Source organism: Miscanthus floridulus, chromosome 5 (assembly GCF_019320115.1).
Source record: "Miscanthus floridulus cultivar M001 chromosome 5, ASM1932011v1, whole genome shotgun sequence".
NCBI classification, from domain to species: Eukaryota; Viridiplantae; Streptophyta; class Magnoliopsida; order Poales; family Poaceae; genus Miscanthus; species Miscanthus floridulus.
The window spans coordinates 106,623,683-106,695,084 of record NC_089584.1 but is presented as its reverse complement, the minus strand read 5'-3'; the positions used below and the strand labels follow the sequence as shown (position 1 = coordinate 106,695,084).

At 45.0% G+C, this 71,402-nt stretch overlaps 4 protein-coding genes and 1 long non-coding RNA gene across 6 annotated transcripts; 3 read left to right on the top strand and 2 right to left on the bottom strand.

Moving 5' to 3' along the window:
• Positions 1-32,001: 32,001 nt before the first annotated feature.
• Positions 32,002-33,622, top strand: LOC136452917 (pathogen-related protein-like). Its single transcript, XM_066453494.1, has 3 exons — positions 32,002-32,209; positions 32,286-32,717; positions 33,085-33,622. Exons 1-3 carry the CDS (start codon positions 32,063-32,065, stop codon positions 33,307-33,309), a joined length of 804 nt encoding a protein of 267 aa, XP_066309591.1. The 5' UTR covers positions 32,002-32,062; the 3' UTR covers positions 33,310-33,622.
• A 3,670-nt stretch (positions 33,623-37,292) lies between these two features.
• LOC136452916 (uncharacterized) lies at positions 37,293-39,817 on the bottom strand. The gene is made up of 3 exons (XR_010758920.1): positions 39,350-39,817; positions 38,528-38,645; positions 37,293-37,373 (listed from the first exon to the last, which is right to left on the bottom strand). It is a non-coding gene; the product is annotated as an uncharacterized lncRNA (long non-coding RNA).
• Positions 39,818-40,085: 268 nt separating this feature from the next.
• Positions 40,086-43,158, top strand: LOC136452915 (uncharacterized). Its single transcript, XM_066453493.1, has 4 exons — positions 40,086-40,316; positions 41,963-42,085; positions 42,785-42,904; positions 42,984-43,158. Exons 1-4 carry the CDS (start codon positions 40,280-40,282, stop codon positions 43,046-43,048), a joined length of 345 nt encoding a protein of 114 aa, XP_066309590.1. The 5' UTR covers positions 40,086-40,279; the 3' UTR covers positions 43,049-43,158.
• A 9,744-nt stretch (positions 43,159-52,902) lies between these two features.
• Positions 52,903-58,559, top strand: LOC136450415 (protein STICHEL-like 4). 2 transcript variants are annotated; one of them, XM_066450838.1, is made up of 7 exons: positions 52,903-54,813; positions 55,243-55,462; positions 55,588-56,049; positions 56,661-56,906; positions 57,006-57,315; positions 57,595-57,652; positions 58,383-58,559. In XM_066450838.1, the coding sequence occupies exons 1-7, from the start codon at positions 53,074-53,076 to the stop codon at positions 58,473-58,475; spliced, it is 3,129 nt and encodes a 1,042-aa protein (XP_066306935.1). In that variant the 5' UTR covers positions 52,903-53,073; the 3' UTR covers positions 58,476-58,559. The 2 variants fall into 2 exon arrangements, with proteins under 2 accessions (XP_066306935.1, XP_066306934.1); XM_066450837.1 differs by having other exon boundaries at positions 56,661-57,315.
• Positions 58,560-58,746: 187 nt separating this feature from the next.
• On the bottom strand, positions 58,747-60,885 carry LOC136450416 (uncharacterized). The gene is made up of 6 exons (XM_066450839.1): positions 60,470-60,885; positions 59,808-59,963; positions 59,597-59,729; positions 59,465-59,504; positions 59,208-59,311; positions 58,747-59,087 (listed from the first exon to the last, which is right to left on the bottom strand). The coding sequence occupies exons 1-5, from the start codon at positions 60,773-60,775 to the stop codon at positions 59,224-59,226; spliced, it is 723 nt and encodes a 240-aa protein (XP_066306936.1). The 5' UTR covers positions 60,776-60,885; the 3' UTR covers positions 58,747-59,087; positions 59,208-59,223.
• Between the last annotated feature and the right edge of the window lie 10,517 nt (positions 60,886-71,402).

The window sequence follows — 71,402 nt, the reverse complement described above, 5'->3', positions numbered from 1 at the left end:
AACTATGAAGACAAGGGATTCCAAAAATCCATGGGGATAGTAGCAGTGATCTTCGCTGGAGCCCCAGATTCTAGAAGCAAACATCAAGAAAAGCTAGCTCTACGAACCATCATGGCAGCAGAACTGGCTACTCCAAGATATCTCAATTGGTCACAGTATCCAATTCAGTTTTCAAGAGAAGACCAATGCACTAGTGTAGGAAACGCATGCCATTACCCACTGGTTCTAGATCCAACTATTGCTGGTATGACTGTTACAAAAGTACTAATCGATGGGGGAGCTGGACTCAACATCATTTTTTCAGAAATGCTAAGGAAGATGGGACTACAACTCGCTAGGATGATTACACCAACGAGCACCCCTTTTTGTGGGATAGTACCCGGCAAGGCAGCTATGCCACTTGAACAAATCACTCTACTGGTTACTTTTGGAACTACCTCAAACTACCGAATAGAGTTTATCAAGTTTGAGGTTGCAGACTTTGATTTATCGTATCACGCAATCCTCGGGCGTCCAACACTAGCAAAGTTCATGGCGATACCACATTATCCATACCTATTGCTTAAGATGCCAGGGCCTAACGGTGTCCTTTCCCTTCGAAGCGATTTAAAGCGTGCTTTTGACTATGATGTTCAGGCAATTCAAATTGCAGCCAAAGCACAAACCATAAATGGCAGAAAAGAAATAGCCACTATTGCCGCAGATATGAGCCCAGAAGAGCTAGAGATACTGGCTAAAAAGCCTAGCATCCTTGCACCACCAAAAGAAGTCGACGTGAAACAAATCGACCTGGGCACCGATGATCCCTTCAAGACGGCAACCATCAGTGCCCACCTCTTGGCAAAATAGGAACTCGTGCTCACCAATTTTCTTTGAGACAACAAAGATATCTTCGCTTGGAAGCTGGTCGACATGCCAGGTGTCCCAAGAGAGTTGGCTAAGCACAGAATTGATATCAGTGAAGACACCAAGCCTATGAAGCAACGGCTACGACGATTCTCACCTGACAAGAAGGTAGCAATTAAAAAAGAAATCACAAAGCTAATGGCAGCCAGATTCATCAGAGAAATCCTTCATCCAGATTGGCTAGCAAACCCAGTTCTAGTACAAAAAAATACGGACAAGTGGCGCATGTGCATCGACTACACAGATCTCAACAAACACTGCCCGAAAGATCCATTCGGGCTACCACGCATTGATTAGATAGTTGATTCAATAGCAGGATTGGCCCTATTATCCTTTCTTGATTGCTATTCAGGATATCACCAGATCATATTAAAGGAATAAGACCAGAGCAAAACATCTTTCATCACTCCGTTCGGTGCCTACTGCTACAAGACCATGTCGTTTGGACTTAAGAATGCTGGTGCCACATACCAAAGAGCTATCCAAATGTGCCTTGGTGATTAGATTGGTGAAAACGTAGAGGCATACGTGGATGACGTAGTAATAAAAACAAAGAACCCGGACACACTAATTGAAGACTTAAAGCAAACCTTCGAAAACCTGAAAAGGTAGAGGTGGAAACTAAACCCAAACAAGTGTGTATTCGGAGTTCCTTCAGGACAACTACTCAGATTCTTGGTCAGTCATCGTGGAATCGAAGCCAGCACCAAGCAAATTCGAGCCATAACAGAGATGGGCCCTCCTTGAAGTGTCAAAGATGTGCAGAAACTAACAGGCTGCATGGCAGCCCTCAATTGTTTCATATCAAGACTCAGTGAAAAAGGGTTACCTTTCTTTAAACTACTAAAGAAGACAAATAAGTTCAAGTGGACAGAAGAAGCCAATGAAGCTTTCAAAAGACTTAAGGCATACCTCACCTCCTCGCCCATTCTCACACCTCCAAAGAAAAACGAAGACATGATGCTGTACATTGCGGCAACTTCTACTATGATCAGCACAATGATAGTCATAGAAAGAGAGGAAGAAGGGTGCGTATATAAAGTACAATGCTAGAAGGTCCTAATGGCTAAGGGGGGGGTGAATAGCCTAATAAAAATTTCTACAACAACACTTAATAAAATGGTTAGACAATTATGAGGTGAAGCAAGTGTTGCGCTAGCCTACTCAAAATGTAAGCCACCTACCATAGTTCTAGTTTAGATAGTATCTATTCACTCAATAGCTATGACACTACCCTATGTTAGTGTGCTCTCAAAGGCTAACTAAAGAGCCACACCAACCAATCAAGCAAGCTCTCACAACTAGCTATACTAAAGAGCTTGACAACTAGTTTGCGGTAAAGTAAAGAGAGTGACCAAGAAGGTTATACCGCCGTGTAGATGAAGGAACCAATCAATAACAAGGATGAATAACAATGAAGACCAAACACCTTGGAATCAATGATGAACACAATGATTTTTTTTCCGAGGTTCACTTGCTTGCCGGCAAGCTAGTCCTCGTTGTGGCGATTCACTCACTTGGAGGTTCACGCGCTAATTGGCTTCACACGCCAAACCCTCAATAGGGTGTCGCACAACCAACACAAGATGAGGATCACACAAGCCACGAGCAATCCACTAGAGTAACTTTTGGCACTCCACTGGGGAAAGGTCAAGAACCCCTCACAATCACCACGATCAGAGCCGAAGACAACCACCACCCTCCGCTCAACGATCCTCGCTGCTCCAAGCCATCTAGGTGGCGGCAACCACCAAGAGTAACAAGCGAAACCCGCATCAAAACACGAACACCAAGTGCCTCTAGATGCAAACACTCAAGCAATGCACTTGAATTCACTCCCAATCTCACTATGATGATGAATCAATGATGGAAATGAGTGGGAGGGCTTTGGCTAAGCTCACAAGGTTGCTATGTCAATGAAAATGGCCAAAGGTTGTGAGCTACAGCCGGCCATGGGGCTTAAATAGAAGCCCCCACGAAATAGAGCCGTTATACCCCTTCACTGGGCATAACACGGGCTGACCAGACGCTCCAGTCCAACTGACTGGACGCAGCACTGAATGCTCCGGTCATGAATACCGGACACGTTCGGTTGGCATACCGGACATGTTCGGTAGCCCCTAGACTGCCACGTGTCTAGTTCAAACCAACATAGCCATTGCTACTTAATCTGTCGACGACCGGACGCTCACACTGGACGCAGAACTACAAATGACTAGACGCTGAGCCACCGAGTCCGGTCGAGTCCAATAAGCCACCAGGCCGACCGGATGCGTCTACTAGAAAACGACCAGACGCTGAGCCTCAGCGTCCGGTGGATTACAGTAAGCATCCTTGACCGATCGGACATGTCCGGTGATATCAGACTGGACGCTGCCAGTGTTCGATCGACTGCTCTGTCGTATACTATCTTTTCAGATTCACACTGGACACATCCGGTGTGGCAACCGGACACGTCCGGTCGCTGAGTTTGTCGCCAAAATACCGGACGTGTCCGGTCACCATACCGGACACATCTGGTCACTCTGTAACCAACGCGACTAACTCCTCTTCGACTCTATCTTCTTCACCCTTGCTCAAATATGGCAACCACTAAGTGTATCACCTTGTGCACATGTGTTAGCATATTTTCACAAACATTTTCAAGGGTGTTAGCACTCCACTAAATCCTAAATGCATATGCAATGAGTTAGAGCATCTAGTGGCACTTTGATAACCGCATTCCGATACGAGTTTCACCCCTCTTAATAGTACGACTATCAAACCTAAATGTGATCACACTCTCTAAGTGTCTTGATCACCAAAACAAAATAGCTCCTATGATTTATACCTTTGCCTTAAGCTTTTTATTTTTCTCTTTCTTCTTGCCAAGTCCAAGCACTTGATCATCATCATGGTATCATCATCATCATGTTATGATCTTCATTTGCTTCACCACTTGAAATGTGCTACCTATCTTATGATCACTTGATAAACTAGGTTAGCACTTAGGGTTTCATCAATTCACCAAAACCAAACTAGAGCTTTCAATCTCCCCCTTTTTGGTAATTGATGACAACCCTTATACAAAGATATGAATTGAAATTCAATTTAATCCATGTTGCTTGTCCAAGTATATTTATCATGTGTAAAAGGATATGGACAAGTTTCTTGAACCCTAAATGGTAGCAATTGCTCCCCCTATATATGTGCTAAGAGTTTGGATTGTAGCTTGCATATATGCTTAGATAGGAAATATAGGAGACAATATCTACCAAATGATGCTAAGGTGTAAAAGATGGACCTTTGAAGCGTGATACCAATCGGAGTGCACCAATATACCATCCTTAGCACCATGGTTAGCTCAATACCACTTGGAAATATTTGGAAATGAAAGTTATCTAGTGATTTCATTTCATCATTCAATTCTAACAACTAGCATACATCACACAAGCATGGATATTTTAAATTTAGAACTTATGCCATGCAAGCAAACATATGAAATGCATATTCAAATGCACCATACAAGTTTATGAGCTTGCTCCCCCTACTTGTGTGCTCAAAATTTTAGTTAATCCCTTTCCTTTGTCATATCTCTCCCCCTATGTCATATATCAAGATATCTTTATGTTTTTCTCCCTTTATGATATTTCTCCCCTTTTTCACTATTTTTACTACTGTCTTTGTTTCTCTCCCCCTTTGTCATCAATGACCACAAAGGTTCAAAATATAGATAGTATTACTTGTAGGGTTGAGATTATCAATGTCAATCAATGGGGGTGAGGATCATTTTCTCAAATTTGGTCCAATCTAGATCATTTGTCAAAGATATTTAACTCGGTTTGATCCAAGGATAAGCTTCTTCATACCTCCAAATAAGGGTTATCTTGTACCATGTTGAGTTAAACACTTAGAGCTCATTTTCTAGATCAAACACTAGGTTTACAAGCCCATAAACATGTCATATGCTATCACTAGATCAAATCAAGCATAGAAGCAATAGTGATATCATATAAACATCAAAATCATTTGATTTTCATGAATGAGCCTAATAAAATAGAACCACTTGAAAGGTCCTAATAAAATTAAAAATGTGACTAGATGCACTAATTATGTCCTTAGCAAAGATGTATGTCATACCAATTAACTTTTACCTTAGATTGCTCGAAGGAGAGGCATGTCATATGAGTGGGAGTGCATCAACACATATTTGAGAAATCCAACATGTTCAACTCATTCCTTAGCTTGCAAAACCTTTTCTCATCCAATGGCTTGGTGAATATATCGGCAAGTTGATCTTCGGTGCCTATACTCTCAATGCAAATATCCCCTTTTTGTTGGTGATCTCTTATGAAATGGTGGTGGACATCAATGTGCTTTGTTCTTGCATGTTGAACCGGATTGTTGGTTAACTTGATTGCACTCTCATTGTCACATAGCAATGGCACTTTCTTGAACTTGATTCCAAAGTCACATAAAGTGGCCTTCATCCAAAGTATTTGTGCACAACAACTACTGGCGGATATGTATTCGGCTTCGGCGGTTGATAATGCAACACTATTTTGCTTCTTTGATGACCATGAAATAAGTGATCTTTCCAACAATTGACATGTGCCCGAGGTGCTCTTCCTTTCAACCTTGCATCTCGCATAATCCGAGTCGAAGTAACCAACTAGCTCAAACTTTGCTCCTTTGGGATACCACAAACCAACATTTGGTGTATGCTTCAAGTACCTCAATATTCTCTTTGTAGCCTTCAAATGACTTTCTCTTGGTGAGGCTTGAAATCTTGCATACATGCATACACTAAACATGATATCCGGCCTTGATGCGGTCACATAGAGTAGGCTTCCAATCATAGACCGATACAACTTTTGATCCACCATATTTCCACTTGCATCACTATCCAAGTTGCCATTGGTTCCCATTGGTGTGCTAATGACTTTACTATCACACATGCCAAATTTCTTGATCATGTCCTTGATATACTTGCCTTGACTTACAAAAGTACCATTCTTCAATTTCTTGATTTGAAGACCAAGAAAGTAACTCAACTCTCCAATCATGGACGTCTCAAACTCATTATCCATCATCTTTCCAAACTCATCACAAAAATCTTGATTTGTTGATCCAAATATGATGTCATCTACATAGATTTGCAATATAAATAGATCTTTTCCAATCTTCTTGATGAAAAGAGTGGTGTCAACCTTGCCCATTGTGAACCCTTTAGAGAGTAGGAAATCCCTCAGTCTCTCATACCATGCTCTAGGTGCTTGCTTCAAGCCATACAATGCCTTCTTCAACTTGTACACATGGTTGGGCTTGTCATCTTCAAAACCGAGAGGTTGCTCAACATATACTTCTTTATTGATGTAGCCATTGAGAAATGCACTCTTAATATCCATTTGATAGAGCTTGATGTTGTGGGCACAAGCATAGGCTAGCAAGATTCTTATTGCTTCTAATCTAGCAACCAGGGCATATGTTTCACCAAAGTCAAGACCTTCAACTTGTGTATAGCCTTGTGCTACTAATCTTGCTTTGTTCCTTACTACTATCCCATCTTGATCTTGCTTGTTTCTAAAGACCCATTTGGTTCCAATCACATTGTGTCCCTTTGGTCTTTCTACCAACTCCCATACTTGATTTCTTGTGAAGTTATTCAATTCTTCATGCATAGCATTCACCCAATCATCATCCTTCAAAGCTTCATCTATCTTCTTTGGTTTAATAGATGACACAAATAAGAAGTGTTCACAAAATGATGTTAATCTTGATCTTGTTTGTACACCTCTTGAAAATATCACCAATGATAGTGTCCAATGGATAATCTCTTGCAATATTGGTTGGTTGGAGGATTGTAACTTGATTGCTTACACTTGCTTGATCATTGGGTTGAGATGATGTACTAGCCACTTGATCTTGTTCATTATCATGAGATCCACTTGTACTAACTTGATTTGTATCATCTTGCACATTTGAGTTAGAGAGCACTTGCACTTGGTCATCTTCATCATCATTCACTTGCCTAGGCCTCAATTCACCAATATCCATGTTCTTCATCGCATTTGAAAGTTGAATGCCTCTAACATCTTCCAAGTTCTCATTCTCTACTTGTGAACCCTTGGTTTCATCAAATTAAACATCATGAACTTCCTCAAGAGTACCACTATCCAAATTCCATACTCTATATGCTTTGCTTTTGTAGTGGAATAGCCAAGTAGGAATCCTTCATCACACTTCTTGTCAAACTTGCCCAATCTTGTACCTTTCTTCAAGATATAGCATTTGCAACCAAAGACCCAAAAATATGCAATGTTTGGCTTTCTACCATTCAAGAGCTCATATGGTGTCTTCTCTTTCAATGGGTGACAATAGAGGCGGTTGCTACAATAGCAAGCCATGTTGATAGCTTTGGCCCAAAAAGATTGACTCGCATTGTACTCACTAAGCATAGACCTTGCCATATCAATAAGTGTTCTATTCTTTCTCTCAACAAGGCTATTTGATTAGGGTGTGTACTTAGCCAAGAATTGATGTCTAATTCCAAATTCATCACACAACTCATCAATTCTAGTGTTCTTGAACGCACTACCATTGTCACTTCTAACTTTCTTGATGGTTGTTTCAAACTCATTGTGAATGCCCTTGACAAATGATTTGAATGTTGCAAACACATCACTTTTGTCCACTAGAAAGAATACCCATGTGTATCTAGTGTAGTCATCCACTATCACAAAGCCATACTTGTTACCACCAATGCTAGTATATTGTATTGGCCCAAACAAATCCATGTGCAATAACTCAAATGCTTTACTAGTGCTCATCATGCTTTTCTTAGGATGGGTGTTTCCAACTTGTTTGCCGGCTTAACAAGAGCTACAAAGCTTATCTTTTTTAAACACAACATCTTTCAAGCCTCTAACCAAGTCATGCTTAACCAATCTATTCAATTGTTTCATTCCAACATGACCAAGCCTTCTATGCCATAACCAACCCATGCTAGACTTAGTGAATAGGCATGTAGATAATTTAGCTTCACTAGCATTGAAATCAATCAAGTATAGATTCTCATATCTAAAACCTTTGAAGATCAAATTAGAGCCATCTACACTTATGATTTCTACATCATCTACCCCAAATATGCATTTGAATCCAAGATCACACAATTGTGCCACGGATAGCAAATTGAAGTTCAAGCTCTCTACTAGCAACACATTGGATATGCTCATGTCATTTGATATTGTAATCTTACCAAGCCCTTTAACCTTGCCTTTGCCATTGTCACCAAATGTGATACTATTATAACCATCATTGCCATTGGTGTTGATTGAGTTGAACATTCTTGCATCACCAGTCATGTGTTGAGTGCACCCACTATCAAGAACCCAATGCCTTCCTCTGGCTTTGTAATTGACCTACAAAAGAAGATCAATTACTTTTGGGTACCTAAACTTGCTTGGGTCCTTAAAGGTTAGTCACTAAGCTCTTTGGTACCCAAATAGCTTTCTTCTTTGAGCCCATCCATGGTTTACCAATGAACTTAGCCTTCACACCATTTGTATCCTTAGTAAGCATATAGCATGAATCAAGCTTAAGGGAGGATACATTAGTATTTTTACTCTTATTTTTGCACTCTTGCTCTTTATGACCAACTTGCTTACAACTAGTGCAAAACCGACCATTGTTCTTCACAAAACTAGTCTTGTGAGGAGCAAAGGCCGCCTTACCTTTCTTGGAGGTATAGCCCAATCCCTCTTTATAGAGAGAAGCTCTTTGGCTACCCAAGCACATAAGCAAGTGGTCCTCACCACCATAAGCCTTAGCTAAGGTGTGAGTGAGCTTAGTGACCTCCTTGAGGTTCTCATTCTCAACCACTAGTGAGGCATCACAAGTGAGACCATCACTACTAGATGAGGTAGAAGTGAAAGTGCTACAAGAAGGGTTAGTAGGAGCAACAATGATAGGCATAGATAGTGATTCATCAATTATGTCACAAGTTAAACCTACATTGTAAGTTTCAACATGCTTCTTTTTATTTTGCTCATCAAGCAAAGAGGAATGAGCCTTTTCAAGCTTTTTGTGAGCTTTGCCAACCTTCTCATTGGCTTCCTCTAGCCTCTCATGAGATGCATTGAGCTCATCAAAGGCTTTCTTAAGGGCTTTTAGTTCCTTACGTAAGCTTTTGCATTCCCTTCTTTTGATATCAAAGTGTTCTCTAGCATCTTCTAGCATGTCAATTAATTCATCCTTAGTAGGTTCATCATCATCACTATCACTATCATTTTCATTTTCATGTTCATTATCATCAACATGTTCATCACTTTCATCATCACAAGATTATACCTTAGTGGCCTTAGCCATGAAGCATAATGAAGATTCGAAGAGAGAAGGCTTCTCATTGATGGCAATGCTTGCAAGAACCTTCTTCTTGGTGGTCTTGTGATCATCACTATCATCATCATCACTTGAGGAAGCATCACTATCCCAAGTGACTACATATAAACCACCCTTCTTCTTCTTGAATGCCATTTTGTTCTTCTTCTCTTTCTTTTCCTTCTTGTCCTTCTTGTTCTTCTTGTTGTCATCATCATTGTCACTATTGTATGGGCATTGAGCAACAAGATGATCTTTGCTTCCACACTTGAAGCACCTTCTTGACTCTTCTTTGTTCTTAGATGAAGACTTCTTTCTTCTAGCTCGGTAGCCCTTCTTCACTATGAACTTGCCAAATCTCTTGACAAATAGAGCCATCTTCTCATCATCATCATCATGCCATGATTCATCTTCTTCACTTGATGTTTCTTGCTTTGCTTTGCCCTTGGATAATGTGGCCTTGAATGCCACACTCTTCTTCTTCTCATCCTTCTTCTCATCTTTCTTCTCCTTCTTTTCTTCCTTCTCATCATCATCTCTATATGTATCATCGGTCATTATATCTCCCAATACTTGGTTTGGTGTCATAGTGTCTAAACCACTCCTCACTAGAATAGTGACCAATCTGCCAAATCTTGAAGGTAAGCATCTCAAGAACTTGTGGGAGAAGTCCTTATCCTTCACTTCTTCTCCAAGTGCTTTGAGATCATTAATAAGCACTTAAAGCCTATGGAACATCTCTGGCACACTCTCATCATCCTTCATCTTGAAGCTTGCAAACTTTTCTTTGAGAATGTAAGCCTTTGCACCCTTCATGGCTTGAGTGCCCTCAAATGACTCTTCCAACTTCTTCCATGCCTCATGAGCCATCTCAATATTTTTGACTTGCCCAAATGTTCTTTCATCAATTGCATCATGAATAGCACTTAGAGCAATGCCATTATTTTGGAGAAGTACTTCTTCGGCCGCGGTGGGATTCTCCGGATCTTCAATCTCAATTTTTGTTTCTACCACCTTCCAAACCTTCCTATTGATTGATTTAATATAAGTTGTCATCTTGGCCTTCCAATAGGGATAGTTGGAGCCATCAAATTGGGGTGGCTTCTTGGTGTTGTTGATTTGAGCCATTTTAACACCTAAGGTTGTTAAGCCTCAAATAACGGTGACCTCGGCTCCAATACCACTTGGAAGGTCCTAATGGCTAGAGAGGGGTGAATAGCCTAATAAAAATTTCTACAACAACACTTAACAAAATGGTTAGACAATTATGAGGCTAAGCAAGTGTTGCGCTAGCCTACTCAAAATGCAAGCCACCTACCACAATTCTAGTTTAGATAGTATCTATTCACTCAATAGTTATGACACTACCCTATGTTAGTGTGCTCTCAAAGGCTAACTAAAGAGCCACACCAACCAAGCAAGCAAGCTCTCACAACTAGCTACACTAAAGAGCTTGACAACTAGTTTGCGGTAAAGTAAAGAGAGTGACCAAGAAGGTTATACCGCCATGTAGATGAAGGAATCAATCAATCATAAGGATGAATAACAATGAAGACCAAACACCTCAGAATCAATGATGAACACAATGATTTTTTTTCTGAGGTTCACTTGCTTGCTAGCAAGCTAGTCTTCATTGTGACGATTCACTCACTTGGAGGTTCATGTACTAATTGGCTTCACACGCCAAACCCTCAATAGGGTGCCGCACAACCAACACAAGATGAGGATCACACAAGCCACGAGCAATCCACTAGAGTACCTTTTGGTTCTCTGCCGGGGAAAAGTTAAGAATCCCTCACAATCACCATGATTAGAGCTGGAGACAATCACCACCCTCCGCTCAACGATCCTCGCTGCTCCAAACCGTCTAGGTGGCAGCAACCACCAAGAGTAACAAGCGAAACCCGTAGTGAAACATGAACATCAAGTGCCTCTAGATGCAAACACTCAAGCAATGCACTTGGATTCACTCCCAATCTCACTATGATGATGAATCAATGATGGAGATGAGTGGGAGGGCTTTGGCTAAGCTCACAAGGTTGATATGTCAATGAAAATGGCCAAAGGTTGTGAGCTACAGCTGGCCATGGGGCTTAAATAGAAGCCCCCATGAAATAGAGCCGTTATACCCCTTCACTGGGCATAACACGGGCTGGCCGGACGCTCTAGTCCAACTGACTGGATGCAGCACCGGATGCTCCGGTCGTGAATACCGGACATGTCCGGTAGCCCCTAGGCTGCCACATGTCCAGTTCAAACCAACATAGCCGTTGCTACTTAATCTGCCGATGACTGGACGCTCACACCAGATGTAGAACTACAAACGACTAGACGCTGAGCCACCGAGTCCGGTCGAGTCCAATAAGCCACCAGGCCGACTAGATGTGTCTGCTAGAAAACGACCAGACACTGAGCCTCAGCATCCGGTGGATTACAGTAAGCATCCTTGACCGATCGAACGTGTCCGGTGATACCGGACCGGACGCTGCTAGTGTCCTATCGGCTGCTCTGTCGTATACTGTCTTTTCAGATTCACACCGAACACGTCCGGTGTGGCGACTAAACACGTCCGGTCGCTGAGTTTATCGCCAAAATACCGGACGTGTCCGTTCACCATACCGGATGCGTCTGGTCACTCTGTAACCAGCGCGACTAACTCCTCTTTAACTCTATCTTCTTCACCCTTGCTCAAATGTGCCAACCACTAAGTGTATTACCTTGTGCACATGTGTTAGCATATTTTCACAAATATTTTCAAGGGTGTTAGCACTCCACTAGATCCTAAATGCATATGCAATGAGTTAGAGCATCTAGTGGCACTTTGATAACCGCATTCCGATACGAGTTTCACCCCTCTTAATAGTACGACTATCAAACCTAAATGTGATCACACTCTCTAAGTGTCGTGATCACCAAAACAAAATAGCTCCTATGGTTTATACCTTTGCCTTGAGCTTTTTATTTTTCTCTTTCTTCTTTCCAAGTCCAAGCACTTGATCATTATCATGGTATCATCATCATCATGTTATGATCTTTATTTGCTTCACCACTTAGAATGTGCTACCTATCTCATGATCACTTGATAAACTAGGTTAGCACTTAGGGTTTCATCAATTTACCAAAACCAAACTAGAGCTTTCAAATGCCTAGTATACTACATCAGCGAAGTACTGTCAGAATTAAAAATTCGGTACTCGTATGTGCAAAAACTACTCTACGCTCTCCTGATCACTTCACGCAAGCTTCGCCACTATTTTGAAAGCCACAAGATTACTGTGGTGATAGATTTCCCACTCGAAGGCATCCTACATAATAGAGATGCAATAGGGCGGATATCTAAGTGGGCAGTTGAACTTGGTGCTCTCAATATTGATTTCACCCCATGGAAGGCAATTAAATCTCAAGCCCTTGCCGATTTTGTTACCAAGTGGCAGAAATTCAATAACCTATGTCAAATACCATCCTTGACCATTGGAAGATGTACTTTGATGGATCACTCAAGCTAAGCGGAGCCAGTGCAGGCGTTCTCTTCATCTCTCCAGACGGAAAACAACTCAAATATGTTCTTCAGATATTATGGCAAGCTACAAATAATGAAGCAGAATACGAAGCCTTCATCCATGGGCTTCGAGTGGCAATTACCCTTGGAATCAGCGATTACTCGTATATGGCGATTCGGTAGTGGTCGTCAACCAAGTCAACAAAGATTGGGACTGCACTAAAGAAAACATGGGCGCTTACTGTGCCAAAATATGAAAACTCGAGAAACATTTTCAAGGATTGGAAATTCTACATGTCCTGTGCGATTCTAATATTGCGGCAGACGTCCTTGCCAAGCTCGGATCGGATAGGGCGAAGGTCCCACCCGGTGTATTCATAGAGGAGTTATGAGCTCCCTCTATCAAACAACCCAGTGAGATAACCCCTGAACTCCCAGCTAAAAGCACCTAGATTTTGGTAATCACCACCTCATGGACCTAGGTTTTTATCGATTACATCAAAAAGAATAAGTTGCCAGCAGATAAAGCAGAGGCTACCTAAGTTGTTCGTAGAAGCAAGAACTACGTCCTAGTAGGGGACAAACTATATAGAAGAGCTGCATCTTCAGGGGTACTCCTAAAATGTGTCTCATTTGAAAAAGGCAAAGAAATCTTAGAAGAAATACACTCAGGTTGCTGTGGAAATCATGCCACTTCAAGAACACTAGTCGGCAAAGCATTCCACACTAGATTCTACTGGCCAACCGCTTTGAAAGACGTAGAAGAACTTGTTAGAAAATGCAAAGGTTGTCAAATGTTTGCAAGACAAGCTCATGTACCAACTCACAACCTCATCTGCATCCCACCTGCTTGGCCTTTCTCCTACTAGGGGCTGGATCAAGTAGGACCTCTCAAGAAAGCAAAGGGCGGTTTCGAGTACATCTTTGTAGCAATTGACAAGTTCACCAAGTGAATTGAATACAAACCACTCACAAAATACAGCGCAGCCAAAGCAGTCGAGTTCATCCAAGACATTATGCACCATTTCGGCATGCCCAATCGAATCATCATAGATTTGGGTTCTCCCTTTATAGCTACAGAATTCCAAAGTTGGGCCCAAGATTGCGGCTTCAGCATAGATTACGCATTAGTTGTACATCCAAAAGCCAATGGATAAGTAGAAAGGGCTAATGGACTCATACTAGCCGGATTAAAACCAAGATTGTATGAAGAACTAGTGGACTATGGATCCAAATGGATTGAAGAATTACCCAAAGTAGTATGGGGGCTATGAACTCAAATAAGCAGAGCCACCAAATATTCACCTTTCTTCCTAGTTTATGGATCAAAAGTTGTACTATCTGCTGACTTGATATGGACGTCACCAAGGATAGAATAATATGACGAAAGAGAAGTAGAACACACCTGAAGATTAGAACTCGACAGTACAGAAGAAGTCAGAGTAAATGCTACCCTTCAATCAGCAAGATACCTCTAAGGTTTAAGACGCCACTACAACAAGAATACCTAGCCTCGATCACTCCAAATCGGAGACCTAGTACTAAGAAGGATATAAAAAACTAATGGACGCCATAAACTACTCAGTCCATGGGAAGGTCCTTTTATTGTCACAAAAGTCACCGGACCAGGCACGTATAAGTTGATAACTAAAGATGGAAAAGAAGTCAACAATACATAGCACATTAGCCAACTAAGAAGATTCTACGCATGAAAACAACACAATGAAGGATCTATATACAAGCCACTAGAGATCAACGTTAATGATCAATAAAGAGGGTGTTCCTCGACAACGTATGTCTTATTATGGCTTTCCACCAGTTATTTTCACTAAGCATGTAAACATTCATGATCAATAAAGATGATGTTCCTCGACAACATATGACTTATTACGACTTTTCTTGAGTTGTTTTCACTAAACACACCGGCTGAGAGCAAAAGAGCTGAAAAGATGCTTGAGCCCGCCGATGAGGGTAGCTAATAAGCTAACACCCAAACCAAAAAGCAAAACAGCTGAAATAATGCCTAAGCATACCAGCTGAGAGCAAAAGAGCTAAAAAGATGCTTGAGCCCGCTGATGAGGGTAGCTAATAAGCTAACACCTAAACCAAAAAACAAAACTACTAAAATTATGCCTGAGCATACCGGCTGAGAGCAAAAGAGCTGAAAAGATGCTTAAGCCCACCGATGAGGGTAGCTAATAAGCTAACACCCAAACCAAAAAACAAAACGGCTGAAATTATGCCTGAGCATACCGGCTGAGAGCAAAATAGCTAAAAAGATGCTTGAGCCCACCAATGAGGGTAGCTAATAAGCTAACACCCAAACCAAAAAGCAAAATGACTAAAATTATGCCTGAGCATACCGGCTAAGAGCAAAAGAGCTAAAAAGATGCTTGAGCCCGCCGATGAGGGTAGCTAATAAGCTAACACCCGATCCAAAAAGCAAAATGGCTTAAATTACGCCTGGGCATACTGGCTAAGAGCAAAAGAGCTGAAAAGATGCTTGAGCCCGCCGATGAGGGTAGCTAATAAGCTAACACCCAAACCAATCCTAAGATGTTTTTACAACCAGGGAAAGAGCCAGATGCTGACCACATCTCGAGTTAAGCAAAAAGCTAAAAAGAAGAAGCTAAAGATGCTTGAGATCACTGGTCCTAAGTCTTTTTAGAACTAACAAGAACAAAAAGGTTGTAAAGACAAAGATCTACTTACCCCGAGTTGTTTACACGATAGCCAGACGAGCACTCGACAAATCAAGAAAGTTTGTCAAGACAACGATCTACAAATACTAAGTTGTTTACACGGCGTAGATGAAAGCTAGACAAGCACTCGACAAATCAAGAAAGTTTGTCACGACAACGATCTACAAATACCGAGCTATTTATACGGCATAGATGAAAGCATGACAAGCACTTGACAAAATCAAAGACATCCAGGCAAAGAAGACATCAACAAAAAATAAAGGATCTTCATTCAAAAAGAAGTATAATATCCTATTACAGAGGCTAGAATACAAAGGTCAATTACATCAAGCATCGTCATCAGGAGAAGAAATATCAATATTAAGATTATCTATGATCCTCCTAGCTAAATCTTCGACCTCAGGCTCCACCTTTTCAATGGCATCCAGATACTCTTGACTCTTGGCTTCCTCTACAATCTTGGACAAAGGCATCTCCAGAGCAAGAACCCGGACCTGGGTAAGAACATTTCTGGTACATAGTTGGGTGCACCTCTTCATGAACTCCTAGAAACGGGTCAAAACATGGGGAATAAACTGAGCCCAAGATTGACCATCATCCGATGGAGTCCGAAGAAGATCGGCTACTGACCGAAATGATTTCCACAAAGCATTCTAGTTCTCAGTAGCCATCGCCAACTTACCAGTCAAGACTTCAACCATTTTTGGACCTACACAAGATCCCTGTCAGCTCCACGCCTAATCAACTTGGCAAGCGTGAGTTCTTCTTCAGCACAAGTAATTACCTCTTCAGCCCTATTGTGACTATTGCGAGCAAGTGTCTTCATTTCCTTAATACCCTTCGAGAGCTTCTGCTTTTCAACTTGGAGACCTAGACTAGGCACCAAAAAACAAGTCAGCAGAAAGGGAAATTTAAATACAAAAGGAAACAAAAAGAACCCACAATACCATTGCACTCATTCTTCATGGCCTCCACATTCTTCAAGGCTTCCTGGACAGTAGCATCCCTCCACTTTTTTGTCTCAACCACCTAGGCATGGAGAGCTTTTTCCTCCTTTTAGTGCGTTTGGCGCTCGGTCTCCATCTCAGCCCGACAGAGGTCAAGCTCTATTTTTAGGGCACTAACCTCAAAAGGCAACTTCTTCTCGGTTTTAGATAAGAAAAAGAAGCTGGTATGATCCCAAGAAAAAGACTGAATAAAGGAGAGAGAAAAATAAGACATAAGAACAGAAGAAAGGCGAACATCCAAAGAAAGAACTTTAGAAAAAAAATTACCTGGAGTTTTTCCCTAAAAGAAGTCACAAAGGTTCCCCAAGTAGCGGTCAGCTCTGACAACTGATGAGTGGCATTGAATTGTTGCACCACATCATCATCCAAACGCTGAACGCCACTAGCAAGAGGAGCAGAGGGAGAAGCCGGCCGAGGCAAAGAAGACAAGACCAAGGACGTACCCTAGGAAGCCCTGGCTACCTCCTCAGATGGCTCCACCGCCACGGCCACGGTCACCTCTGGAGCCAGCAAATCAGCAGTTACATGACCACTAGGGAACCCTATTTCCCTCATAGCCACCTCACTGACCGCACATTCTGAGTCCCAAGACTCAGAACATAGGGGCACACTAGAGGACTAACAAGAGGTTGACTAAGGGTTAAGGGAAGGTGAGGGCCTACAGATGATAAGGAAACTCGCCGATAAGAATATGAATCAGAGAAGAGGAAAATAGAAGCAAAGAAATATAACCAGGATTCACTCACTTAGCTATCTTCTTCTTCATAAAACCCCCAAGACCAACAGAAGACCTTAGAGGGGGAACTATAGCAGCAAAAATATCACCACCACCCTACGATAGGAGTGGCATGGTTGGTACCGAAGCCCCAGAAGAACTCGAGGTCGATGACCGCTTACTACAAGAGAACAAGGTCAAAGTCAGAACAAATAGAGGTGTTCAATAGCAGAAAACAAGAAAACAACTCACCGACGCATAACAAGGGCCGCATCATCATCCTCATCTTCCTCACTCTCAAACATGGCAACCACAGCACCGTTTGAAAAAGAAGAAAAGTACTTGGTTAAAGGCAAAAAACAAACAACAAAAAGACAAAACATATTAATATGCTCACCTTGGAGCACGCTACCTATAACTTGAGTACATAGACGAGTACTCGATTGACGAGACTTCTTGGTAGTAGACAATCTAGAAAGAAGAACAATCCGCTCGCCCCCTTTTTCTGATACTATGAGGAGCTCGAGGAACTGGACAAGGAACATACTCTACATATGTGTCAAGAACTATGGAAGAAACACCAGGAAACATCGTGGTGGTTTGAAACTTACTGGTTAAAGATGCCCCAGCAAGTTTCTCCCCAGTCTCCACAATGGCAGGGCAGTCATCAAGGGGGATCGGATCAACAAAGTTGCGCCCCAATTCCTACAAAAGAGTAAAACAACCAGACGAGAAAGATTAAGCAAAAAGTGAAGATAGCAAAGGAAATACAAAAAGTACTCGCATAAGAAAAAATAACTCACAGCAGGAGGCAGGTTGTTAGCACAATACTCAAGGACAGTATGCGGGACGACGCTTACTCCCTTCAACATCTTCTGAAGGTGCTCGAGCACCTCCTCACTAGTCAACTCAAGGGTAGGGACCATACGAGAAGGGTCCTCCACCCTAGAGTATTCAAAACCATAATTCTCTCGCTCCTTCAGAGGTTGAACACGGCGGTGAAGAAAACTAGAAACGATCCCGAAGCCGGTCAAGCCTTGTTGTTTCAGAGCATATATCCTCTCAAGAAATGGCTTGATCGCCTGGAGCTCATCCACCATCAGGGGATTCTTTTCCCATTGGTCATTAACCACGGGACCAGAACCAGAATGAATAGCAAGAGGCGGAATCATATTGGCAGCATAAAACTAGTTGGCACGCCAATCCCTCACAGAATCAACCAAGTCATAGTCAAAGAATTTACTCTTACGACCCTAGCAAAACTAAATCCCGCAGCCACCAAGAACATGGGTGTCATCGCTGTGGGGTTGGGGTTATAGACGGAAGAAGTAACAAAAGAGAGAAAGAGAAGGAGGAATTCCAAGAAAAGTTTCACAAAGATGAACAAAAATAGAAAGATGAAAGACAGCATTGGGAGTAAGATGGTTCAAGCTAATCCCAAAATAACTGAGAAATCAATGAAGAAAAGCAGAGGCAGAAAGGCAGAGTCCAGCACAGATAAAGGAGATAAAAAGAACAATCTCACCAGGGACTAGAGTTGGGACCTAATGCTGGCCTGGAGCTCTCCATTCAGCAATCTCCTTGTCCCAGATCAGGCAATCACTAACAAGCTCACGCAACTGATCCTTAGTTATAGTCAGAGCCGGCCAGATCTTCTAAGTAGCCCTCATGGCCATGAATTCTTAATTTTCAATAATAGAAAGTGATGCCTCCTCGTCTACAAAGGTTGCCTGGGACTTGCTCGCTGTTTTCTTCCTACCCATATACTAGCGAAAGCAATAAACACTAAGAAAAGATGAGGCTTAGACGGCGGTGCTCAGATGATGGTGACAATGGCGATGGCAAAGTTTTGAAGACTAGGGTTTTAGGGCAAAAGTAGGGCAGCAAAGAAAAAGAAGAAAGAAGGCCTTTAAATAGATTTTTACAGCAATACAAACACGGCCCACCAGGCCCGTTTTAACACGAAATGAGAACGCAACGGTCCATTTCCCAACAGAACTGACACAACTGAAATGATGGACGGCACACTTCTACACAAGGGTACAGTTCAATGGGTAGATTTCAGACTTATCCATCTAGAACCACGGCAGAGTTATCATATTGCTACAAAAAGAAATCATCAACCATTAAGCAACAAAGGGTTAGGCTGTGTTTAGTTGGGTGAAATTTGGGAATTTGGTTACTGTAGCACTTTTGTTTTTATTTGATAATTAGTATTCAATCATGGACTAATTAGGCTCAAAACGTTCATCTCGCGATTTCCAACAAAACTGTGTAATTAATTTTTTTTCGTCTACATTTAATGCTCCATGCACGTATCGCAAGATTCGATGTGATGGTTACTGTAGCACTTTTTGGGAAAAGTTTTTGGAACTAAACAAGGGCTTACCTCACAAGGAACATAAGAACTCGGTTCTTAAAGAAAGAACTCAGAAATCTCAAACAACCAGGACATCAACAGAAAAAAGAATGACAACTCAGAAGACAAGATTCTTTCCATTATAAATGGCTTCAAAAAATATAAGATTACACATCTTACAAGACCCAACGAACTCAGTACTGTGACGAGCAAGGTAGCAAAAAGGAACCCGGACACAACTAGGCTCTGGAACGACTACGTGTTCCAAATTGCTACTCGGTCGAACAAACCGCACTCGGCTACACTATTTTCTTTAAAGGACGAATGCAGTACATCCGAGGTAGAAGTCAGTAGCACAGCAGGACAACATGGACCAGGGAAGGCTAGCAGGCATCTGTCTACCCAAATCTGATGTGACACCATATCAGGCGTTGATCTGCACCGGACAGTCGCAAGGCAGGCAAGGGGGATCTACCAAGAACTACTGGATGAAGGAACGTATCCCACATCACAAGACTTCCTCCAACTACCGCCATGTACCTCCTAGTACAATGCCGCTATAAGATTAGTCTACCTCTAATCTCTATCACAAGACTCCCTCTAGCTACAACAACATATACAAGAACTACAAAATACGCCCAGGGGCTGCTCTACTTCAGAAACTATCATATTCATGACTACAGAGATTTTAGATCACGTAACAAAATGCTCGATGAATCAAAATAGCACACCAGGAGGGTATTTATAGACCAAAGAAGCGGTGCACATGGACCGGGAGCACCAATGGAACAAAGCTAACAAAGGACATAGTGAAAAGATAGAAATCAATGAAGGAGGACTCAGGCATGAAGGAACAGTACTCAAGGACGAGCATATTCAAAAGGATATACCAACACTGTACAACTCAACCACCACCATACAACTATATCTGACAACAGCAGACTACTAGAGAATATGATAAGACCCTTCATCTGAGTTCTTTTTTAATAAAAGAACATGGAAATACGCTCGGGGGCTGCAACAGGAGAGGCTTTCAGTTTTCAAACAACATAAGATTCAAGACCCTCCAACTTTTTGTTCCAAATAGCAAGAGGCTCGGGGGCTACACTCAGTGAGTGCACTTTTTTTAAAAAAGTGCACATCACTCAAAAGACTTCTTCAAGACTACAGTTTTCAAACAACATAAGATTCAAGACTCTCCAACTTTTTGTTCCAAATAGCAAGAGGCTTGAGGGCTACACTCAGTGAGTGCACTTTTTTCTTCGAAAAAGCACATGTCACCAAGAAGACTTCTTCAAGACAAACCACTTCAAGGACTCACAACAAAAAGAACCCAGACCAAGCTATATCCGAGTTCTTTTTGATAAAAAACCCAGGTATATGCTCGGGAGCCCTTCGACGAAGAATCAGAATAATTTCAAGACAAGACCCTCCAGCTCCTTGTTCTAAATAGCAAGAGGCTCGGGGGCTACACCCAGACGGGCATACTTTTTCTTCAAAAAAGCACATACCACTTGAAGATCCCAAGAAGCGCTATATGGTTTCACTTAAGAAAGTACTCAGACGACGCTTGTTCCTGCTTGGCAAGACCTGAAGGAACAATATGAGGCTTCTAGAGCTCAACCATGAAGTGCTCGAGGGCTTGTCGATACGGGACCCACGGGATACCCCACAAGGAAGGGAGAGGATCTAGTCTAACTATGACTTCTTTCCCTATAATCTTAGTAGTAGTAGTATTCTGTAATCCTATTAGGAACCTCATTGTAAACCGACTAGGACTCTGACCTCTTGACTATATAAAGGAGGGCGGAGTTCCTAGAAAGACAACGCAACACAACACTTTACAGTCAATCCAACGCAAAGGCTAATGCCGACTGGACATAGGCTGTTACTCGATCACGGTCGAGGACTCGAATCAGGATAAATCGACTGTCTCTTGCATTCATCGTCGAGTTCCGCATACGTTGAAGCCCAAACAAACTGCCCCGGGCACCCCCATGGTAGGCTATCGGTGGTGAAACATCGACACTTACCAAGCTCTTACAAAGTTCTTACAAACGCAAGTAGTGATGGTACAACCGGTGGCTGGTTCGTGATACCTATGAGGCAGTGGTACCGAGATTACAAAGCCCTTTTTTTGTACTAATCTAAAGAATTTGTGGAGCTTGGAAGGTAAACAAAGAGTAATATGTATATCTGGCACACAAGTCAGTAACAGAAAGTAATGTTGACTTATAGTCCAAAGTACTTATTCTCGTTGCTGGTCTAAAATGTTCCAAGTACCAGGCGTGTGACAAAAGTATGGTGAATAGAAATGTGACAGGTGTGTGAAAAACAAATATGGTGGATGGAAACAACAACACAAACAAGGAACCAGACAGCACACGCTAACACAACTCACTTTGGTCTTCTCTATATGCTCCTCTAGATATTGTTTCTCTTTTGCCCCTCTTTTTTTCTATTTTTTGGGCTGTCGTTGTTTTTTTGGAAAATTTTGACTTTTTTATTTTATTTTTTGATATTTTCCTTTACTTAGGAGCACAAAAGAAGTAACCACAGAAAATATGAGCTTAAACAAGTGTAAGACGTGGCCTGTTGTATTTTTAGAAAACTTGCTCAAAATCGACAAAAACCTTATGACTATGAAAAGAGGATTTTGTGACCACTTTTTGACCAATTTAAAATTTTTGAACCCCAATAAATTAGAGGATGGATCGATCTAAAAATTTTTTCTGATCGATTTTGATATATGGAACGTCAGAATCGGAGTTCGTATGCGAAAACTAGACCAGTTTTAAGAATTGGCTCTGAATTAGAGGACAAAACGGGAACAATATGCACAAAACTGGTCACAACAGCAAAGATTTGATGGAAACGATGGGGGAAAACACACAAACTGGACTCTAACACGACCTAACCAGCAACAAGACCTTGACTAGGACACAAACTCAACACGACGGACTCTGAAACTGAAATATGCAAAGGCTATGGCGCGGAAGGTTCTAGGACAGGAAAAACGAGTATGGCACTGGACTATGGGACGAATGCGAAACACTCAAACTAGGGAATAAATGTGAACCTGACAGTATACTTTAGCTCTAATACCACTTAATAGAAATGGGGATCCCGATCTTCCGTCAGGTGGTGGTAACTATCGTTGTGGCGGAGAATGTCACACCGATCTGGCTTTAGATTGAAAGATCGAACCCTGCAATCTTAGCACCACAGCTCCTCTGGTTATCAACCAAGTCTCGGACCAGGTTGACCTCGCCAAGAAGGCTGATCCCTGCCTGCGCAATGAAGAACACATGCAAGAACAAGAAAGAACACAACCAAATTGTAGATGAATGATTAATCTCTCAAAGTTGGGGTCTCACAAACCGATGAATGGCGAAACTGTTCTTGACAGAATAATCTAAGCAAAACCCAAAACCTAATGATGGCGGCAGCATATGATTATAAAGGTCTTAGGGTCGTCGCCTACCCTGGACGCGTCCCCTAATGGGCCCAAACACGATACACGGTCCAACGGACCAAAAGAAGGTGTCACAGCACCCTGGTAGATTCTGGACGCTGACTTGTTTCAATGATTCCTATTTATTCCGAAGAGGTTTTGATGTGAAACTACTTAGATTGGCTTTCTTATCAAATTAACTTTCCATCCATATGTGGATCATCGAAAACGCAGTCCGGATGTGTCCTAGGTGACCAGTTTAAGGCAGACTGGTCCTGGAGGCCGAGGCAGACTCGAATTCATGTTGGACCGGGCCTCCGGCTTGTGTTGGACGTCCTTACTAGTCATCATCACCTCCACCACTTCCTCTAAGTCCTTCATGACCCTCCCCAATGTTCCTAAGCAAGATAACATCATTAGGTAGTAGTCCATTCTTAAAAGTATGAAAATGATCGCTTAAGAACGAGCTCACCTCTAAATTGAGTTGACGCATTCGAGCTCGGGTCATTGGACCTTGCATAATGGTTGGAGGATCAGCAGGTGCATCTGAAAGAGCGATGTCCTCATCAGTAGGCATGGCCATCACCGCTGCAGGAGTGCGCGAGTATGAAACACCGCGAGGGAGATGGCCGGAGTCGGGTCGGCGCTGCTGCGGGGCCGCAGCGCGCCCCGGCTGTGTTGGTGCGGTGCGGCGCAACGGCGCCCTGCGGGCAGCGCCACACGGCTGACGGAGGGCATAGGTTGGGGGCGCTTTGATGGGGTGTCATCGCAGCTGGGGGGAGCTGCTGCGCCACCACAGGCCACGACGAAGATTCCCGGAGGCGGGCCGGCGCTGGTGCGGGGCCGCATCGTGACCCGACGGCGTTGCTGTGGGGTGGCACACTGCGAATTGCACGGCGGTCGGTGGAGGGCGCAAGCGGTGGAGATCACGAACGGGGCAGATGAGAGTAGGCGGAGGCTATGAGGCGGCAGTGCGACGCATCTGCGCGTGGAGCGCCCGCAGAGGAGACGGATAAGGTTGGCGATGGTCGGCGTGGAGGTTTCTGGAAAGCAACACGGGGAGGGCTACAGCGGTAGGCAGCGTGGAGGCGTGGAGCAGGCATGTCGGGCATCGGATGGGTGCAGCACGATCGGACGGCAAGGAAAGGGAAACTGGGTGTAGAAAACGGGAGGTGAATAGTGCCACCTTCACCAGGATCGAAGGTCTTTCTCCCACGACTAAAAAACTAAAGAGTAGATACTTTTTGGTGTAACATTTTAATATGGGCCCATGGTTCTGTCTGCTATGATCCAGCACCTCCTCGCCAACAAAATCGAAAAGAAAATCAATAACGTAAAATCGGAAAGAAAAACAATCACGCATGCGAGAAAAGAAAAGAAAAACAATCAAGGCTCCCACGTCGTCCATCAGAGCCACGTGCAGTTCCTCACCCGACTCCCCCATTGTCGCCCTCACCTGCTGCCACAGTCTCGTGCCATCCTCACCGTCGAGCGGCCGCCGTCCTCACCGTTGCACGGCCATCGTCGTCCTCATCCGCCTCCCCGTCGTCGCCCTCACCCATCATGGTCTCGCGTCGTCCTCGCCATCGCGGGCGGTCCTCGCCATCGAGCGGCCGCCATTGTTCTCCCTCCGCGCTGCCTTCCCCTACACAGCACGACTTGCGGTGGCTGTAGAGCCCAATGAAGACGGGGAGCAGGTTCGTCGAGATCCACCACCCCCATTCTTCCTCTCTCTCTCACACACACCGCCGTCCACCTAGCCGCCGATCCACCTCTGCATGTCCGGCAGTTGCATCACCGGCCAAAAACCACACAAAATAATTTTTAATATTGAATGGATCATAATTGTTGCTTGTTATTTTTTTAGAACTCAAATCCTTCAAATACCACTGTCCATTGTTAATGTTTATTAATTTATTGCTCAGTATTTTGAATCTTTTTTTGGCAGCCTGCATTAATCTTAGAAATCATATTTTTCATGGATTCGCCATAGATGCAACCATATGGTTTGGTAGGATATGGTCTTGGAAATGTAACCATATAAGATTTCAACTGTAATTTCACCATCTATGTATGTATTCTTGCTAATTAATTAATTTGGCATCATTGGACTTCTGGTCTGAACTTTCATAACTCAGTGTGCAAAATAAAGCAAATCTCTCTCCATCTTCATCTAAATAATTTGTTTTAGATTAGAAGATGCCTGCCAGGTTGCCTCATACCGTATTACAAAGTTCTCTGAGATGAAACTTGTGAGTTAATTTCAGAAGATGTCTAGCTGGATGCTTTATGAATTTGTTTGACGCTACACAATAAGATTTTGGTTCATGAAAAGAAAAATACTACCTCATGGAGATGGAATCGCTTAGTGCTGATCAAACCAGAATTCAGCATCAGTAAGCACATATTCTAGATTAAGAATTTATTTTATGGAGGTGCTTAGATGTTTAATAACTCTGGACATGATACAACTTCCTTTGTTATTATTCTATTTACTTTTTGAGGAAGCAGTACTTATCTTCGGAAAATAGAGCACCAGCACCAGCATCTCCAACATCTTGAAAGTTTTCATTTAGTGTCACTGTCGCTGTGATTTCTGGTTTTTGATAAGCACCTATGTTTATCAGTAGTTGAGGCTGCACAGTTGTTGAAGGAGGCAAGGGCAGTTCTGGAGTAAGAGTATGATGCTTCTCATCCTGATATTGTTGGTGTGTACATTAACCTTGCTGAAATCTATGATGCCATGGAAAGGTCATGTCATAACTTGTTCTTCTGCAACCTAGAGTCATTTTTAGCAACTAAGACAATAGCACAACACTTAGCTGGTGCTTGAAAGCTCCAAGAGCTATTGCTTTTGGACACACCTCTGCTGCTGCATCAGGTCGCTACTAAATTTACCTGACCATGCTTGTCTGGTTGTTTCGTTTAGCTATTTTGGGGTGCATAGATTATACTTGCTACTAGACACTGTCCATGCTTGCATTTTCATCCATAGTGCACAGATAGTTTTAGATGCACTTCCAAAGATTGTTCCTTATGTGCTCATATGAACGCCGGAGCTGTGGCCAAGTGCAGTGTAAGCTACATTCTACCTGCTATGTGTTTGTTAAAATGACTGCACATAACTAGATGCTAAATTAGTCCTCCTGATTTAGAACACATGTTTGTGCCAGTTCACCCCTCCCATTAACTACCATCTCCACCACATGGTTCAGTGCCGTACTATCAAGCAAGATGGTATATTCAGATTTCGTGAAATACACTAACAAATCTGTAGTTGCTTGTATTGTGACTCTATCCTTTAAAACTTCATTCGTGTCAAGATACCAGCTATTCTATTTTTAGTACCAAGTAGAATGAATATGAAAACTATATCCAGAAAAGGTATGCATACACAAAGATAAGTATTGAATTTGATTTAATTCAAAACATCGCTTTAGATAGTGGTTTTGGTTTTTATAAAAGTACATATTTCATTTTTTTACTGGAGTGTTTAGATGTCTGCTGTCGTTAGTGTTCGTAGGAAAGATAATATGTAATGTTTGCAACTATAACCTCGGACAGGATGCATCGAAGGTGGCCCTAGGCGAGGAGGCTGACGCAATATGAACCTAGAAGGAGGTCAAGCCTACAAGCAAGGTCGCTGACATCTCCAATCATGGAAGAGCAAGAATGCCCTTGCTAGGACCCAATCTATGAGCTCACAACAATTACTGTGAGTGAAACTGAAACCTATCTCTCAAGGTACTTCTGATTTTGGTAGTAATTTTAAGAAATTAACTACAGTATGGATTAACTATTTATGATGCATTGTTTCGGTGGAGGTGAAATTTTATGATGTATTGAGCATTTAGTTTCCGAATCCACAATTTTTTCATTTAAACTCTATATTTTATTTGTGCCATTTGAAGAAAACAATCATTGCGATTAGTATTTCGTATATGAGTTCCCAAATATTTTTTTGGCTGCTGCTAAGTGTGAAGATCATCTTTACTAACACACTATTTTTTTAACTGTAACTCTTGCTTCATAAGTACGTATCTACATTTTCTTTACGTAGAGATAGTATTGGTATTTACTTTATGTAGAAATAGTATCGGCAATCTGCATTTTTTCCAACACAAGGCTTGAAGGATCAGCAAGGGCAGTTCCTCTTTGATGAAATGCTGGCATGAACACCTGCAGGGTCGTGGTGTTCCCGGAGGGTGCTGGAAACATGCATGATATCATCCTTGATGGCTCCTTCATGCTTTTGGTGACACAACAGAGTGAGCTTTTAGCCATCTTCGTTGATCCATAAAGGCATGGTTATGAAAAATTAGGAGCTCCATCCCCAGTTTTATTTGTTATAGACATCAGTTAAAAAGAAATTTTGGATCACTGATAAATGGATGTAGCTTACTATTTTTGACACAGCTAAATAATGATTATAGAGAGCCTTTAAGTTTCATTGGAATGGATGTGATGGTACGAGTGTTTTTCTTGCTAAATTGGATGGTTTGGTTGTGCAAAATAAGGTTATGCAGAGATCTATATATATTTGGTTTGGTTGGAGAGGGTGTATATTAATTTTCTCACTGTTAAATTGAAGCTTCTTAATATACTGAGAGTAATACAAATGTGCTAACCATCAGATTCACTAATATGTATCTAACTTCCTTTTCATTAGCTTTTATTTGTTTCATTAATTTTTCACTGTCATGTCCTTGTTTTTACTTGTGCAGCTATTATTATTATTATTATTATTATTATTATTATTATTATTATTATTATTATTATTATTATTATTATTATTATTATTATTATTATTATTATTATTATTATTATTATTATTATTATTATTCCCTTTCTGAAACTAAGATCGTTGGTTGCAACCAGAAGCATATGCAAGCTTGTCAAAATGGCAAATCATGACCAGCTATGCGGACACCCTGGCGGTGTCGTCCCAATAGACAGTGACTGTTGAGATGGTAATTTTTTTGTTCAAGCACAATATTATGAACAACTGTTACTAGAGTTGGTGACCCCGTCATGCCATCCGCCCTCCCCATGAACCCGAGCACCGTGTCCAGTCCTAGGTGTTTAGAAGGATTGCAATTGTAATCATGAATCACATGTTTTAATCTGCTTCAAGGCAATGCAAGTTATTTCTAGATTTACGCTAGCCTGCAAATTCCACAGTGAGGTGTGTGGTTATGGCATTCAAATTCCAACTATGATTTGGTTTACAAGATTGATTTATTAACTAACAGTGCTTCTGGGATATTTGGAGTTAAATTTATTTTTTACTAATTCATGTATATGAAGACTAACTGATGTGCTGCTAAGGTACCAGGCTATTGGGAAATTTGGGTTTAAATTTATTATTATTTAATTCATGTATATGACGACTAACTGATGTGCCGCTAAGGTATCGGGCTAAGAGAAAGAGAAGACCAGTAAACCAGCAAACTCCATTAATGAAACATGCGGCAATGACCTTACTTGTCAAATTAAAATGATACTATAAAACCACTTATATTTTGACAGAAAGACAATTTTGGAAGAGAGAAATAGTAGTGCACCGCCTTCACCCTTTACCATGGTTGGCTCTAGGAAATCATCCAATGAGCCACTATACTGTTTTAACCACGTTTATAAAATCCTGCTCGATATATGTTTGAGTTGAGAATTAGTTTTTTAATGCCTAATTTGGTAATGGAGTCGCTATATAATGGACTTGCATATTGTGCCATATACCCATTGTAAATATTTTTGCTTGCTACCCCGTATGGGTATGTTGAAATAAAATCATGCATGGGGCTATTTCTCGTGTTGTCATAATGTTAGAAAGATAACAATACAAGTTTCTAAACTCACAAGAACATATGTGATGTTCCTTCTCTAACGCATTTTTTTGCCTTCATCTTAAGTAGGTCTAGATTGCAATCCTGCAATGGCAAGGCGGCGGCAACACTAAGACACGAGTACACGAGCATGGTGAGGGTGGAGCTCTGTTAGAGATGCAAACATGTGGATCTAGGGTTAAGAAGAGCGGTGTTGATATGGAATTTGTCTTATATGAGAACAAATTAAAATCTCAGTGTATCACTTAATTATGAGAGAATTTAGACATTTTGTATCATCTACCTAGGAGCTTTTTTGTGAGAATGACATACACGTTCAAACTTGAATCATCATTATATTATTTTGTTGGACAACATTATCGTGCGAAAAAAATCCCTCAGGTCGTCTGTCGAACCCTACAACCCCTTCCCTCTAAATGCCACTCCCTGCCGACCCCACCTCAGTGATTCTTAGAAAATGCCACCTGACAATTAGCGTCCAATCACGCTCCCTCCCCGTCCCCACGATCCCTCTCCCTCGCGCCTCCGTGCTCGCCCACGCCACCGCCTGCTCTCCCTCCCTGCCGTGAAGCTGCGTCGCTGCCGCAAGCCCGTGCCGAGAAGGAGAAGGTCCGCCGACGGAGCACCAAGAAGGCCCTCGCTCGACGTCGTCGTTCACACCCACGCCGTCGTCCTTGCCCCGCCCCGATCAGCCGAATATCCTAAAGCCACACATATTTATACGGTGAGTATAACATATTTGTTATTAGGTTTTGTGATAGATTTTTTAAAACACGCAGTATTACCCATGTGACAGGCATTAATATTTACATATATACTCGAACCTGTGTACAGAATGGTATGGAGATGCGGCGGAACTTATTCGTGGATTTATTGGCGCACGAAAGAAATAGATATCGGAGATTTCTTCCTACCGATATAAAACATTATCTTAGCCACATCACGGAAAGGTCTATACAGTAGAGTTGGTGAACCTGCGATGCCGCGCTCTCCGTGACTGCGTTTATTTCACGAACTTTGCTATTTAGATTAAATGTCACTTTTAACGTCGATATTTAATTTCATAATATTATTATCTTATCATATCATCTATGTGTTTTTAGTAAAAAAATTTACTGTCCCGTAGCGACGTACAACACGCTACCTGGTATAGATAAAAAGGAGATGACGACTTGGTCACGGGAGGAACGACGAACGAGAGACAGCGAGCAGGCCGGGCACCGAGTACTACTTCAATTATATTATGTTTGTCTTTTGGTCTTCGTCACAGCATCATTTGACAAACACTTTGTTCATCTAAAGCTTTGATTCTCAGTTCACCAATCAGGCGTGAAGATCGACCTTTGCATTTGTTTATCCCCTCCCCACGGGACCGGACAAGTCGGAGCCCATGCCTTGGGCTCGGACGAGGTGGAAACCCTATCCTCGAAGTTGGACGAGGCGTGGCCCGGCCCCTGGGGGGCGGACGAGGCGGAAACCTCGTCTTCGGGGTTGGAGCCCACGCCTTGGGGTCGGACGAGGCGGAAACCTCATCCTCGAAGTTGGACGAGGCGTGGCCCGGCCCTTGGGGGTCAGACGAGGCGGAAACCTCGTCATCGGGGTTGGAGCCCACGCCTTGGGGTCGGACGAGGCGAAAACCTCGTCCTCGAGGTTGGACGAGGCGTGGCCCAACCCTTGGGGGTCAGACAAGGCGGAAAACTCGTCCTCGGGGTTGAAGCCCACGCCTTGGGGGTCGAACGAGGCGGAAACCTCATCCTCAAAGTTGGACGAGGCGTGGCCCGGCCCCTTAGGGTCGGACGAGGCTGCAGTTGCATTCTTAATCATCGGATGAGGTAACGTGACGCTTATTAATTCTTTGACCCGAATACCGGGTATAGATATCCGACTTGTCACGGGAGGACCGACGAACGAGAGACAGCGAGCAGGCCGGGCATGCCGAGTACTACTTCGATTATATTATGTTTGTCTTTTGGTCTTCCTGACAGCATCGTTTGACAAACACTTTGTTCATCTAATGCTTTGATTCTCAGTTCACCAATCAGGCGTGAAGATCGACCTTTGCATTTGTTTATCCGTGCTTAGCCGCCTCTCCGCATCAAATCACATGAAGCCTAATCCGGCCGCTAGTCAGGGCGGAGCCAGAAAATTGATATAGGGGGACCATAGTAGTGGTTAGCTAGCAAGGGGGGCTAAGTTTTTTTTTTTTTGATAGGGCAAGAGGGGCCAAGTTCACTTAATACACATTAGTTAGCACAAGAATTAAAGGTGATCCTCCTGTTTTAACTGGAGGATTAGGGTGTGTCCCCCTAGCGCCTCTGCCGCTAGTGAAGCTGTCAGCAGCTGGATAATAAAAATAGAAATAGGGTTGTTTGGATGTGAGCCCTGATGGTAGGTAACTTGGATAATCAAAATCCAACGACCAGTGTTGTTGCTAGGCGGGGCAAGAAACAATTCAGTCTACTTCGTAGATTGGATTATATACATCCAATTGCGCCATCCTCCATGCATATCTTCGCAGTAGCACACCATAATCATCACTCCGACCCCGGACACAAGTTCTCCCAATTGGAGTACTTCGACGGCACACAGACGACACTAGCGACGGATGAATCATATTTAGGGATGCAAACGGTACGGATATTTTTTTTGACCGTATTCGAAACCGAATCCGTTTAGAGGGGTTGAGATCTGTCCGTATCTGAGTCTGGATATCCAACATCTGATACTGTATCCGTATCCGAATACTCAAATCGCATATTTATGATGTCGATATCTAATCATATCATATCCGACATAGTTGACAATATCTGTATTTGAATCCGAATCTGGACAGAAATATAAAAACAAATGTAATATCGATAATATCCGTTCGTATCCGATCCGTTTTCATCCCTAGTCATATTCATGCACTGCACCTGGACAAAGTCCAAAAAAACGCAGTCAATTAGACTTGCCTATGAATCTATTGTTCGTTGTGCGAGTTGCGCGACGTAGTATCCAACGAGAGCAATGCACGTCGATCTGTAAGAACCCGCAACGGCCCCGCGCATCCCAATTCACACACAGCACACCGTGGGTTTTGGAGTGGACCAATGCGCGAGCGTACTGACGTGTACGCACACCCCTTTAAAACCGAGCTGTGGCGCACCAGACAGCCCCCACAAACGCCTGGCCGTGCAAACCGTGGACCTTGCTGCGCGTGCACACATCGATCAGATGGAGGCGACGGCGGCGGACTCCTCCGGCCGCGACCGCTACCGGTCCCACCTGGCTGGCGAGGGCGAGAAGCACACCGTGTGGCGGCACGGCGCGCCGCCCTCTTACGACGCCGTGAACGCCCTCTTCGAGGCCGAGCGCACGCAGGTTCGACGACGTGTTGGTTTCTTCTTCACACATGCACAGATAGCATCTTGGTTGCTGACGACGGCGCGGCGTGCAGGAGTGGCCGGCGGGCTCGCTGGAGGAGGTGGTGCAGAACGCGATCAAGACGTGGGAGATGGAGCTGTCGCACAAGGCGCGGCTGTCGGACTTCAAGTCCGTGAGCCCGGGCAAGTTCAGCCTGTCCGTGAACGGCGGGCGTCCCCGGACCGGGGAGGAGACGCTGGCCATGGGCAGCTACAACGCGCTGCTGGACGGCCCGCTGCTGCCGAGCGCGGGCGCGTACGACGCCTCCGCCGAGACGTTCCAGTCCTCGCACGACCTGTTCCGCGCCGCGTTCCCGCGCGGCTTCGCGTGGGAGGTGCTCAAGGTGTACTCCGGCCCGCCGGTGATCGCCTTCAAGTTCCGGCACTGGGGCCACAAGGAGGGACCCTACAAGGGCCACGCCGCCACCGGCGATAAGGTCGAGTTCCACGGGGTCGCCGTCCTCAAGGTTATATTACTTCCTTTGCCCCGCGCTCAGTTGATGCTATGCTAGTACGTACACGCACACGTAGACGTAGCCATCGACAGTTCGGTTCACGTGTTGGTAAAAAAAAAGTCGCCGCACTATTTCTTGATACTCCTGTTTAGTGTATGGCTAGTGATGAATAATTGACCATTTTGTCATGTTCACCAGAATACGATTTACTAGTAATAAAAGTGATACGATAGTTATGTAGCGCAGCAAGATACGGCTGATCCTTATCTCTTCTTTATTAGCACCAGCACCACAAAAAGTTACTAATGACGAATTTGTGATATATAGATGCCCTCGTCTTTCTGTCACTGACTCATTGTGTGAGTGTGAGTATGAGTAGGTGGATGAGCAGCTGCGGGCGGAGGACGTGGAGGTATACTACGACCCCGGGGAGCTTTTGGGAGGCCTTCTCAGGGGCCCCAAGGTGGTGGCTACCTCCGAGGAGGACAGCGGCGAGGTGGTGGCGCTCGCGGAGAGGCTCAGCGAGGCCGCTGCCGTGTCGGCGTCAGGTGCTGTCCCGCCGCCGCAAGCTTGCCCCTTTCTCAACCCCGGGAAGCCACAGTGATCAACCAGCACCCAAGAAGGTAGCGGCTTGGTGAATGAGTAAATAAAAGCTTACAAGACGTGTCCGTAGTCCATGGACTTCACTGAGGGGTAGTCCTTGTACTACATTAATTGATGTTTCGTGATCAGAAGAAATTGTTCGCCCGTCGTGGAAAAACTGTCGTCAGAAGAATTTGGAGGTCCGTCTCGAGAAGGAAAACAAAGCATGAGTGAAGTTGACCGTGTAATTGTGTGATAAGCATGAAAGTGAAGTTGATCGTGTAATTGTGTGATATTTGTTCAACAACGAAAAAGAAGTTGATGTTGAAGTGGTAGTGGAAGTGTTCGATGGTTGTTCATGTTCTTTCTTGGTTGCAACAAGGCCCCGTCACCTTGGCTTATTTAAATATCAATTATATAATAGTAGCAGCTTTGTGGAAAAGATGGACTGTCAAAGGCCTGGAAAGTGAAAATGCAATCCCCACTGGTTCGGACTTCGGAAAGAAGTGGCACGGCTCAAAGACATACATCGAAGGTGCCGGCATGACAGCAACGTTCACCAATCACCACTTCGACGATACGTTTGGATCGACACTATGTCTCAGCTTGTTCACGACTCAACACCCACCATGGGACCACTTCCAATAATGCTAACCTTTCCTTGATGACGATAATAAAGGAAAACCCGCTAGGACAAAAAAAGAACAGATTGATTAGGACACGGATTCATAATGTAACAGAGATGATAATGATACAATTATGACGTTCAGACAGACAAATGCCTCCCTCCCTTACTCCCGCACGCGTCGCTCGCCCAGCGATCCTATCCGCTCGTCCCGTCTGCGCGCCCTGATGCTCGCTGCGCCGTTTCCTCTTGCGCCGCCATGCCCATCCGCCCACCCCACTCTGACTCGCCGCCGCCGGTCCCCCGCAACGCCACGCCCATCCCCGTGGCCTCCTCCACGCTGCCTCCTCGCCTGCCTCCACCGTGTTTCCTCCTCGCCGCAACCGCCTCTACTGAGCTGGCGAGCCTCCATGACGGATGCTCCACCAAGCAGGCGAGCATAACCAGATTCGTGTGACGCCGTGCCTGCCGGCGAGTTGCCCGTGCTGCTGCCGCACAACGAGGTCCATGTGCCGCTGTCGACCTCCACGCCAGCGTGCCTCCATTCGTCCAAGCAAAGCCCATATTGCAAGAGTATGTTTCAAGTGTTTTAGATGTTTTCATCTAGATGTTGCAAGTGTTTCATCTTGATGTTGCAAAAGCATATTGGAATGTTGCACATATTGCCGTGGCTACACACGTATGTTTCAAGTGTATGTTTCAAATGTTCCATCTCATTTTCCAAACGTATATTTGCAAGTGTTTCATCTGGATGTTGTATATGTTTTCACACATATAAAGTGTTTTCAGGTGTTTTTTCAAGTGTTTCATACACATGTTTTGAGTGTTTCAGTTATTTTGTACATATGTTGCAAGTGTTTTATATGGATGTTTCAAAAGTAGATCTAATGTTGCAGCTAGTGTTCTAGATGCATGTTTCATGTGTTTCATCTGTCTTCAGACGTATGTTGCAAGTGTTGTATCCAGATGTTTCAAAAGTAGATCCGTTGCCTCACCTTCGCCTTGGTGTCTCCTCCTTTTCTCGGCGCCGGCTGGGCATACGCCGCCTTCCCCTCTTTTTGGATGCTAGCGTAGCCACCTGCTGCGCTGGGCGCATGCATGCGCGTGAGAAGCGGAGGGGGTGCAAGCTGGGACTCCCCACGTGTAGTCGGCGCGGGCCCCGTGTAGGTGGGCGCGGGATGTAGGTGCGCGAGGGGGAGACGGAGTGCAAGCGCGGGCGTCCAAAAGTCTGGACACGGACGCCCGTCAGACATCCGGCGCTAGCACTGCCGTAACAGATAGCGAGAGGAAATAAACACCAAATGAAGACGATAAGATTAAAATAACTAAAAGTTAGAAACCATAATATAGACCATCAGCGTGTTCGGCTGATCTACTCTCAGCTTGTTTCAGCTTATTATCTCTCACTGAACACTGTTGAATCAGCCGAAATCAGCTTGATTTTAGTAAACAAACTTAAAACTGGTTTAGTATTTGTTTTAAGCTAAAAAATATTCTATGATCTTTCGAAGATTTGAATCAGGTTTCAGGAGTATTTTTTTGGCACAACTTTTTGTAAAAGCAAAGGTATTTAGATAATTTAAGAGAAAATATTTCTATAAAGTTTTTGATAAAATCATCTGGCTCTTAAATTATAAATGTAGTCTGATTTATCGTAATATTGTTTTTGTAGCTGACGTAACGTAGAAAGGATGGCTGACATTACATCACGTCGGACAAAACTGTTAATGTAACCGCCTACAGAGCAATTTCCACTGGTTTCAAAGTTAAAGGAACTTAAAAAAATCCGGCGTTCAATTGCAGAGGTAAAATGAACTTCGATGACTATAGAATGTTAAAATTAAAAGGTCCCTTTTCAATTGGAAAATGAATCGAACTCTTTTTTTATAAAGAAACTAGATAACGTGTCCGTACGTTGATATGAGATAGTTAATATTTTGTACTTAAAACACACGGATCGCACGATAAGATAACAATATTATAAAAATTAAATATCAACAATAATATGATATTTAATTTAAAAAATTAAGTTTGTGAAATTAACACAGTCACGGAAAGCGCGGCGTCGCAGGCTCACAAACTCTACTTTAGAGATCTTTCCGTAATATGGCTAAGATAATGTTTTATATTGGTAAGAAGAAATCTCTGATATTCATTTCTTTCGTGCTCCAATAAATCCATACATAAGTTCGGTCACATCTCCATACCATCATGTACATAGATTTGAGTATATATGTAAATATTAGTGCCTGTCACATGGGTAATACTAAGTGTCTTGAAAAATCTCCCACAAAACATTAAATCAAAGTACGTTGTATTCATCATATAAATATGTGTGGCTTTAGGTCTATTCTACGCAGACATATACTATAGAATATAAGATATCCATTTGACTGTCTGTGGCAAGATTCATCATCAACAATATATAGAAATAGTTAAATCATAGGTATTATTATTGCAAGCGACGATGACTCTGAGTTAGTTACCCATCTATGTGATCTGTAATATTTTTTTCCATGGATAAATTTTCATTTGAAGGTATCCTCGTTCCATTTAGGAATATGTATATTCATTGCGTCTGTGTACTACAAGTTAAATTCAAGAGTGTACGTGGCATACATCAGGGTGTGTCTTTACACCACTCTTTAATAGGTCTAGGGTCAATCATGATGAGCATCTTCTCCTGCTGATCGAAATATAAAGCATATATTTTCGAACGTGTAGCCATGGCAAAAGAAACTATAAACAATGTAACAATTAGAATAATATGGTCCCGTTCGGCTTACCCCATATTCAGCTTGTTCGCCTTATTTTTTCAGCCGAAACAATGTTTTTCCTCTCCCAACAATTCAGTCAGAACAGTGTTTTTCAGCCAGCTTCAGCCAAGATTCAACAAGCCGAACATGGCCTATATAGGAAACAAGTAATAAAAGCAGGAGCAAGCAACTTATATATCTGCCTTGTGGTAAGTTACATTCTATTCTCACATACACCAATCGTAGCAGCCATTTCTTTCGTAGTGTATCTTTTACGAAATTCTGACATTTTTGTTAAAGCACATATTTTGGAAGAGAAGGATATCGAGAGTCAGGATTAATATAACTTAACCTACTTTATATAATTAGAAGAACAACAAATAAGACAATATAATATAGCACGATAATAATTATAAAAACGTGCTTACATAGAATCTCAGGTTGATGTGATGCTTTATAATACTTTTATATATTTTTTAATTATATTATACTCTTGAGCTGCCTGAAAACGGATACCTAATTTAAAACAGTTCTCTGTGACGCGTTCGTAGAGGCGGCGGCGGGCAGATCTTACGGCCGTTAGGAAGGCCAACGAGGTCTGTGCTCAGCACCACGGCGGCCAGGCAGTGCGTAGGGCGGCGCGGTGAGGCGACCCTGCTCGCGGCTGGCGAGCGTGGATGGACGGAGGAAGAATGAGCAATGCTCCTGCAGGTGGGGATGGCAGCCGTTAGCCTCAATTGTGACTGAACGTGACGGAATGCTAATTTCAGTTGAAGTTTGCATCTTTCACAGGTATTTCACGTGACAGAGTTTTTTTTTTGGTATTTTTCAATTCTCATGATCTTTAATGCAACATAACCAATTTTCCCTAGATTCTAAACCTAAAACGTGTAGTAGTAATATGGGAAACTAAATAAAAAAAATCAGCGTCATAATTCCTAAAAGCATCTACCGTGGATAAATACATGTGGCAAAGAGCATGTACATAATGTTCACACTGTTTTTCAAGGATACACATGAGAGCAACTACCAACATACGGAGTATTAAGGAATTATGTGTCTAACCTATACTCCGTAGGCCACAACAGAGTTACTGCTTGTTAATCCATTTGTGCTAAAAATACTGGCTGTTGTAACCTACAGGCTACAAAAAATTGGCAAGCATCTGAATAAAAAAAAAAGTAGAATAGGCTAGGCTAGATACAAATAGGCAAATGTCATAACATAAGGTCAGAAGAAAATAGACAACCTGGTAAATTTGTGGGATTATTATTGTTCATGTGTATCATATGTTGTTGGGAGTAGGTATAGCACAGATAAAGCAATGCAGCCAGCTTACTGAAGGGGAAAACATGCTGATGCTCTGTAAATGGCAATGGTAAATGGTCTCGTAGGTAGCTTAGAAGAATGGTTACCAGAAACAAATTAGTTACTTGAAATGAGATTGACTCAAGTTTTGACATTACGTTCAGACAAAATTAGCAGCAACATCAATGTTTAACTCTGACACTGACTGTATAGAACAAAACTCAGTTATTTTTACTGAACTATAGCCTTAATAGCAAATGCATTAAGGAACCGATAAGAAAATGCATAGGTAAACAATCAAAAGGCAATAACATACAGTTGATCAAACACATCAGCAGTGATCGACGAAGTCAAAACAAATAGGGAACATACTACCCACTAAGACTGAAAGCGGAGTACTTGTGGTGTATGCCAGTTTCAGTTTTTTCATTGTTTGTTGTTTGACATCTATACAAACATGTGATGGGCACGCCATTATTGCAAAGCTCCAAATTGTTTGTGACGAAACCAGTGCAATGTAAGTATCCAGATTAGAGATAGTCCGAACATACCAGAAGAAATCCCAGTTGAGACCACCGATTCACGCAGGACCTGCAGATCAGTCATCGCCTGTATTTGAGGATGGTGCGAGGAGCGTGAGCAGTGCGTCGAAGGCCTGGCGTCAGATGCCTGGATAGATGCCGGATATTAATCTACTTGGACTATGAATATAATAGAAAAAGATCAAAGTATATGATATTGAATTATCAAACTGCTTCACTGATACAGTAAATCAAACTAAAGGGCGTACCCAGTGCAGATAGCTCCCGCTCTGTGCGGGGTCTGGAGAAGGGTATCAGTGGCAAGCCTTGCCCTCGCCTGTGCAATACGAGGAGACCACGACTCGGACCCGGGACCTTCCGGTCATAGGTGGTAAGACTCTACCGCTTGCACCCGGCCCGCCCTTCGTACAGTAAATCAAACTACTCCACTAATACAGTATATTCTACAGTACATAGTGTACTGTAGAAAAGCTTCATTTTTGCCCACCCCCTGCTGAGAATATATGAGACCGCATAATTCTTCTCAATATATATACTAATGAGCCCATTCCACTGAGTTGGACCTTGATCAGTTTTTAAAGAGAAAAGATGGAATACTGCAGAGTAATTACATAAGCATTTACCAGGGCACATTCACCTAGTGGTCCAACCAGAGAAGCGGAGTCTAAGATTACCACACACACATGGATCACAAAATAGAAGAGGAATGCTTTATATATCCAGGAACAAAAATAAAAGTAAAAAAGAATGCCGAGTGTATTTGGAGAGACGGAATGAAGGAAGAATCATCTCTTGACCAAACAGGTATCTTTGACGCGTCCGCCTCCTCACCTATGCATTTGGAGACGGAGCAGCGTGGTGACAGGTGCAGTTGACAGAGCTGCCATCAGCGCCGACGACATAGGGCCCCAATGCTCCACTTCCGCATCGCCGAGTACAGGCACCACCTCTCCTGGGCGTGGTCATCCCAGCGACAGCAGTACGAACCCATCGTCACAACTCACTGCCTTCGATATGGTCAACTGAGGAACTGAAGCAGGCAAAGCACAGAAGCATTTCGTCAAACACCTGCTGGGCTTCACACTCATCACCATGGTCGCTGGCTTCATTGAGGACTTGGCCCCTACTGTCGCCACCCTAGTCAACACTCATCAACACACGGCGGTGGCGTGCTTGCACTTCTCGAGGTCGAAGAGGTCCTTCGGCGGTTGATGCCTGCGGCAGCGGCCTTGCGCTTCTGCTGAGGCACATGACGAACTGGCGGCAGCGGCCGTGATTGCCGGAGGAGACGAGCGCTAGGTTTCCTTTGGCGTGTGCGTGCGATCGGGGGCTGATCGCGGTATCGAAAATGAATCGAACAGGTAAGACAGGGCTGAAACACGCTTGAATTTTTGTAAGCCCATTTGTGTCACCAGTCCGACTCTGGGCTATGAAGTGTGTATGCTCGGCCGGGCCAGCCCATACATACGACGGACCCAACTTCAGAAAACCACCTTGTTCAGTTGTTCGTCGGCGTATCCGCCGAGGCCCGCACCGGTTTTTGTTGGCTAGCATCGTGCGCGACCACCTACCGCTACCGATGCGTCCGTCCCGTCCACCGCCCCCCACTCCTGCTCCGCGTCCGCTTTTCAGCTCTCCACCGCTCTCTCGCACGTCGCTCCCCAAGTCATCCCATCCCTACGCCCGCGGCCGCGCCACCGAGTCCAGAAGCTTCTAGAAGGGGGAGGGTGGTCGCCCATGACCGTCTGATCGTCCTTCGCCATGGGATGCGCTGGATCCACTCCAAAGATTGATGAAGGTCTATCCTCCTGCCTAGTCTACTGTTTCTTCTCCGTTGTTTTCTGTATGGTTCAGATTGGGATCTTGTGTTAGATGACCGTTGCATCTTCTGCAATTCGGTTCTGGAACCGAGTTTAGAGTACAGTGGGTAGCTGGTTTGTTAGCGTCCTTGGTTCTTGTATAAGCTGGGTACTGATTGGTAACTCGAATTAGCTAATAGCTACACCTGCTATCGATGGTTAATTGAGCTCCAGGACCATCACCAAGGTGGTACCGAGTACAGCTTCTTGTGAATTGTGATGGAGTTCACGGCCAACGGATGGACGGAGAAGATCTTAGTAACTATTGGCACAAGGCAATTGAAGGAAGGACCTGTTCTCTTTTAGGCAAAATGTAGATCATACAGTAGTTGGGGAGACAAAGATATGACTGGTTGTCATGAAAGTAACTGGAACTGACGGTTTATTCTTCATATGGCAGATGCACTTCTGCAGCTCTGCTCATGCCTAACAGAACTAAAGATGAGACAGTAATACAGTCTGAATGACTAGCAGAGATGATGGTTTATTCTTGTTGTTGTTGTGGGGGGGGGGGGATCCATTTCACCGGTTAAGCAAAATTTCTTTCCTTATGGTAGCAAAATCAACGATACAGTGATATGTAAGATAAATTGAAGCGATAATTTGATCTATTTCTAGGAGGAAAGCCATTGATAGATTAAGAGGATTTGCTTTGTGTTAGATAGTTATTTTGGTTGCACCTACATTATCCATCAGGTGCAGATCAGATAGGAGCAAGATGACGATAGCAGATTGGTTGCCTGTGCACCTTTCCTTGTTTGATAAACACTAGTCATGCTGTTGAACCACAAGGGACACGACTTCACTCTTTTTTTTTATTCTGATCTGATGGATCCTTACTGTACTAGTTTAGACTACTTTAGAAGGTTCATCAAGCTGTAACATTTTTGTATGCCTCAAGAAAATCGCTTTTAAATCTAGAGAGTTAGGTTTAGGTGAAGACAAATGTTTATCTTCTACCATCATGTGAAGAATTTAAGGAGTGTAAAACTAGTGCCTTCGCATACATGCTTGTAGACTACAAGCAAAAAATAGTGGTATTTTGGAAAGCATGTGGTCAACCATATAATATGTTGATACCATTTTATTATAAAAAATGACTTGGCATGCGGTAATGATAATTTTTAAATTTGTAAAAAAAAACATTTGCATAATACTATAAGTTATATGTTCATAAATATACTACAGTTGAAACTTTTTTTTGTGAGGAACTACAGTTGAAACTAATGTTGTAAGAAAATCAGTTACTGTGCTGGCATCCAAATCATCACTTTCTTTTTACTAGAGGAATTAATAGCTTTGTTTTTAAACAGGTCTGTTCAAGTATTGCATCATCACTTTTTAGATAGAGGAAATATTTCGTCAGCATGATCACATCTTTGTTTAGAAAGAGCAAAAATGACATCTATCATAGGTGAATGCTTGGAGGTAGAACGATATTTGGCCACGTTTTGTGCACATCCCTTGTATGTTTCTTGATAGCATTAGCTTGGTCGAATGTGGTCTGATGGCATTGCTTATTTACAATGGAAATCATTGTGCTGATATACTCACTTATTAATGCTCAACATTTTCTCTGTCTCAGATAACGGTAAGAAGTTGAAAAAACCAAAGCCTTGGAAGCACACCCAAGCAATAACACCGGCACAACTCAGACAGATGCGTGATGAATTTTGGGACACTGCTCCTCACTATGGTGGACAGAAAGGTACATTGTATATTTACTGATGGCAGCTTCAGTTTTCTACTGTCGGCATTTATTAGTGAATCTGTGATGCATTTATACTGCATGTTGGACCACTCTTTTTTGCCCACCTCAGATGATGGACCAGTCTGATTCGACTGGGCTTTGCTAAATGTGTGCAGCACAATACTTTGAGTTCACGTCAAAATATTGTTGATTTTGCTATCTTGGAAGTTCACCCCTCAAGTTGGTGTTAAATTTGACATATCAGCTGTTGTCTTAAAAGGAAAAGAAATATGTATGTAGAGGCACCATAAGTTCATAGCTGACCATGTAACAAGAGTAGAAATTGACATCTGCTATGCCACTCAGGGAATGAACAGCTTTCGACGGTTTTGAATTTGTGACCATCATGCAAATTTGTCATGAGTATACTTCTAAACTCGCGCTGTTTTGTAATTTTACTTTATTATTATGCGGAAAAGGTTTAGAACATGTAGATGCTTTGAAACTTTCATGAATTTACTGAAGTGTATGGTCTTGTTTACATAAAAATATTTATGTTCTGCTGATGACACGCTAGATACAATAATTTTTTTTATGAAACGTGGCTCCTCCCATTTCCATTACCATGATAACAGAAAATTAAATACAATCAAATAGTTAAAGAACTGTTTGCTGCGGTGTTTTTGTTACACTAAAATTAACTTCGTATTTTTCCAGAGATTTGGGACGCACTTAGAGCTGCTGCAGATTCTGATTTAGCGCTTGCACAAACCATAGTGGATAGCGCTGGCATCATTGTATCAAATTCTGACATGACACTTTGCTATGATGAAAGAGGTATTGTGTATACATATCATGGTTTGGTGTAATCTGGTGAATTTTCAAATTATTAATCACCTTGTACGCTATATTGCAGGTGCCAAATATGAACTTCCAAAGTACGTACTAAGCGAGCCAACAAATTTGATCAGGGACGGTTAAATTCATAAAATAAAAATGGGTCCAATGTAAATTATGTAAATCACATTTATTCACTGACATCAACATTTACCTGATTGGAACTTCAATAATATTATGATTATGATGTGCTAGATTCTGATTTGAGCTGTTCCCCTACTTCTTGTCCAGTTGTCCCTTGTCTTGGATTGTAGCGCGGTGAACTCTCATACGGTCAGTCATACCTTAAAGAAAGCAATAACCATAAACCTCAGTATACAATAGTTACTGCTTGTCTCAGATAGTCAACTGGATCTGAAGGACACTTGAAGGTTTCGTGGTTTTGACTATTATCAATCACGTTCACTTTTTTTCTCGACCGGACATTGTGCCCGTTTTTCATTAAGAGGGGGAAACCGGAATTAGTACAAAGTGACCTTCGATGGTGGCGAGAGGCCATCGACCAAAGCCACGAGAGGCCATCGACCAAAGCCACGCGACCTAGCTACTGGAGTTTGCAGGTGGTTGGCTCTGTTCGGCTTACCCTATATTCAGCTTGTTTGACTTTTTTTTTTAAGCTAGAACTACGTTTTTCTCTCGCAACAATTCAGCCGAAACAATATTTTTTAGCCAGTTTCAGTTAAGTTTCAGACCTGCGAACGGAGCCATTGCATACAAATTTTGCGACCAATGAGAGCTGTTGACAACAATCACACGGCGACACGAGGTAGGGGGCCTAGGCGGCACTAACGGTCCTGGATGACCGCTGCTTCCTGCCAGGGAAAAGAACCTGCATCGCCTCCCTCGTCGGCGATGGAATTCCTGGAAAGTCGCCTCATCTGGTAATTCCGTCACGGTGTCGACGCCGATTCGCTTCATCATCACTTTTCTTGCTTGTGCTTCGGGTTTGCGCTCTCTGTACTTGCTCTTTGCCGCTAGCCTTGCGCTCCTCTTGGGTACGAGCTCCGTATCAGGCGTCGCCCGTGCACCCGCGTTCCGGGTAGCCCGAGGGCGCGGTGGCGTCGCGATCATCGGCTGCTGCAGCGGCTTCTTGAAGGCGTTGACGAACTCGTCAACCGGCACAGGTTGCGACGTAGAAGGCGCGACAATGGTCGGAGACACCGTGCTGCCATCGTCGACCTCAGCATGGCCGGACAGCTCTTCCGCGGGCGCCACGAACTCCTCATCCCTCACCTGAAAATCCTCCAACAACACACCGGGAGAGATCTCCCTAGGCGAGCTCGGACCGGATGCCACACGTTCACTGAACCTTATTTCAGAACAATCTTGTTTCCTTTGGCCTCCAAGTGGTGTACTACCAGTTCTCAGCATCTCTGCACCAGGGCCTTTTGTCAAAACAGCAGTGGCTGGCATTGCCGCATCCATCACATGTGGCATTTGTAAAGGGAGGTGGGTGCTGACAGTTTTAGAGGGGAGGACAGTCAGTTGGTGCTGGCTATTTTTCTGCTGTTTTTGGTTGAGCCGTTACCTGCATAGATCCTTTGCACCTAACCAGATCTTTTGCTTGACTTCCAGTACTGTCGTTCAATGTCTGTTGTTACCCTGAAATTGCTGCCGTGCGATGCCAATTATCTGGTCCTTCTCATTGGAATGACTTGTACCGAGTACCGACAGATTGCCATGTCTCCCTCACTCTGTTAATGCAAAGATTTTCCAGCGTCAGGCCAACGGATGCACCTGGCCACCTGGGACCTGGCATTCATGATTGCTGCTACTGGATTCATTCACGGGCTTTGATCTGGAAACAGGCCAGATGATGAGCGACTGGGACCTTTGCGTGTTTGCCAGATCTGAGATCCGGGTTCGTCTGGGGGGGGGGGGGGGGGGGGGGGGGGGGTGTTCACGATGGATCGCATGAGCTCAGCTTTTGTGGTCTGGCGGGTTGTGTTAGGGTGTAGGAGCAGCAATTGAAACTTGGTGCAATTGCCGTAGCACTGCGGGCTCAAGCCTCTTGATGGGAGTTGTTCAGCTTCTTTTATTTCGTTTATTTACAAAGACCGCAGCAAAAGATCTGGAGAAGTTCGGCAATAACAAATTTGAGCAAGATCAGAAGTCTGAGGGATTATTCTTTTTGTTTAATACTGCTGCTAGGCAGAGATCCTTGACGGCCATTATAAACACGTTGGTATTGACAATTGACAAAGTCGACAAAAAAAAACCACAAAATAGTGATCGTACTGGAAAGATGCCCAGCGGCTCCTGACACGGCCATTTCAAATTTGCTGCCCGCCCGTGGCCGGTGCCCTTGTCCGGGCATTTCCTTTCGGTCCCAGGGCCCACGGCTCACTTCTTGTTCCGGCTCCATTTGTCAGTTCATGGTTCAGCTGCAGCCTCCAGTACTCGTACAGCTGTAGTACGTGCAAAATCGAGTTCAGATAGACGAAGAGCAAAGGCGACGCAGGAGGAACAAAAAGCCTGGCCGCTGGCGAGTGAACTCGAGCGTGCGGCTGCAAAGCTGCTTTTGTCCGGGCCAGGGATAGAGCCCAGATGCATGTGCATGGAGATGGGAGAAGTCAGAAGCGCAGCAAAGCAAGCGCTTGTGCGGCGGCACACACGATGCGGGGTCCGGCATCGAGCGTTGTTTGATTGCAGCTCTGGTTCCCAAGTCCCGGCTCAACTGCCAGTTTATGCCGCGATGGGATTAGGCAAGATTCTGCCTACGGACGGCTATGGCTACTCTAGTTTATACACAACTGGCCTTGTTTAGTTCCAAAAAGTTTATCTAAAAAATGCTGCAGTAGTCATCACATCGAATCTTGCGATACGTGTATGAGCATTAAATGCAGACGAAAAAAAAACCAATTGCACAGTTTGGTTGGAAATCGCGAGACGAACGTTTTGAGCCTAATTAGTCCATGATTGAATACTAATTGCCAAATAAAAACAAAAGTGCTACAGTAGTCAAATTTCCAAATTTCACCCAACTAAACACAGCGCCCACAACTTATCCACATGCTGATCGTAGCATGGGAGTAGAGTAGTGCTCCTAGTTGATATAGAAGCTATCCAAGTGTTTATTCGCAACTTTTCATCGCAGCTAGTGCAAGTATAGATGTGCTCCTAGCAGTTTAGTGATGGAAAATGTAGCTAGCTAGTGCACTAAAGTACATCAAATTGTCCGTCTATCCTCCAGCAAAGCTTGTTGGGGAAAAGAAGATTCGCTTAGCATACTCAATTGTGGTGGTGGTGGTTAGGATTTGATAGGGAAATTGTGTGCCATGGGGGTTGAGTGACCAAGAAGGCTTTAGATTCGATTGATCCACCGTGCTATGGTCTTTTGTTCAATTCATCATCTAATACGTCAGGGAAAGCTAATTGTTCAGCGCTCAGCGGCACATGAACCTAAGCGTATGCATCATGAGTAGTATAACACCTACGCATGCATTTTCAATGAAAAAAAAAATAAACCTACCTACAAATGTCAGCATCGTTACTCCACAGTCATGTTCGCAGAAGCCTCATCGATATTTGATTCATCCATTTCAGGCAGAGGTTGTCCATTGAAGATTAGAAGCTAGCTGCCGTAGATTCGTGGAGCCTTCTCGCGGCTGCATGGCGTCCTTTAGAATGCGCAAATAATTTTTCTATAAAAATGAGCTGTTTTTTTTAAAAAAAATTACCACGAACCTAGATTCTGACAGCGCACTCGAAGGCGGCGCATGGGCCTCCTCGCTTTCAGCGCCTCCTTGCCATGCGCAGACGGCGCAGTGCCGGCAAGAATCCAACAAATCGATCGCCTGTCTCCATTTGACAGATGCTGCAGCAGAATCTGGGGTAAGGGTGCGTTTAGATCCAAAAATTTTTGGATTTTGGCTCATTGTAGCATTTCGTTTATATTTGGTAATTAGTGTCTAATTATGGACTAATTAGGTTCAAAAGTTTCGTCTCGCGATTTCTCGACCAACTGTGTAATTAGTTTTTTTTTCGTCTACATTTAGTACTCCATGCATGTGCCGCAAGATTCGATGTGACAGTTACTATGCAAAATTTTTTGGCAACTAAACGGGGCCTAACGATGATTCGAGTTTCGAGCATCGGCCCATGGGCATGGGCCGCCGCGAGCTCGACGCCGTCGTTCCGCGGTGTGCGCTGTGTGCGCCGTCGCGGAGCGAGGACGGGCGCGCAGTACAGGGACCGGCATTCAGCCTGTTCGGCTGGGATTATTTTCTCATAAACATCGTAAATTTTCAATCAGAATAGTATTTTTCTCTCATACCAAACCAGCCAGCAGTACTTTTTCACGATCTAGCAACGAACAAGAACAGATTGATTATTATCATGTGATCTAGCTGTTCCCGAAAACGACCAGACCACGGGTGGCGCGTCCTGCTGCTCAGGTCCCCTCACTCGCTCTCGTACCCTAGCCGTATTATCCACCGGGCCAATTTGCCCGCCCAAACACCCCAAATCATTGGTAAGTACACCGTAAACCCATGTATAAATGTCCACGGAGCCCGAGGCACGACGACTCGGCACGAAACACGCTATTTTGGCCCGGCCCAACCACGGCACGACCGATGGCAGTGGGCCCGGGCTAGCCGTGGAGCAAGCCGTTGAAAGGTCCTTGTTTGGTTTTGGTAATTGAGTGACAACTTAGGTGGACTAATTGTGTTTATGTGAGATACACAGGTGATTAGTCCACAGGTACATGTGTGTGAGCAACATATGCCATGAAGGTGAAAATGGCTTGGAGATGTTGCAAAGCTCACACATGTGATGATTAAGGAGCTTAAATGCACATGAGACATGACATTGAGTCATGTGATCAAGGTGGAGAAGATCAAGACAAGACTTGGCTTGATGGACCGGTTGCAAGCGTGAAGGGCAAGTCGAAGGCTTTGGAGTGATGGACCGCGTGGCGGTGAAGCTTGAGCAAGACTTGGCGCCGATGGACGATGGCAACGGTGAAGAGCAAGTAAAGTCAAGATCGATGAACCAATATGATCATGTGATGATATGAAGTGGATCATATCATTGTTGATCGTGTTGGTGCATGTGTTGCATCGACATTGAAGGAGATGGAATGGAATGCGCAAGGCAAAGGTATAACCTAGGGCATTTCATTTCACCGGTCATAGGTGTGTAGAGAAGTTTATGACCGGGTTTAGGATAGATGGCCGTACTATCAAGAGGGGCAAACTTGTTTGCATATCGGTCATCTAGTGCCACTCGAGTGATCTAACTTTGCATTGTCGCTAGGATCGAGTGGCGTGGCAAGTTGAGTGGCTAACATCCTTTGGAAAATGATTGTGAAAATGCTAACACACTTACACATGGTGGTGTACACTTGGTGGTGTTAGCACATTTACAAAGGAGGTGGTGTTTGCAAGGGTGAGATGGGTTTGGGTCTCTCTCTCCCTCCCGCCGAGCTTGCGAGGCGGGATTCGGCGCTTTCGGGAAAATGGAATGCCTATTTTCTATTGCGCCGGATGCAAATTCTTGGTGGTTAGCTCATTGGAGCAAGGGTGAAGAAGTTAGAAGTGAAAACGAGTTGGTCGCGAAGATGCCAGCGTCGGTCAACTGACCGGACGCTGGATCTGAATGCACCGGACGCTGGTAGACTGCGTCCGGTCAGGCTGACGTACGGTGACGCAGTAGCTGGAGAGTGACCGGACGCTGGCTGCGTCCGATCGCGTTCGACCGGACGCGTCCGGTCATGCTCGGGAGCTTACTGGAAACGACCGGACGCTGAGGATCCAGCGTCCGGTCAGTAGAAGCTGGAGCGTCCGGTCAGGTCAAGTGACCGTTGGAACCGGGACACGTGGTCGTCTGTGGGCGACCGGACGCTGAGGTCCAGCGTCCGGTCAACACGACCGGAGCGTCCGGTCGGCCCGACCGTTGCCCAGTGAAGGGGTAACGGCTAGTTTAGCCCTTGGGGCTATAAATAGAAGTGGCCCTCGGCCATGGCTGGTAAGGAGCACCTCAAGGGACTTAGTGTCCATGCTTGTGAGTGCTTGGGAGCCCTCCATCACACATATACTTGATAGTGATCATTCGATTGTGTGAGTGAGCGATTCTAGTGCGATTGCATCGTGAGGTTGCATCGAGTGGCACTAGGTGATCGAGTTGCAAGCCGGTGGTGCTTGTTACTCTTGGAGGTTGCCACCTCCTAGACGGCTTGGTGGTGGTCTCCGTCGAAGCGCGCAAGAAGCTTGTGCGGCGCTCCGGAGAAGTGCTTGTGAGGGGCATTGTGCTCGCCCCGCGGGAGCCGCGAAGAGCAACTCTAGTAAAACGTGTCATTGAGCTACCCTCACTCAAGGGGTAGGTTCTTGCGGCGCCCGACGTGCGGGCTTAGCGGGTGATGCTAATTAGCCGCCGAACCACCAAGTGAGCGGTCGACACAACGGGGACTAGCGTGTTGGCAAACACGTGAACCTCGGGAGAAAAATCATCGTGTCAACCTTGTTCTTCCCGTTGGTTTGCATCCCCATTACACAAGCTTGCAATTACTTTTATACATATTAAGCTTGTGTAGTTGCTCTTGTAATTAGATAGCTTGTGTAGCTTGCTAATTACCTTCTTGCTTGTGTAGCATAGAAGTAGCTCCCTTGCGTGGCTAATTTGGTTTTAGTAACCTTGTTAGTCACATTGCTTAGTTTGTGTAACTAAGTATTTGCGCTCTCTAATTAGGCATTGGTTGCCTTGTTATTGAGCATTGCTAGTGAGCTTAGTTAGCTTTGTGCTTTTGCTTACTAGCATGTGTAGGAGCTCCCTTGTCGCTTAAAGTACTAGTGGCATAGGTTTGTGTAACCTTGCTCCTAGAATTGTTTAGGAGAGCTCTAGCTAGTCCGGCACCTTTGTTGCATAATTGTTATCTTTGCAAGGTGCTAGTGAACATATATAGTGGGGCATAGTCTTGGCTAAACCGATAGTTTTAATTCCGCATTTGTATCGGTTAGCCGACGCGATTAAGTTTTAGAAAAGACTATTCACCCCTCCTCTAGTCGCCATCTCGACCCTTCAGCCGTGCCGGGGCCACTACTCAGGCACGTGGGCTGACACGGCATAGCCCCCCGTCCACAGAGCGCGGCTCGATAGTGGCCTGGCCAGCCGACCTGCTAAGAGCCTAGCCTCCACCCCAACTCCAAAATCAAATATATACACTCGTATCCTCATAACTCTAACTCCCTTCCCATTCTCATCCAAGAGACGCAGCCGCCGCCACCTCCCGTTCCCCACACTCGCGCGGACACGACCTTCTCCCCCCGGTCCCCTGCTTCTCCGCCCTATAGCCGCCCGCATCCTCCTCGCGCACGACAGGGGACCAACGCGACGAGGCCGCGCTTTGGGTGCGAGCGCACCGTGCTCGAGCTCTTGCTTCCCCGCGGCTCGCCAAATCCCCTTCTCTTCTCGCGGGATCCAGCGTCGAGCGCCGCCATCGCCACCTGCAGTCTCGCCTCTCTCTCTCTGCTCTCTCGCTCTGTGGCGGGCCACGGGCTGTCCCGACACGCTGGATGCGCCGTGCTCAACGGGTTGGCCCGGCACGAAAATCGGCCCATAGGACCGTGCCTAGGCCGATGGCCAAGCACGAAACCCGCTCCAGCACGGTCCGGGAGGCACGCGCGTGCCGTGACGAGCCGACTCCCATCAGGGCGTGCCTGGCTCGAGCCCGGGCTGGTCCGTTGGACATCTATACACCCAGGCAGACTCAAGCGTAATTACTGATCGGTATTAGATGCCCTTATTCTACGGCCGGAGAACGTGTGGTCTGCTGGCCGCGCTAGACGCTGGTAGCAGCACTGCACCGACGAAACAGGGAGGCGACGACGTACACCACCCGACCGGTACGCGCACTTTCCTTTATAGGCAGGATGCCTGCTTTGAGCACGCGAACGTGCTGCGCCTCACGTGTATCCGACACGCATCCGCAGCAGCTAAGCATCGAGGTGGAAAACAAAACGAGTTAAATGCATCAGCCACCCTCGAATTTATAAAGGTGTGCCACTTAAGTCCACGAACTCTCAAAATATATTTTTAGATCCCTTATCTTGATTTTTGGTTCATCATAGGTGCATACCGTCTTGTCAACCGTATTTTGCTTACGTGGCATGCCAATATGGTAGTCATTTTTATATTTAACCCCTCTCATTCATTTTGCTTTTCCTTTCTTTTTTTATTCCACGATTGCACACAAAGGTCCCGTTCGGCTGGTAGACTTTCGGCTGAAACTGACTGAAAAATACTGTTCTGGCTGAACTGTTCTGAGAGAAAAATACTGTTCCAGCTGTAAAAAAATCAAACAAGCCGAATATAGGGTAAGCCAAACGGGGCTAAAAAGCGCGTGGCCCCTCCCCACCCAATGCGTGGTGACGTGGCTCGGCCATACCCACGATGGCTGTGCCGGCGACAGAGCTCACACGCCATGCGTGGATGGCGTCCGAGATCACGCCCGTGCGACACTGGCGACTGCCATGGCCCTAGCGTCGTACCGGCTGCTCCAGTACCTCCTGCCCCACCGGCGCGTTCGGCTGTCCCACTGGTTGCTCCACTGCTCCGCCATCGACTTGAGCGATGCCGTAGGGGACAGGTCCACGTACGATGACGACAACCAGCCTGTTCGTTTGGCTGTGGCTTGTCGTAAACGATCGTAAATTTTCAGCCGGAAAAGTGCTTTTCTCTCACACAAATCAACCAGCAGTACTTCTTCACGAACCAGTAACGATACGAACCAGTCAACCGAACAGGCTGAACAATGGCTGCCCGCGCTCCATCGCGGTGAGCTCGTGCTACTATTACTGATGTGATGTGACTGCTAGGTTAGTGGGTCGCTGGACTCGGCGGCGTCGCATGGGCTCGGTTTGAGCACGACGTGGAGCTCCTCGTTACTCCGATGACGCCAAGTTGGGGAGCCCACCAGGGAGCGAGTACGCATGGACGACGGCGGCCACAACATCTAGGTTGGAGCGGTGGCTACTGACGCTATCGAGCTCCACATGGAGGAGGTCCGTGAGCGCCGGGGAGGACAGCGCGATGGACGCGCGACACAGCTAGCAGGATCTGGGTTTGCACAGAGCCAAGGGTTCATGCAGCGAGAGCGAAGGCATGCTGGTAGGTGGGCAGGAGGCGGAGCTTGTCGTCGTCATGGCACGCGCTCTGTTACACGGCACAGTCGCTCGGGAGCGGTAGGGAGAGAGGAGAGAAAGGAAGTGAGGGACCATTTGAAAGACAGGGTTTGACGCCAATAACCACGGCGTCAAGCTCAGCGTCAAGGTGCTTGCCAAAATGCCAAGTCACTGCCACATCTGTGTCGAGCCAAGACCTTGACGCCAAGACATGTAAGCTTGACGCTACCAACAATAACGCTAAGCTAAGGGTCCAGATTTTAAAACCATACATATTTGTGAAAAAAATTCGAAAAAAAAGAGCTAAAAAAAATCGGCCGGACTGGAGTACCGCGGGATAGTTTACTCCACTACTCCACTGGAGTCCGCGGACAATAGACCGCAAGCAAAGGCCACGGCCCACGGCACATTCTGCCGCGTCTTATCAACGGTGTTGTTGCCGCAGCTTCCGGGGGCGACGCGACAACTGCACACCAGCAGCGCTCCAACTTCAAGCGCTCCCGGCCCCAGCTGCATGTGATGCCGACCGAGACGGGCCGTAGCTTTGGGTTCTGCCGGGTGCCCGTCGCGTCGTGCCGCCACTCCCGCGGTCCCGCCGCAGACGCGCGGACCCGGGGCCAGGGCCCATTGCCCTCGTGGCCCCGTGCCGTGCTCTGGCTTCCTCCCTTCTGAACTCTGAACTGATCGCCCTCCCCTCCTCCCCTGCCCCCGACGCCTCGGGCGCGAGCTCCGAAAGCACCGCCCGCTCCCACACCCGGCACGAGGCGGAGGCCACTCGCCACCCACCCAACTGACTCGCCCTCCCCCTGCTTCCGTCGCTCTTCCCGTGAAACCCTCCAGGATCCAACGAAAAAGGCCAAATCTCCGAACCACACCGCCATAATCACACACACACGCCAACCGGAGGCGGCCGTCCTTTTTCTCTCCCCCCTCGCGCCTCAGTAAGGCAGTGGGTACTGGGAAAGACACGCGCCGTGCCGCCCCGCAATGCCGGCGCCCGACCGTGCCGCGGCGGGGGGGCACCTCCGCGGCCACGCGCACCTCACCAACTGCATCCACCTGCGCCACCACCACGGGCACGCGCACGGTCACGGGGGAGCGGGAGCGGGAGGCGCGTCGTCCTCGGGCCGGAGGCGGAGCTCGGCGTCCGTGGCGTCCGCGTCGCTGATGCGCGACCTCCTCGCGCTCCAGCGCTCGCGATCGCTCCGGGACCCGTCCACGCGCCGCTCCGTCGAGTCGTCCAGGGTGGCGGCCGACCCCGACGCCGACGCCGACACCGAGGATGACGTCGATGTCGATCTCCCCGCCGCCACCAAGCCCCGCCGCAGCGCCGGGGCGCTCAAGACGCTCCTGGACCAGCTCGCCGAGAACCCCCATCCCCACCCGAAACCCGGCCGACGCCCGCCCCGCCGGTTCAAACGCCGGGCCGGCCGCCGCGCCACTGCTGTCAGTAAGCCTCCGGACCGCGCGGCCGCGCTCTCCGTCAACTCTAGCTCCCAGGAGGCCGTCTGCGGCAACAGATACGTGTTCCATGGCGGCGGCGGCGACGACGACGACGACGACGACGATGGCGGGGAGGAGCTGCAGCAGCATTTGCCGCACGACTCGCGCAACGTCTGTGGCATTCCATGGAACTGGTCCCGTCTGCACCACCGCGGCAAGTCTATCCTCGACATGGCCGGCCGCAGCCTTTCGTGCGGCCTCTCCGACTCCAAGTCGGTGGCGGGGCGGAAGTCTGAAGACGCCGCCGCCTCAGGTGGCCGCGTCAATGCCTCGCGTCCCCTTTTCCCTGTTAAGTCCGAGAGGCTGGCCTCGTCGAGCAGTTCGGACTCGGACGCGTTGCCCCTGCTTGTTGAGGCTGCCACCTCTGGTGGTCGCAACCACATTGGCGCCATTTCTGGAAGCTACTCTGGAGGGCTTGGGATTTTCTCTAACGAGACCAGCGAGATGGACTCCGACCTGCTGTCTGAGTGTCAGTCAGGGCAGAAGTCACAGGCCTCGCAGCATGGCCGTGGGCGTCACCGTAGTCTGACACAGAAATTCGCACCAAAGACGTTCAAAGACGTTGTTGGCCAGAGCTTGGTGGTGCAGGCTGTGTCCAACGCCATCCTGAGGAGGAAGATTGGTTTGGTGTATGTGTTCTATGGGCCGCACGGCACGGGCAAGACTTCGTGCGCGCGTGTCTTCGCCAAGGCGCTCAATTGCCTCTCCTCTAAACACCCCAGGCCCTGTGACTCATGCACGTCGTGCATCGCTCACAATCTTGGCAAAAGCAGGAGCTTGATGGAGATTGGGCCTGTTGGCAACATCGACATGGATGGCATTGTGGACGTCCTCGATAATGTGATGCTTTCACCAGCACCATCACACTACAGGGTGTTTATATTTGATGACTGTGATACGCTGCCAGCTGACACTTGGAGTGCTATCTCTAAAGTTGTGGACCGGGCGCCCCGTCGTGTTGTGTTTATCCTTGTCAGTCCAAACCTTGAACTTCCTCATATCATCCTGTCGAGATGCCAGAAGTTCTTTTTCCCAAAGCTGAGGGAGTCCGACATTGTCAATACATTGCAGTGGATTTGCACCAGCGAGAGTCTAGATGTTGATAAAGATGCACTGAAGCTAATTGCATCCTGTTCCGATGGATCTTTGAGAGATGCCGAGATGACTCTTGATCAGCTCAGTTTGTTGGGACAGAGGATTTCCTTGTCTCTTGTCCAAGAATTGGTAAGATACTCACAAGCATTACAGTGTCATCTATGGTTTTTGCCCATGTTACTCTGTAATTTCTGTGGCTGAATATAAATTTCTAGAGAATTTTACAGTCAAGATCTTGATAACTCTAGTGCCACTGAAACATGCCTTATAATTAAATAGACACTTATCCTATATCTCAGGTGCCTGATTTTCTGTAGTAGTGTGCAAATTTGTTTCCCCATGTAACCTAGTATTCAAACGTCCTATAAAATATAGACTGATGCAGATTGTAAGCTCTACTATCTTACTGATGTATTCTTATTTCTGTGCTGAACTAAGGCAGTGACTGATTTTATATCCCTGTCACAGAGATCATAACTCTGTTTTCATTTAGTTCTCTTCATCATCCGGTCTACTCTGACACAAGAGTAAAATGTTAGTTCCCCGTTGGTTTTACAGGTTGGTCTGGTGTCTGATGATAAACTAGTTGATTTGCTTGATTTGGCACTATCTGCCGACACGGTGAACACAGTGAAGACACTACGAGACATCACAGAAACTGGTGTTGAGCCTTTAGCACTGATGTCTCAGCTTGCCACAATAATTACTGACATTCTTGCTGGATCCTATGCATTTACTCGAGAAAGGCCCAGGAGAAAGTTCTTCAAACGTCCTACCTGTAAGCAATGTTCATTAACCACAGTATAGTTCAAAATATGTATTGTCTTCCAGCGTCACTGTTCTCTTATGGTAAAATTCTGCACTGGCATAATCTAGTTTGTTTTCTTTTGGCATGAATTGCAGTGTCAAAAGAAGATATGGAAAAACTACGCCAGGCCTTGAAAACACTATCTGAAGCTGAAAAGCAGTTGAGGGTTTCTAGTGACAAGACGACCTGGCTTACAGCTGCTCTGCTTCAGCTTGCTCCTGATAAACAGTACCAGTTGCCTAGTTCATCAACTAGTACAAGTTTGAACCATGGTGTGCTGGTTGGCTCCTTTCCTGATAGGGGTATAGGGAGGACCTCTGCAGTTGAGCATAAAGGTAACGTGGCAGGCACGTCTTATGGTGAAAGGAGAACTGTTGAACACACAGAAAATGGTCATGTGTTGTCAACCAGTTCTGTCAGAGCAAATGAGGGAACTAAACACAGAAAAGCAGAAAATGAAATGATCTGGCAAGCTGTGCTTGAGAGTATCCAATCAGATACATTGAGAAAAATGATGGCTAAAGAGGCAAGGCTAAACTCTATCAGCCTAGGCACAGGTAAGGTTCTCAATCTGTCATCCATCTCAGTTTTTTCGACCATCACAATTTGTCCAAGAATAAGATATCCGTAATTCGGTGCTTCATATTTGAAAAAAAAAAAACGGTGCTTAGAACAGAGAGGAAAAACTCATTTTGAAATATTTTGTAAACAGTATAAAAAGACATTTCAACCAAGTTTTTGCTTGATTTTGTCTGTGGTCTGTTTCTAGTAACTCTTGGATTTTTTCTGAAGTTAGATGCAGTACTCTTGCTTTTATCTCGGCTCATTGCTCTGAACAAAGTATCGGATATCTATCACTGGGTTGATGGCATCCTTTTGAGTGTAGGAATACAAACATTATAACTTTAAGTCAAAGTGTATGCAAGAAAGTAGCGATGTAGGAGCATGTAGCTAGCTAAGCTCATCTAATTCTATTTGTACTGTTTTAAATTTTACTGTTGTCGCCTTGCACATATATTCTAAGCTGCAATGCCTCTGATAATTGGTGTTCTCAAACTCAATGCATATAACTTTATGTCGTCTTTCACTTGAGTACTTGATGTGAAGTATTGCTAGATTGTCTTTCTAGCAGATCATTTTCTAACATCAGCTTCTTTTCTTCCAACAGCACCAACAGTGCAATTAATATTTAGCTCACGTATCAATAAGTCCAAAGCTGAAAACTACAGAGCTCAGATTCTGCAGGCATTTGAGTCTGTTCTTCGTTCTGCTATAATACTTGAAATCCGATATGAATCAAAGAATGATGCAAAAGCAAGTCATGCTGCATCAATGTTTCCTTACCCTGAGAATGACTCCTCCAATGCGACTCTGAGGAGGTCCTTTACTAAACATAGTCCACTATCTTCTGGAGGTGAGAATCTAATTACAAGGCTTAAAAAGGATAGTGTTGTGAAGGGAACTAACTCTAGTAAGATTAGATGGATGCAATCTGATCCACACATATTAACAGAAGGTGAAATAATTGAAGTTGGACCTTCTCACATGCATTGGCATGCTCAAACAAATAATGGTGTTGTTGACATAAATGAAAGAAGAAAGGAGAATGTATGGGAGGAAGAAGCTTCGTCATCACCGAACCAAGAGAGCGTGACTAATCGAAAAGGAAGAAATGGGAACACACAGCGTCGACAGAACAGCATAGTAAAAGGAAAGGTATCTCTTGCTCATGTTATTGGGAGGGCAGAAGCTTGTTCTCAACGAGGAGGCTGGTCTAGACGAAAAGCTATATCGATTGCCGAAAAGCTAGAGCAAGAGAATTTGTAAGTGTTATTATCCTGCAATCAACTCAGTCAAACTTTTATATAAGAACTCATGCTTGTGTGTTTGTGTTTTCACATTAGAAATAAAATAAATCTCGTATGAAAAAAATTCTGCCAACATCCACGGTCTCATAATAATTTTCTTGAAACCACAAGGACCATTAAACATGTAGGAGTCAATACTCCATACCATTGTACCAGACATGTTTTGGCTCATTTGCCAATTGAGGTTGTGCATTTGTATTGCATGTTTCTCACCAGGAAAGTATATGTGCGCAGGAAGTTGGAGCCTAAATCGAGTCTACTTTGTTGGAGAACTTCAAGGACTCGCCGGAAGGTAATCTTTCATATTTGTATTTTATCATAATCTGTGGATACCCCCCCCCCCCCCCCCCCCGATGGATCCAGTGTTACTGGTTCTTTCAATGCAACCTTTCATTTTAGCTTGTATCAGCTATTTTCATCTGTGAGACTTGGACTCGTTTACATATCAGTCTGGCAAAATTTGAGACAATTCATTTGCATATATGACTCTTTGAAGAAATAGATCTTATCATGTCACGTATTTGTTTCAGTAGAAGAGTACCATACGACCATGCCTCTTAACAGAATAACCAAGTGCCAAGGGAGATGAACATTCTAGAACTCTTGATTCTGAAGAGAAGAGAACTGGTGTCATCTTGCATTATGCTAAATTGACTTCTGCCATCCTTGCGGGACTTTACATCTCATTGAGTAAACAAGTGAATAACTGGTTATGGCAATTTTATAGATGGTATTTGCCAAAATTGTGGTCAAAATTATAATAGCTTTTCGAGGTTTTGTGTGGTTGTGAGTACTTTCGTGATAGTATAATCTTACTAGGTTTTATAGGTAGGTCAGGATATCATTAGTAGTCAAAATCGTGTTCCGGAGAGCATGGTGCTGTCCAAAACAGTATTTTGTAACGGGAAGGGTGAGCCTGAGTTTCTGGGCCGATTGCAACAACTTGGGATCCTCCATGGCTTTCAATAGAATTGTGCTTGATGATTTTACCTTCTCCGACTAATCCAATTATTTCCCTGCAGCTCTCTTCAATTAAGGTCAGGAATCGAAAGTCACGCACCATATCAAGGCTCATATTGTGTGGAAGATGCATTTCGACCAAATCTCCAAGATAGAAGAATTAGAATAGTGGATTTTACAACCTGTTAACTTAGCATTCATAATTATTCTGTCTGTACCTTGTAGGCTGTAGCCGTGTCAGTTCGTAGATCCTTTTTTCTCTCTATATATTCTGTATATTTGTTGACATGTAAAAAACGATGATAGAAGTGGCATAGCAAATTCTTCTGTAAAATGCTCTGTAATTTTTTATAGGCAGACGGGAATAAAAACTTTGTATTTTGGAAATCTCTAATAAATGTCTTTGGTATCCATGGACACTGAACATTATGTCGCATTGGGCTGTATTTTATCAGACTTTCCACTACAGCACCAGTTATATGGTGAATAATTCGGAAAGTGCAAAGGAGAACTAAGATTTTTTTTCCTATTTGAAACATTTTGAAGGTGACAGATAGTTCGACCAAGCTAGATCGCATTGGACTGTATTTTATCAGACTTTCCACTACACTGTTACTGTTATGCCTGCTGAAACTAACTCCTTCAGATGCTCCTCTGTTTAATGAATCCAACCAGCCTGAGCAAAATTACATTCATTTTGCACCCTCTATCAAAGTATCAGGAACCATGTCAGATTGTTCAGCAGAAAGTTCCAGATAGGTAGGCAACTGCGCATGAAATGATCCACATCAGGTGACCAAAGAACACCAAAGTTGTTCACTAATTAAAAATGTAAACCGAGGCAACAGAAGTTTATAGGTTGAAGAATGAGTTGGGTAAAGACCAACCTGACAACTGGAGGTTTCATTTGCTCATTGTGGTCGACAGATAAAAGTTCCAAAAAATGGAACAGGAGGACATAAAGGCAACACGAGCAGGCAAAGGAATCACCCTGATACACACATAGAAATAACTAGCATAAAAACCAGTTGCATTGCTCTAATGGATTAAGCAGCGATTAAAAAGGCACCCAGTTTATTCAACCATAGCCATCATTAGAAACATCTGACATGAATATGAAAAATGAGAAGTCAAGTATCCATACCCAAAGTTGACAATCGATACAGGAATCCAAAACTTAAACCCTGTGACATCCATAACAAAGTGAAACATATAATAGTATCAGTTATTTCTGTTAAAGTTGTTCAGATCTAATACATTCAGGTAGAAGGATTACCATATAGAAGCGTAGGAAGGGCATCATTCTGATATTTGGATGGGAGTTCTGAAAGTTTCCCCAACCATAAGTTGTTCCAAGCAAAAATTACAGCAATAACACAAGGACCAAGCACAATCTGGTTCAGGATGACCTGAAATGACAAATAGTTATAAGAAAAAGGATGCTTTGCATTAAAAAACTTAAATAGCCATGGAGAAGCTAAGCATACCTTAGCAGACAAATTTACAAACGTCTGCTTAGGCATGCACCGATCAAGGAGCTGATACCATGCATATGAACCTGGACCATAAAGAAGAAATCCATAGGAAGCCATACGAAGCGCACGAATCCAATCATGGTTCAGCAATATGTCTGGTATGAGTTCCTGAAACGAGCACCTCGATAGATATCAGAATCACAATATGATGTGCTACACAAGCATTCATTAGAATGCCCAATGCTACAATGCCAGCACCACATATACTATCCAAAAATTGTTTTGGTAGTGCTGGATCACACGTGCACTGCACGATGCACATACTTGACCATTACAATTTAATCTGCATTGAAGGTAAAAAATACTAAAGTGGAATTGCGTTGTGGTGGCATCTGCTATAGTCTCAAGATACAGCCATACAAAACCAAAATCTATATGGACTGACAAAACCAAAATCTATATGGATTTACAAAACCAAAACCTATATGGATTTACAATACCAAAAATCTATATGGATTTAAGTTGCGTTCATGCTTTCTACTCCCTCCATTCCAAATTATAGGAGTATAAAAGCAATAACATCTTAGAATTTGGGACGGATGGAGTATTAAAAAACACTACCAAGTCGGCTAAGCATTCAAGGCATAAGGTGCATGACAAAGTGGATGGGTGACCTTGGTGTCGGAGTCGGGACAGCATCTTCGGCGGTCGACGATGCGGCTGCGGACTTGCGCGATTGTGTCGCCGGTGAAGGTGAGAGAGGCGGCCGTGACAGCCTGCCTGAAGGGGAATTCGATGGGCCAGCCGCGGCCCTGCTCGATGGACTCCGAGGAGGACGACGACGAGAGCGGCTCCCACGGGGGACCACGGCGGCGGCCGCGGGGGTCAGGGTTGCGGCGGCCGCGGCGGCGGGAGTCGGACTTGCGGCGGAGAGACGGGAGGTTCCACCACCACTCCCCGCCGTTCCCTATGGCCTTCATGTTGGCGCCGCGGCGGCGGCTGCGGCGGCGTGAGAGGGAGCTGAGTGCTGGCCGCTCGAATCGAAGCCTGAGGCAGAGCGCGGAGCTGCGCTTGAGGAGGGGAGGCTCCGATAGTGTCGAAAGGCTCCGAATCCTCCGGGGGTCAGTGTCCCTGCCGGTGGGCCGCGACGTCAATGTGGGCTCTTATTGTAAAGTGTGAACGTAATCAGTGCAGTGCTGGGCTCCTCCATGACCATCAAACGGCCTTTTTCTTTAATTTTCTTATATAGGCTTCAAAACGGCCCTTAGCATTTCCACGGCCCTTAGCTTCAAAACAACCTTGTACCAACGGCCCAAGTTGGGTGGGCTGCTTACATTTCCACGGTCTCGTCCAAAAGGGCTTTCCGTGCGGCCCTCTCAGGCATGTCTCCATTAAAAAAAAGGGCTTCCCGTCGACCTGTCCTGTCCCCTAGTCGCTGCACTGCCTCTGAATTTTTAAGAAAAAGGATAGACGGCCTTTGAATTAGATGATCATTATAATTTCATCTCATCAAAGATGATAAATATAGTTCCATAGACTACAGGTGAAAGCACTTCAATCTTATGTGCTCAGTCTAGATACTAGATGGATGTACTAAATCTCATAGTAGTTCATAGAGCGAAGCAAATAGTTCAGACATAAACTAGAAGACCTTGTCCCATGATGCCCTCCCCTTTGAGGGCTTGAGCAGTTTAGAGTGTATGGATCAAATAGCCCCAGACTGCGCTGATGGTATTGCTAAAACTATTCATACAGACATGCATGCTGCATTCTGCTGGTGGCCAGCTTAACATATGCCACAATCATTTTCTGTTTCCTTTTTTCTATTTCAAAACACCAGCTGTTCCCGCGTTCCCATCCAATGCTAGGGAGGTTTGAGCAGGCCATGAAGTTGCACTACAGTCTCGCTCTCTTCCGATCCCTAGATAAACTAATCGGTGGTTGAGCTTTTTGTCAAACGGGATGGAGTTTTATTTGGGAGCAGAGGTAGCGGTCACCTCATGATTGAGGCCTCGGTTGAACAAGTCATTAGTGTTATTAGTGTTAGTTGATCTCCACCAATATGCCCACCCTTAGATTCGCGCCCTGATCGGAGGCGTCCAACCCTAATATGGTTGGTGGGCCCCTGTCGCACAGCACTATAAAGAGAGGTGTGGGGACCAGGGCTCAGATGACGAGGTTGACTGAAGCCGCGGTAACCACCCACAGAGAAACCTAATCCGATCTAAAAGTGAGTGCCGCCAGCGACGGGAACCTCCACCAACTTCGTCGTCACCTCTGCATCGCCCCTTGCAGGGTTACCACCGGGCCACTGGACCTCGCCTCCTCTCCACCGTGCCGAGCTCCCTCGACACCGGCGTCCATGAGGCTGCGGCGCAACTACGCCAGGGCGAACTAGAGGAACCCTAAAGTAATATGCTTACCCCGATCTATGGTTTAGAGGCACTGCTATGATCTAACAATGGTATCAAAGCAAAGGGTTGCCTAGTATGGGGTAAAGCAATGAAAAAAAATCACAAGGGGTTCGATCCGTTTCGGATTGAAACCCTAACCGTAACCGGGTAAAAGAAAATTGAAAACAGACCGAGGGGTGGCGGACGTCACTGAACTCCTGGTCACTACCGCCACCGCCGTCCTCGTCGGCGCACGGCAAGAAAAAAATTGACCCAGTTCGAATCTAAGGAAAGGAGTAAGGACTCGGCTTCAAGAAGAACCGAATCCGAGCTCAAACCTAAACAGAAACATACTAGAAAAGAAAAGAATAGAATTAAATCCCTTCGGATCTAAGAAGAACAGAGGGTTCGGTGTAACCCTAACCCTAATTGGGTGAAAGAAAGAAGATGAGGAGGGCTCGGCACGCGATACCGAACCCTAAAATCCATAGAGTCCCTCTGGGAAAGAAGAACAGTGCCCATCCCAAAACCCTAACCCTAATTTTGACCCCATCCCTAAATCGGGTTAATCCCAGAAGAAAGAAGGGGAAAGGGAGAAGAGGAAGAGCCATTTTGGCTTACCTCGTCGCTGAGCAGTGCTGCTGCCTTGCCGGTGGGCGAGGAGAAGAAAGGGCCGAGCAGAGGAGCTGCTCGCCGGGCTCGGCCAAGGGGGCGCCGTGGTCAGGCCGCTCGACGGCGACGCGCTCACCCGCTGACGAGCACGCACGCCAGCGAGGGGGTCGGCGACGGCGCCATGGCTCTGCCGTCCTCGCTCGCTCTCGCTCGGTGTCATGGCTGCGCTGAGAGAGGAGAGGAGAGCGACGAAGAGAGAGCGAAGAGAGAGAAAGGGCAGGAGGCAAATGAACTAGGGTTTTGGGGATGAGCCGCGGCGCGGGTTTTTTGTTGTGGCGAGACGCGCGGACGTCCGTCGGATCGGATTCAATGGCGTAGATCAACCGGGTCGCTCTCGGCCCAGGTGGGCGAGCGCGCCGGGCTGCTTTGCCGGCCCAGGCCTAGGTTGCGGCCTGGGTTAGCGCAGCGGACGCGCGCGCAAGAGAAAGGCCAAAGCTGGGCCGAGCCACTGTGCCAGTTCCGGCCCAAGATCAGTTTTCCTTTTTATTTTCCAGTAATTGCTTATTTCTGGATAATGAAAAATAGCTCAAAGAAAATAGAAAAGTAATTTTCCTCTGTGGGTAAAATTCAAGAAATTGAGTATATGTTTTCTGCTGCTAAAGAAATTATTTATTCTCTAGTTATTTTGAACCAACATGATATTTAATTGGAGAAAAATAGAGTTTTTCCGCTGCTAAAGAAATTGTTTATTCTCCAGTTATTTTGAACCAACGTGATATTTAATTGGAGAAAAAGAGACTTTGACATGATTATGATGTTGTTATTTTCTTACCAACGTTGTTAATAATAATATTGTAATTTTAATGATTCTATGCATTAATTCTTTTTCTGCCCAACGGTGATGTAGAGTTAGTGTATAAAAACAGTTGTATAATTGGAGAGAAAAGAGATTTTGACATTATTATGATGTTGTTATTTTCTGACCAACATTGATAATAACAATATCATAAAAGTTAATGATTTATGCATTATTTCTATTTCTGCTCAACGGTGATGTAGATTTAATGTATAAGAACAGTTGTATGGTTTGATTTTGACCAACGTTGGAATCAAGCCATGCAATTGTTGTTATTTTTTTATGTTAAGAAAAAGATTGACCTGGCCTTCATCTTGGCTGAGGAGGATTGGGTAGTCACCTCACCGTGTCTCACTGATTCTGTGGCACCGGTGAGGGAGACAAACAAGACTGATGCTGCTTGGACAACTAAAGAGAGGGATTTTGAATTCCAAAAGATGTCCTATGACCTTAAGCATAGGAAGTGGGTCACTACCAACAAGAAATGTTTGGCTGTGATAAAGAACATGATTGAGCCTGCAATTGTGGGCTCAATCTCAGAGTATGACATGGTCACCGAGTACCTCGATAGAATAAAGAGTTAGTTCACTGGCTCTTCAAAGACATGTGCTACCCAGCTGATAAAACAGGTGGTGACAGAGAGTTACTCTAGAAATGGTGGCATAAGAGAGCTCACGATGCGTCGTCGAAATTATGGCACTGTCGTTTAGGCCATATTTCGAGGGAGAGAATAGAAAGACTAGTTAAGAATAATATTCTTCCTCCATTAGAGTTCTCAGATTTAGAACAATGCAGAGAATGCATAAAAGAAAAGTATTTAAAGAAAATTAAGAAAGATGTTAAACGAAGCGCATGAATTTTACAGATTATTCACACAGACATCTGTGGTCAGTTTCTTGTAAAGAGTGTGGAGGATAATGATTCGTTCATAACATTCACAGATGATTACTCCCGCTATGTCTACATTTATCCAATCAAAAAAAGAAAAGAAGCATTGGATAAGTGTAGATATTTAAGGCAAAAAGTGAAAACCAACGCAATTTAAAGATTAAGATAGTCAGGTCCGACCGTGGAGAGAGTACTACGGTCGGCATACCCCATATGGCCAAGTTCCTGGACCTTTTGCAAGGTTCTTATAGGAAAATGGCATAGAAGCCCAATATTCTATACCGGGCGAACCTCAGCAGAATGGAGTAGCTGAAAGACGCAATTGCACCCTGATGGACATGGTACGTAGTATGATAAGTTACTCCACCTTACCATTGAGCCTATGGATGGAGGTGTTGAAAATCGCCATTCATATTCTCAATAGAGTATCAAGTAAGTCGGTGCCCAAAACACCGTATGAGTTGTGGATAGGAAGAGTACCCTCACTAAACCACTTACGTGTGTGGGGGAGTCCTACTGAGGCTAAAGTATTTAACTCAAATATTGGGAAGCTAGATCTCAAAATAGTAAGTTGCCATTTCATTGGCTACCTAGAAAAGTCAAAAAAAATTTGTTTCTACTATCCAGACAGACATACAAAGTTTATGGAAACAAGACATGTTGTCTTCCTAGAGGATGAAATGCTGAGGGGGAGCATGGTAGCTCGAGAAATTGACCTTGAAGAGAAGCGGGTGTATGCGCCCACTCCGATGATTCATGAGCCAATTTTCTCACTACCTGCTGTCGCTACACCGGCAGTGCAAGATACTGTGGTGCCAGCACCTGTTGTTATTCCGCCTGTGGCAACAATGAATGACGATGAGGATCCTGTTCTTCAGGATCCTATAGAACCTATTGCCACACATGAGGAGGAGCAACAACAGCCTCAAACAGAATATGTGCCAAATGTGGAGGCCCCTAGAAGGTCTCAAAGAGTTAGAAAATCAGTTATTTCTGTTGACTATGAAGTATACAGTACTGAGGAATTTCAAATGGAGAATGATCCCACCTCATTTGAATAAGCCATGAGAAGTGATCATTCATCAAAATAGCTTGAGGCCATGGAAGATGAAATAAAATCTATGAATGCCAATAAAGTTTGGGACTTGGATATAATTTCTAAAGGAGCCAAAACAGTAGGCTGTAAATGGATCTACAAAACAAAACCTGACTCTCAAGGGAATATAGAGAGATATAAAGTGAGACTTATGGCAAAAGGCTTTATGTAAAGAGAAGGGATTGATTACAATGAGACCTTTTTCTAGTCTTATATAAGGATTCCTTCAGAATTATAATGGCATTAGTGGCACATTACGATTAAGAATTACATTATATGGATGTAAAGACGACATTTCTCAACGGGGACTTGGAGGAAATTTTTACATGGCATAATCGAAAGGTTTTGTCATGGAAGGAAAAGAACGAATGGGATGCCGCCTAAAAAAATCTATTTATGGATTAAAACAAGTTTCAAGACAGTGGTACTTGAAGTTTGATCAGACAATAAAGAATTTTGGGTTTTAAAGAGAACGTAGAGGACAATTGTGTCTATGCAAAGTTTAAGAATGGGAAGTTTATCTTCCTTGTCCTGTGTGTGGATGATATCTTATTTGCTAGTAGTGATGTCAGTCTACTACTAAAGACAAAGAAGTTTTTGTCCTCAAAATTTGATATGAAAGATCTTGGTGAAGTTTCGTTTGTTCTAGAGATCGAGATTCACTGAGATAGATATAAAGGGGTATTAGGATTGTCACAAAAGGCATACATAGAAAAGATCTTAAAGAAATTCTGTATGCACAAATATAGTCCCTCACCTGCTCCTATAGTCAAGGGCGACAGATATGGGAATTTTCAATGCCCTAGGAACCAATATGAGATCGATCAAATGAAAGTGGTTCCATACGCTTTAGCTATCGGAAGCTTACAATATGCTCAAGTATGTACGTGCCCTGACTTGACAATTGTTATCGGGTTACTTGGCAGATTCTAGAGCAATCCTAGAACAGAACACTGGAAAGTGGTAAAGAAAGTCTTGTGTTATTTGCAAGGAACGAAAGGCCTCATGATAACTAATAGAAGATCTGATTTACTCCATATAGTAGGATATTCAGATTCTGATTATGCGGGAGATGATAGAAAATCCACGTTTGGATATGTATTCACTCTTGCAGGGGAAGCTATTTCATGGATGTGGGGGTATTAACCCCTATACCCTTACGGTTAGGCTTGGGCCAGCTCGAACCAGGGGGTCTGGCCCATTAGAAGATGGCGCACGGCCTGGCCAATCTGCTCGGAGTCCCATGCAAGGAATCAAGGTAGACTTAGAGATCAAGCAAGATCCTAGTCGGTTAGAATAGGAATCCTTATCCGGCCACTTATGGCAATTGTAACTAGTTAGGATTAGTTTCTAGATCTGTAACCCTGCTCCCCAGACTATATAAGGCGGATAGGGGACCCCTCTCAAAACATCTCTCATTGACATACAGCAATACAATCAGACGCAGGACGTAGGTATTACGCCTTCACGGAGGCCGAACCTGGATAAAACCTCGTGTCTGTCTTGCATCACCATCTTGTTTGTAGCTTGCACATCTGTCTGCCGATAATCTACTACCTTGGGCATATCCCTAGATAGACTGCCAACCATATTTCGTCGATAGTGGCACGCCAAGTAGGGGGTGTGCATACTGCTCTCTAGACGAACAAGATGGTCATCATCCCCGGTTCCATGGCTACATCGAATGGCCTCACGTTCACCATTAGCCAGATCACCTGGACCACTGGCTCCTACAACTTCATCACAATGACCACAGAGGAGGCACGGATCCAATCTGCGTCGACCACTACTTCACCAGCATCAGCTATGGCTCCGACCATGTTGGATCTGGCTCCAGCCACACCAGCATCGTCTTCAGCCACGCCGACAACCCGTCGTCCGCTTCCTCGCTACAAAGGGAGGCAGATCGACAACATCAACCTACTCGACTCCATCGATCGGGTTGGCACCAAGCTTGCTGAAACCCTAGCTCTGGTAGATTCGATTCAAAATCAACCTACCGAGCAGGTAACCACTACCCACAATAGATCTACCCGACTAGCTCAGGCTAGTCGTCCTGCTTGACTCAGTACGGATCTTATGGTCATGTCTACTCCTAAAGGGCGCTCCATTCATCATCGACCAGCCCCCGTGAAGGGTCTCTGGCTCTTCGAGTATGACCTGTGAAACACTATTTCCAACTACATGCACAATATACAACGCTGCTCGAATCTATGTTCTATACATCAACCTCGGCCAAAGCCGCACAACTTCGTTAACATGGTTCGGATCGAGGAGTATCAAGAAGGGTCGGTCCACATAGTTCAAGAGGGCGGTTCAAGCTCCCCGTCCAGCATCGCATCTATTAGCTCCGTCCACATTGAGCTCCAGCGTCGTGACAATGAAGAAGTTGAATACGATCTGGATATCCTAGACCACTCCCTAGGTTTCCCATGATTCCTATCTTTCCCACTAAGGTGAGGAGACTTGATCAATGTCATCAGTAATGATGAGCCACCGGCAGTTGGCGAAATAGAACAAGAAAGGCTAGCACGCAAAGCATGCAATATTGACCGGTTTAATCGTCGACAAGCTGAAGCCGAGGCAGAAGAGGAGGCACGACGCATAAGGGTCCAGCCATGCGATCTTAACAATGCCTTTGATAGGGTAGGGGACAAGCAGGTCTTCAGGACTCCAAGCGCCAACGTAGCTGTTGCTATGGCAATAATGCAACGACTACCCAATACCCTAGAAATCCAGGCAGTTCATGATGATATACAAGCTTACCTGACGGCTGCTATGGCCTAGACCATAGAGATTGCAAACCAAGCCTAGGCTTCGTCCATCTTAGTCGAATCAAGCTGCAGTCGCTAGTACTCAAGTCGCTCACAGCCACCCAACCAACATGGCTCGCGCAACAATGACCCATCAGACAACCGTCAAGGCAGAAACGGTGGTCATGATGGTGCTCGGGACGACAACCGCCACGACTACCGGGATGACAACTGCCGCGACTACCGGGACGACAACCACCGAGACAACCACGACGATCGCCGTGATAACCGCGGTCATGGCGTAAACTAGGGGGGCAATCGGGATCACTGTGATGGCAATAACGATCTCTACCATTACCTCGGAGAACGCGATCTGCGCGATCGCATTAACCAAAGAGCCAACGATCATGCATCCCACGAAAGCTATCGCCGTATGGAATATGATACCACCCACGGCCCTCTGGGTTTGAAGTAGTTTACCCCTCACCTTCACCAAGTCATATGGCCCAAAAACTTCAAGCTCGAAAAACTCCAGAAGTACGACGATAAGGAAAACCTCGAGTTATGGGTCATGCTCTACGAAATCGCATGTAGATCAGCCATGGCTGATGAGCATGTCATGTCTAATTACTTTCCAGTCGCTGTCGGCCATGCAGGCCACCAATGGCTGGTCAGCTTGCCGACGAACTACTTTGATTCTTGGCAAGAGCTCAAGCAAGCATTCATCTTCATCGCTACTTGCGAACAACCCGGCAACAAATATGATCTGCAGCGGATCCGAGATCGTAAAGATGAGCCATTGCGCGAGTACGTCCGACGCTTCTCGGAGATGCGCATCAGGGTCCCGTCAATCTCTGACAATGAGGCAATTGAAGCTTTCATCACTGGTCTCCGCTTCCATGATGCCCTAAGGGACAAGCTCCTCCGCAAAAAACCTAAATTGGTCATAGCGCTCCTAGCCACTGCTAAAAAATATGCGGATGCCGACGATGCTAAAAAGATAATCATCAAAGAAGTAGCAAGGGTTCCATGCTTCGACCACCCCCACACTGCGACGACTACCGCGACAACTATGGTCGGAATGACAATTTTGATCGCCGCAACCAGCGCAACAATTCTCGCAACCACCGCGACCAGCGTAATCAGCGGCATAATCACCGCGATGATTATAGGGGCAAGCGTGCTTGGGAAGATGACGGCAAAGTCAACACCGTTAAAAAAGGTGGTGGACGTCGCAACTATAAAGAAGACTACGCCAAAGCATTGAAAGGACCCTGCCAGCTCCATCCCAAGTCAAACCATACCATGGAGAACTACCGTGTTCTCAAATCTATCTACACACGCCAATAGGCTCCGGATACATCCGACAAGCCTAATGACGTAGGGGAGCAGCGTAACGAGCACAACGATGATGAAGACGTAGATCCCCATCACAAGTATGTCAAGCCAACCGATCGCGTCCACACCATCATTGGGGACAGGGTGTCCATCGAGACCAAATGAGAACACAAGCTGCTCGCCCGCGCTTGCTTGAACATGGCCAATACCGACAACCTCATCGCCGACCCGTGGCTCCCTCCTTGGTCTCACCGTGAGATCTCCTTTAGTAGAAAGGACCAATGGGTTGCAATACCTGAGCCAGGGCATTTTCCTCTGGTTCTCGATCCTTGTATCAACAAGGTCCAGTTCGATAGAGTGCTGATTGACGGCGGCAGTTCCATCGATATACTGTTCAAGAACAGTTTGCCAGCCCTGAAGATAACCCAAGCTAATCTCAAGCCATACGAGGCATAGTTCTGGGGTGTTCTCCCTGGATAGAGCTCCACACCTCTCGGGCAGATCACGCTACCTATGCAATTTGGCACCCTAGACCACTTCTGCACCGACTACGTTAACTTTGTGGTTACCGACTAGTGCTCACCAAGTTCATGGCCATACCTCACTATAGGTATCTAGTGCTCAAGATGCCTACCGAGAAGGGGGTTCTAACTCTTAGGGGCAACGTATACGCAACTTACACCTACAAGGATGACAGCTTCAAAATAGCAGAGGCTTATGACCTCTCTATTCGTATGGCCGAGACCACGCTCGACGCCAAGAAGACCCTAGTCGATCACAAGGAGATCCCAGAGCTCGTGGCCCCATGCAAGAACATCAAGTCCAAAGAGCACAAAGCGATCTAGCTGGTTGATGGTGATCCTAGCAAAACAGCCCTTATCGGGGCCAACCTGGATCCTAAATAGGAAGACACGCTCGTCAGGTTCTTGAGAAGCAACGTGAGTGTGTTCGCATGGAAACCCGCTGACATGCCCGGTGTACCTTGGAACTTGATCGAGCACTCCTTAAATGTCGATGGCAAGGCCAAGCCCATCAAGCAGAAGCTACGTCGGTTCACTCGTGACAAAAAGGAGGCTATTAGGGTAGAAGTTACATGGCTTTTAGCAGCCGGATTTATCAAAGAAGTATATCATCTGGAGTAGTTAGCCAACCCGGTTCTTGTACGCAAAAAGAATAATGAATGGAGAATGTGCATTGACTACACTGATCTCAACAAACACTACCCTAAAGACCCCTTCGACTTACCTCGCATAGACAAGGTCATAGATTCAACTACCGGTTGCGAGTTGCTTTCCTTTCTCGATTGCTACTCTGGTTATCACCAGATCGCTCTCAAAAGGACGACCAGATCAAGACATCCTTCATTATGCCCTTCAACGCCTACTGCTACATGACCATGTTGTTTGGGCTCAAGAATGCCGGGGCTACCAACCAACGTGCCATACAGGCCTGCCTCAAAGACGAGATAAAAGACGACCTCGTCGAGGCTTATGTTGACGATGTAGTTGTTAAAACCAAGGAAGCATACACCCTTGTTGACAACCTAGAACATACCTTTGCAGCTCTTAACACATTCTAATGGAAATTAAACCCAAAGAAGTGCATCTTTGGTGTTCCATCTGGTATTTTGCTTGGCAACGTCGTCGGTCACGATGGCATACGCCCTAACCT

Excerpts from the sequence above, each read along its gene's own strand:
- LOC136452917 (XM_066453494.1), top strand. The coding sequence starts at position 32,063 with ATGGAGGCGACGGCGGCGGACTCCTCCGGCCGCGACCGCTACCGGTCC. Across the intron at positions 32,210-32,285 it reads TCGAGGCCGAGCGCACGCAG|GAGTGGCCGGCGGGCTCGCT; the intron begins GTTCGACGACGT and ends CGCGGCGTGCAG. Across the intron at positions 32,718-33,084 it reads ACGGGGTCGCCGTCCTCAAG|GTGGATGAGCAGCTGCGGGC; the intron begins GTTATATTACTT and ends GAGTATGAGTAG.
- LOC136452915 (XM_066453493.1), top strand. The coding sequence starts at position 40,280 with ATGGGATGCGCTGGATCCACTCCAAAGATTGATGAAG. Across the intron at positions 40,317-41,962 it reads CACTCCAAAGATTGATGAAG|ATAACGGTAAGAAGTTGAAA; the intron begins GTCTATCCTCCT and ends TCTCTGTCTCAG. Across the intron at positions 42,905-42,983 it reads ACTTTGCTATGATGAAAGAG|GTGCCAAATATGAACTTCCA; the intron begins GTATTGTGTATA and ends GCTATATTGCAG.
- LOC136450415 (XM_066450837.1), top strand. The coding sequence starts at position 53,074 with ATGCCGGCGCCCGACCGTGCCGCGGCGGGGGGGCACCTCCGCGGCCAC. Across the intron at positions 54,814-55,242 it reads TGTCTCTTGTCCAAGAATTG|GTTGGTCTGGTGTCTGATGA; the intron begins GTAAGATACTCA and ends TTGGTTTTACAG. Across the intron at positions 57,653-58,382 it reads CTTCAAGGACTCGCCGGAAG|CTCTCTTCAATTAAGGTCAG; the intron begins GTAATCTTTCAT and ends ATTTCCCTGCAG.
- LOC136450416 (XM_066450839.1), bottom strand. The coding sequence starts at position 60,775 with ATGAAGGCCATAGGGAACGGCGGGGAGTGGTGGTGGAACCTCCCGTCT. Across the intron at positions 59,964-60,469 it reads GTCCCGACTCCGACACCAAG|GAACTCATACCAGACATATT; the intron begins GTCACCCATCCA and ends TGCTCGTTTCAG. Across the intron at positions 59,312-59,464 it reads GTATCGATTGTCAACTTTGG|GGTGATTCCTTTGCCTGCTC; the intron begins GTATGGATACTT and ends TGTGTGTATCAG.